General features: G+C 35.2%; 4 protein-coding genes, 1 long non-coding RNA gene and 1 pseudogene across 5 annotated transcripts; 2 read left to right on the top strand and 4 right to left on the bottom strand.

Annotated features, from left to right (window-relative positions):
- Positions 1 to 1996: 1996 nt before the first annotated feature.
- LOC114289620 (uncharacterized) lies at positions 1997 to 5918 on the bottom strand. Its single transcript, XM_082881509.1, has 3 exons — positions 4991 to 5918; positions 3289 to 4908; positions 1997 to 3189 (listed from the first exon to the last, which is right to left on the bottom strand). Exons 1-3 carry the CDS (start codon positions 5916 to 5918, stop codon positions 1997 to 1999), a joined length of 3741 nt encoding a protein of 1246 aa, XP_082737635.1.
- A 7378-nt stretch (positions 5919 to 13296) lies between these two features.
- LOC145795540 (zinc finger CCCH domain-containing protein 31 pseudogene) lies at positions 13297 to 14124 on the top strand (annotated as a pseudogene).
- A 2334-nt stretch (positions 14125 to 16458) lies between these two features.
- On the top strand, positions 16459 to 20276 carry LOC114305618 (F-box protein At3g07870). The gene is made up of 4 exons (XM_082880249.1): positions 16459 to 17643; positions 17723 to 17755; positions 19850 to 19912; positions 20028 to 20276. Exon 1 carries the CDS (start codon positions 16604 to 16606, stop codon positions 17630 to 17632), a length of 1029 nt encoding a protein of 342 aa, XP_082736375.1. The 5' UTR covers positions 16459 to 16603; the 3' UTR covers positions 17633 to 17643; positions 17723 to 17755; positions 19850 to 19912; positions 20028 to 20276.
- Positions 20277 to 21220: 944 nt separating this feature from the next.
- On the bottom strand, positions 21221 to 26861 carry LOC114310786 (pirin-like protein). Its single transcript, XM_082880248.1, has 6 exons — positions 26668 to 26861; positions 26230 to 26279; positions 26077 to 26115; positions 25943 to 25971; positions 23230 to 23396; positions 21221 to 21868 (listed from the first exon to the last, which is right to left on the bottom strand). Exons 1-6 carry the CDS (start codon positions 26766 to 26768, stop codon positions 21397 to 21399), a joined length of 858 nt encoding a protein of 285 aa, XP_082736374.1. The 5' UTR covers positions 26769 to 26861; the 3' UTR covers positions 21221 to 21396.
- Positions 26862 to 48777: 21916 nt separating this feature from the next.
- LOC145794883 (uncharacterized) lies at positions 48778 to 54732 on the bottom strand. Its single transcript, XR_014334850.1, has 4 exons — positions 54650 to 54732; positions 54470 to 54559; positions 49126 to 49197; positions 48778 to 49037 (listed from the first exon to the last, which is right to left on the bottom strand). It is a non-coding gene; the product is annotated as an uncharacterized LOC145794883 (long non-coding RNA).
- Positions 54733 to 54819: 87 nt separating this feature from the next.
- LOC145796409 (uncharacterized) lies at positions 54820 to 60742 on the bottom strand. The gene is made up of 6 exons (XM_082881508.1): positions 60662 to 60742; positions 57027 to 57070; positions 56853 to 56876; positions 56689 to 56766; positions 56512 to 56595; positions 54820 to 54996 (listed from the first exon to the last, which is right to left on the bottom strand). Exons 2-6 carry the CDS (start codon positions 57051 to 57053, stop codon positions 54820 to 54822), a joined length of 390 nt encoding a protein of 129 aa, XP_082737634.1. The 5' UTR covers positions 57054 to 57070; positions 60662 to 60742.
- Positions 60743 to 72089: the final 11347 nt, after the last annotated feature.

The following is a 72089-nucleotide window of genomic DNA, read 5'->3' as shown; positions in this document are numbered from 1 at the left end:
TATTTAGTTTATTTAACTTGTTTTATTTATGTGTTTCTTTCGCCCCTCTTTGGTATCAAAGCCAAGTTCGTAAATGATATATGCTTGTTGTCTAGTTATTTCAAATTAATTCCATTATTCTTATTTCTTGTTAACATATCTTTGTCCTCCACTCTGTTAGTAGCCACCCACCTTTTGTTTCAGATCTTCTGTAAGCCCTTAGGATAGGCTGTGAAAAGATATAGGAGTTCCCGGAGAGGGTATGAGCGAACACATAGTATGTGAAACCATGATAAGTTATCCAACTTAAGAAAATTGAATTAATTTTATAAAATCAAAATGAATCGATTATTCTGAAGTAACTTTTCAGTTAGCTCTAGATCTACTACTTTAGCTCCTATACCTAGTACAAATTTACTAGTCTTAGTGACTCTTTATTTGTAAGGAGTCACTGTAGCTCCCTTATATATATATACTAGTGGTAAACCCGTGCTATGCACGGGATTGGTTTAATAATGTGTAAATTTTTTAATAACGCATTAATTTCTAAATTTACTCATAAAATTATAATCATAATGCATAGAGATCATCTTTTCAAATTTCTTAAGTGAAGACAATATTTTAAAGCAAATATTCATAAAATATTTAAATCATCCAATTGAGTTGTTTTTCTTAAAACAATAAACTTGATTTCTAACTAATGAAATAATATATATTAACAATAAATAAGATGTTTCTCAATAAACTTAATGTCTAAAACATATATATGCTAAAAAAACTAATAATAAACTAAATGTCATAAATTAAATCTATCTATATTTGATAAATTAAAACTCAATAGATGTCGGTCATCATGTCCAAATGTTCCAAAAAGTACCTGTAAAATAAAAAAGTGTTAACATTTTTTTGTTATCATTTTTTACATACAAACAAACTTTAAAAAAAAAAATATAGATATATTACCTTATGAGGAGTGATGATTTAATTGTCCTCATTTTTGGGTTGTTGCTTCACTTCATTCTCTTCAACACAATTATTTTGTTGTTGCTGCTGCTGCTGTTCTTCCACTTTAATATTTTCATTACCAATGCGTTGCTCCACTTCATCCAATGCTTGTAAACAAATCATATCATTTTCAATTTCCTCCAACATAACTATCAATGCTCTCATGTCTGGAAAGTCCTTTTTAATTTTTTTTATGAATTTCTTGAATAGGCCATGAGGTTGGAAGTGTGTTAACTATAGCATGAACTAATATTGTAATGTGGGGCTGGAAACCTTTTTTCCTAAGCTTATAAAACACTTGCCCTTTATGTAACATATGCTCTCGTGCCGTTAAATTTGGAGTCATCCGCGCTTGCTCAAGTTCAATCCATAAAGGATGAACATCACGCTCCTCCTCCATTAAAGCATCCATTAAGTCTGAGGCATCTTTGATTTCATGCTTTTGAAAAATTGTTTCCTTTACTTCATTCCAGCTCGATGGTAAAAGGTCTAATATTGTTTCCACCAATTTTTTTTCACTTATTTTTTGTCCTAATTTTTGCATTGCTCGACATATTTTGATTTTCCAATCAACAAAATTTTCTACTGGTAAACCCTCTTTATGTGGTACAGTTTCAAATTCATTTATGGCATTTTGCATCGCCAAACGATCACTACGGTGCAAATTTAGAGGAGGCCGCATATTTATATGCACAATGAATTTAACACATTTAACATACAATTACATAATGTTAGTCAAGTTGTTTTTAATAATAAACCACATTAATTATTATTTGAGTAAAATTTATAATGATTAAAAAAAGAAGGGTACTTAATTATAAAATAAAATAATTGTATGAATTAAACATAGTATATGTACTGACAATTAAATTAAATATGAACATGTAAATTTCAAATGCAACATATGTTTTCATGTATGAAATTACTTATTTTAAATAATCAATATATGAAGAGAAATAATAAAACAATTGTTTCTAGGAAAATGAAACACATTTGAAACTCTTGAACAAAATTATTGATCAATGCCACTAAAAACTTCTATGTAAACTACATTTTTGGTGACATCATCCGGTATGCCTTGTTTATTAATAATCAACACCTTTAAGCCTGATGGGGAGGTGACACGTGATAGAGCTACATACAGCTGGCCATGAGAGAAGACTGGATTCGGAAGATAAAGGCCCACATTCTTCAAAGTTTGCCCTTGACTCTTATTTATTGTCATAGCGAATGCCAACTTTATTGGAAATTGCCTTCTTTTCATTGTAAAAGGAGCATGATTTTTGGAAGGTGTTAAAACAATACGTGAAAGTAGTACTTTCTCACCAACTCTAGACCCTGTAATAACTCTAGCTTCAATTACTCGATTTCCCATCTTATCAACAATTAATCGAGTGCCATTGCATAATCCCAAAGATTGGTTGACATTTCTTAGAAGCATTATTGGTGTTCCAACTTTCAACTGCAAACAATGATTTGGAAGTCCTGGTAAATTCAAAGAATGCAAAAGTTCAGGAGGGTTCATGTCTTGAACATTGCTCTCACTTTTTGTTGGACACAATTTATCGGCACTGTTAAAAGTTTTCATCTCTCCAGGAAGCATCGAAAGCATAATAGAATTGATTTCATCAACATCACTATTTTTAGGAGCTAAAATGCCTCGTTCTTTTAAGTACGACATATCCTGATATTTATTTATGAAATCAGGATAAGTGGCATCGATTAACTGGTGCAAATCTCTTTCTCCATTTTTTATAACAAATTTTTCTGGTATCTGTATCCAATTAGGTTCATAGCCTTCACTAAATGAGCTTCCCATTATTTTCCCTTCACTAACCAATTTAATCCACTCTGCAAAGTCACATAATTCATGACGCGTATGATTAGAAATATTTTGTGCTGTAACACGCATATTTCTGGTAAGATGCAAAACTTGACAATGCTCCCAAATTGTTGACTTAGGTAATGAAGCTTCCACTGTTTGTTCACGCCCACCTCTAGGTACGACAGGCAATATTTGTCTAAAGTCACCACCAAGCACAAATAGTTTTCCACCAAAAACCCTATCCTCTGAACAATGTTCTGTATTTTTCAATATGTCCCTAAATGTAGGATCAACAGCTTCAAAAGCATGACGACTAACCATTGGTGCTTCATCCCATATAATTAACGACGCCTCTTGAATTAACCTTGCCAAATCTGTCCCTTGATTTATTGAACAACATGATGAGTTATCAGGGTCAAGTGGAATCTTGAAACGGGAATGGGCAGTTCATCCCCCGGGTAAGAGCAAAGCTGCAATACCTGATGATGCAACAGAAAGAATGACCTTCTTATCGGATCGAAATTTTGCAATTAAAGTGCTCCATAAATATGTCTTTCCAGTTCCTCCACTGCCATACACAAAAAATAAGCCCCCATGACGAGTGGAATAAGCTTCCATTATGGTGTTAAACACTTTCAATTGGTCATCATTCAATCCCACATATAAAGATTCAAAAGATTGCATTTCTGAAATGCTATCGTAGTTCAATTCCTCCCTTATGAGCCTATTAGTAACCATTTGACCTGATCGATATGATGGTAGTGGCATCGGAGGAAACTCTTTAAGAGACCTTCCATTCTGATTTAGTATGTGCTCAATTTCAAGCAATCCTAAATTTTTCAATTCACATTCTTCGAAACTTATATTGCCATCCCCAATTTGCCTTTGTACCCTATTTTGTAAATCATCAGTAAGGTCAAACCAATGATTCTCCCACAATTCATATGCATTTGTAACCTCAGAAAACATTAGCATTGAGCAAAACATATTTCGCAGTTGAGCACCTGACGCCCATGTTGAGGCTTCTGTTAAAGCTGCGTCCCATTCATTATCATCGTCAAGTAAGCCAAGTGCAAGGCATGCAGATTTAAATGTTGGGTGCACAATGCCATTAACGGTTCTAATATCTTCATAAGATTTTGCACCTCGAACCTTGGTAAGCAGCATACGTAAATAATATCGTTCACCAGAATTAGGATGTGCATAATACAATCTACCTATGCATATTTGTTGTTGCCTCATTTTCCACTTCTTCTGTTTCTGGTTCCATACCCATGAGCTAGGAAACTCTTCATATGTTAATGTATTCGGCTCTACATGATCTCTGTTTGCTTGAAACCACCTTGTAAACATTGTCTCGTGAACCCCCGGCTGATTAACAATTGACGGAATGTTATCTGTGTCTCTAAATAGAATAGATTGTTCCCCAGGTAGATGGTACTGCAACCGTTCAACTGAAGGGTATTGCTTTTGCAATTCAAACTCAAATATACGCCAGCAACATTCAATTGCGGAGATATATCGACAATCTAAGTATTGTTTTACCTCATCAGCCTCTCTATACCGATTTTGTCCATCAATGTTAAGTCGATTAACATTATCTTCAATTACAACCGTTGCACGATCAGGACCTTTATGTATGTACTTATATAAGTACTTGATCAATTTACTGTGTGCACAACGCTCAATATTGATATGGGCATCATACAATACAATAAGATCACGGTTGTATGGAATAACCCATCTGTTGTCAATTTCAAATCCATTAACCATGTATTTTTTCTTTGTATCCCTTCGCCTATAGATAGCAAATCCATTTTCATCAATACTCGTTTCACTGCAAAAATTCTTCGGATAATGTTTTGAACATTTTCCATTCACCATACATGGGGCATTAGGATTAGCACTGCCACAGGGACCATGTATCATGCACCTCATCACTGTTTGAAATGCTAATGGATCTTCATCCTTATCAGGAATTTCAGCACAAATTATATCATCAATTTCCTCTAGCGATTTTATCTTGTCATCTGCTGATAATGTCAAGATAATGTGCGAATGCGGTAATCCTCGCTTTTGAAATTCAATGACGTGAATATCTATTCAAGAAAAAATAATATTATTTGTTAACTTCAAACTAAATTTAACAAATCTAATTGACCAGTTCAAATAAAAACAAACCTGCAATTATTTTGCCAAAGAATTTTCGGTTCTTGAAATATGCCATCAGTTGTTTCAATTTAATTCGAAAAACTCTCGCAAGTATATCCGGTATATCCTCTGTGCGTCGATTTGGAATGCGCGCTACCTCCTGTTGAATTTCTAACCAATTTGGGTTACATGTGAATGTGACATAAAGGTCAGGAAATCCCATCTTTCCACATATTGCGATCGCATCTTGGTAATGCTGAACCATATTTCGTGGGCCGCCTGTAAAAGATGATGGCAGTATAAATCTCCTACCAATGGCTGATGCATCACTGTCACCCACAGTCACAGCATCTTCTAAACCTCTGTACAAATCAGTCCGCAACACATTCTGTTTATGCCTAATGAAGTTTAGTCTATCTTGCTCAATAGCTGCATAACAATCAACAACAAATTGTTGGAACAAACGTCCCCCTTGCAATAGCGTTTTCCCTTCTCCAACTCGAAATTGAAGTCTAAATGCATAAAACTCTCTCATTGACACTCCTTCTCGTTTGTTGTTTGTACCCAGAGTAAAACTTATAGACCTTCTCCATCCATCAGTCCCATAGGGAAAAAGTAATGGATATTGAAGTGGCATGTATGAAGGATGTGTTTCATTAATCCTTTGTAAATGTCCATCTATTTTTCTAACAATTATGTCACGATTTGTAGTGCTTTCAGACCCATCACCAACAATTAATGCAGCAATTTCAGTTGTAGTGGGTCTAGTGTACTGTCTTCCATTCCTCGAACTCAAAATGCGAATATGCAATTCTTGAGCACCATTCTCACGAATCATGTCTCGAGCAGTGCGAAAAATTGAAACATATGGATTGATGACATTCAACATTGACTGTAAACCTTCTAATGTGGACATATCAATTCCCGATGTGCCACCACACCTATTCATAGCATCCATTCTATTGCGAATTTCATGCTCAGTGTCATAAATATAGAGTTATGCAAATTTAGGCCTTGTTTCAGGTTCCGGTAGTAGAGAACCAATTTTATGAAAATTTGCTCCACTAATACGAAAAACATAGGGACCCCTTCCATCTAACACTGATTGATCAATTTTCCCACCCATGGACGTGAAGGATAATGGGGAGTTATATGTCCTTATGTGTTCCCTGAATCTCACATGAGTAAACTGTTGTTGTAAAAATTCAGGAGTTTCTGGCAATAAAGGCAACATCACTTGTCCACTTTGACAACATAGACTAAATTTTGGTTGACTCAATGGACTATCTCTTACTTTTTCCTCCATCCACATCATTGCTTGACATCTAGAGCATGTTACTGTTCTCCCACCAAAATTTGAGCGGTCTAAAATTTTTCTCCTTCTAGAACGTGTGGTAAATGTACTAGCTGAAATTATTTAGATTTAGATTATAATTATGAATTTCTATTGTCTGTAAGAAATTTGAATAGAGTACATAGTTGGCTAAATGTTTATTACCAGGTGGATGTGCTCTGCTTGAAGTTGGTGGTACAATATTAGGAGCTCGCACTTCTGATTCATTTGTATCTAATTCATTAGATATAGGAATCTGAATTCCAATGTGACTAATATCAGGAGCATTGTCATTATTGCAACTCCATGTTTGTCTAAAAGCACCACGTTGCATTCTTTTGAGTCTCAAGATTGTGATCCTCAAATGTCGATTCTCCTTTTCTATTTTCCGAAGGCGATCCTTTAATGTAGGATCATTACGATCATATCGTGTTAAAAGTAATCTTCTTTTTGCCACCAGTCGTGCCAACTTGGAGGAAAGATATTTTCGATATCGATTTTCATATTCTTTATCAACACCTAATATATAATATAAGATCATATTATTATTTTTGTGATTCTTAAAATATTATTGAAAATGTGAAGGTCTCACTAATAAGATTGTAAGAAAATTTGAAATTTAACATTATTGTGTAGAAGTCAATAGATTACCACTATGACGGGCACTGTTTCGTAATATTTTTAATCGCAAAACGATGGTTCTCAAACGTCGAGCCTCCTTTTCTATATTGAGAAGACGAATCTTCAAGGTTGGATCATTACGATCATAATGCCGTGTCAAAAGCAGTCTTCTTTTGGCTACCAATCGAGCCATCTTGGACTTAAGTCGTGTTTGATTAATTTCTCGATTAAAAATCATATCCATCCTGAAGAGAGTATTAAGTTGAAGCTTATATAACTCATGCTATTAGTTTATAGTATAGATAATGACTTAAGGATGTGTAACATATGACTTTCTTATAAAAAACATGATAATCTATAATTGTTTGTAGTTAATTTTGCACATTGAAATGGTTAACTCCTACATGATGACATTTACTGTAGAATCCATATAAATAGAATGTATCAAAGATCTAAAATCATGCAAGTTATATATTTATATATGATAGCCAGTAATTGTTTCTAGTCATATTAAAATCTACTAAAAAAACCCACAAACATGGTAGTCTATAATTGTTTATAGTTAATTTTGCACATCGAAATCATCAACTCCTACATGATAACATTTGATATGAAATTCATAAAAATAATATGTAATCAAAGATCTAAAAATTTGTAATTCAACTTCAAACTTGGAAATATCAAATGGTTAACCAATTGTTGCTGATTTATCTGGAATTTACCTTAAGTTTGCTTGCCTTATTCTTCAATAGAATTCAAACTGGAATACAAAAGATAAAGAATACAAAATCTCAGTAAGTACCGTTATTTGTTGTAAGTACATAAAAAAATTTAAAAATCTATTATACAACATGGATCTACTCAGGAGCTAATGTAACTATTTGTAAAGAACTTATAACACAATAGTTTTGTAGTAAGCAAAGATAATGTAATCAAATTATTGTTATACATGGGGAAAAAAACACAAAGGAAAAAAAAGATTTATTTTGATTTATTGTTAGATTTTTTTTGAAGATTTTGAAAATTACAAAATAAACACAAAGCGATGTCTTTTTGTGGATGTGTATTTTTTTTATTAATTTATTTAATTGAGATTGGGATTTATTTAATTGATTTAAGTTATAGATATTACTAAATTTTATGTGATAGACATCTGATTCAGTGAATTGTGAGTGTTGGATATGCATGAGTATATTGTAGGAATAAAAATTATGGGTTTCTTTTTCTTTTTTTTTTTTAAAAAAATAACGTGATAGACATTGAATATTTTTAGTTTGTATATATGTTCTTAATTTATTTAAGTTACAGATATTTGAGCTTTTTTTCTTAAATAACGTGATAAACATTGAAATTTTTTTTATGTGATAGACATCTGATTCAGTGAATTGTGAGTGTTGGATATGCATGAGTATATTGTAGGAATAAAAATTATGGGTTTCTTTTTTTTTTTTTTTTTTTTTAAAATAACGTGATAGACATTGAATATTTTTAGTTTGTATATATGTTTTTAATTTATTTAAGTTACAGATATTTGAGCTCTTTTTTTTAAATAACGTGATAAACATTGAAAAAAATAGTTCACAAAGACAAAATAGATTGTGAGTGTTGGATATGCATGAGTATATTGTAGGAATAAAAATTATGGGTTTCTTTTTCTTTCTTTTTTTTAAAAAAATAACGTGATAGACATTGAATATTTTTAGTTTGTATATATGTTTTTAATTTATTTAAGTTACAGATATTTGAGCTCTTTTTTTTAAATAACGTGATAAACATTGAAAAAAATTTTATGTGATAGACATCTGATTCAGTGAATTGTGAGTGTTGGATATGCATGAGTATATTGTAGGAATAAAAATTATGGGTTTCTTTTTCTTTTCTTTTTTTAAAAAAATAACGTGATAGACATTGAATATTTTTAGTTTGTATATATGTTTTTAATTTATTTAAGTTACAGATATTTGAGCTCTTTTTTTTAAATAACGTGATAAACATTGAAAAAAATTTTATGTGATAGACATCTGATTCAGTGAATTGTGAGTGTTGGATATGCATAAGTATATTGTAGGAATAAAAATTATGGGTTTCTTTTTCTTTTTTTTTTAAAAAAAATAACGTGATAGACATTGAATATTTTTAGTTTGTATATATGTTTTTAATTTATTTAAGTTACAGATATTTGAGCTCTTTTTTTTAAATAACGTGATAAACATTGAAAAAAATAGTTCATAAAGACAAAATAGATTGTGAGTGTTGGATATGCATGAGTATATTGTAGGAATAAAAATTATGGGTTTCTTTTTCTTTTTTTTTTTTAAAAAAAATAACGTGATAGACATTGAATATTTTTAGTTTGTATATATGTTTTTAATTTATTTAAGTTACAGATATTTGAGCTCTTTTTTTTTAAATAACGTGATAAACATTGAAAAAAATAGTTCATAAAGACAAAATAGATTAAAATAATTAATAAAGATTTTTTTTACATCTAATTCATAATCTTTTTTTTTCTCCCTCATAACTCAAATCAACTATAAAAATTAAAAAAATTAAAAATTCAACTATCATTTCAAACATAAATTTTTTAATCAAATTAAAATAATTAAAAAATTAACTAAAATAATTTATTTCCAAAAAAAATACTAGGTGTTTTTTGACTTTTTAATATTAGGCAGAAAATTTAGGGGGTGTGGTTTTGGTAAAAGCATCCAGTTTTCCTTGCAATTTTCTCAATATATATATATATATATATATATCTATACTATATATCCTTGTGAACTGTATATAAGAAAAAGAAGTAACAAATTTGTTTGGATAGTTTTTTTTTAATTTTTTTCGTTGACAACTTGATTTGTTTGAGGTGGGAGGGTAAACAGATTTGTTTACAAAATCTCAAATGCTTGAAGAAAAAAATAAATTATTAAAACAAAAGAAAAAGAGAAATCAAGACTTGCCTTCAATGGCGGATTGTTGGGTTCACTGCTCATGAATGAAGTTGATGAAATAATGGTTTAAAAAATAGTGAATGAATAGCAGCTACAACTATACAATATTCACCAATAACGAAAAGTACATGATTATATTGACATGCAAAAGAATCAAAAATTTAAAATAAACCATTGTTACCTTTTACAATGGACGAAGAAACTCTCTGTGACTAAAAGAATCTGTCACTATCCTACGTAATCCACACCTATCCTGAAACATGAAGGCTTTATAAAAATCAAAACAACAAAAACAAAGAAAAATAAGACAGAAAGAAAGTTCTGCAAAGAATGAAAAAGCAACGGTAACAAATTTTACCTTTTAAAAACAATGCAAATTATTAAAACAAAAGAAAAAGAGAAAACAAGACTTGCCTTCAATGGTGGACTGTTGGGTTCACTGCTCATGAATGAAGTTGATGAAATAATGGTTTAAGGGGATATGGATGGATGGGTGGTTTTTTTTTTTAATATATCAATCTGTTGTAGGATAGTGAGAGAGTGGGTGTTTGAGGATATGAGAGATTTGTTTGAGGTGGGAGAGTAATAGATTTGTTTGGATATTTTTATTTATTTAATTTTTTTCCGTTGACTGCAATTCTCAACATTATCAATAGTCTCCTTCATAGCTTCTTCTTTTTTCTCATATCTATTTTCAAATAATAATAATAATAATAATAATAATAATAATAATACGGCAATTTAACTCCCGAAGTATGTGCAATCGGGATTTTGATTTTGTTTATTACATAGTTAGAGTGTACGTATATTCATTTTAATGTATAAAATTGTGCAATCGGGATTTTGATTTTGTTTATTACATAGTTAGAGTGTACGTATATTCATTTTAATGTATAAAATTGTAATATATTATTAGAATTTAAAATTTATAGTTAATTTAAAATTTTTCATAACTACTTTTAAATTTAAAAACAAAAATAAAGTAATTGATTTGTTTGAGGTGGGAGAGTAATAGATTTGTTTGGATAGGTTTTGTATTTTTTTTTTTTTGACAGTTTTTTTATGGATAGGAGTTGTGGGTAGTGGGAGAGTGGGAGTGAAACTCTTTGAGATTTGTTTGGATAGGTTTTGTATTTTTTTTGTTGACAGTTTTTTATGGATAGGAGTTGTGGGTAGTGAGAGAGTGGGAGTGAAACTCTTTGAGGGAGCTTTTGTTGTTAAGAAAGTCTTTGAGAGGGAGTGAAAAGAGCTATCAACTTAAAAGAGAGGTGCCACGTATTTTATAGATTTATGAGAATTTTAGGATGATATTTTGAAGCTTTCTAAAACAGCACTACATTCTAATATATATATATATAGATAGTATAGATATATATATATATATATATATATATTGCTTTGCTTTGCTTTGCTTTGTTTAGAGAATGCAGTATACATTTATGATTTTTATTTTTTTAAATTTATAATTAAAAATTATATTTTAATAGAATAGAGAAACAATAGAGAGTTTGTTAATAAAATAGAGTAATAGGGAATTTGTTGGGAGAAAGTAGATGAAAAAGTAACTTTTAAAATAGGGAATGAATTTTTTAATAATATTTTAGGGTAAAATATAAATAAGCTGGTAAGGATGATCTAACAACCACATTTTTACTTAATTCTCTCACTAATAATCCTTATATTAACAATTTCTTATCTAATCATTCTCTCACTAATAATTTCATCCAACCTAATCTGTCAAACAAACGTAGCCAAGTAGACAAATCTAAAGCAAACGATTAGAGAAGGAAATATTCCGTTGTGTCCATACTCTTTTCGTCCAAGCTCCTTGTTTATCCGATCGACCTGCGAGCACAACGACGGTGAGTTACCCGGCGGTGTGTGGCCGGAAAATCTCTCTGACGGTCAAATTAGCATGCACACTCAGGGAGAGAGAGAGGAAGAGAGAGGGCCGGAAAATCCCTTTGACGGTCAAATTAGCACGCACACTCAGGGAGAGAGAGAGGAAGAGAGAGATATATCACAGTGAGTGTTTTTCACCAAAAAATGTTCCATCCCCAACATGAGGGGTGCAGTCATGCTTATATACTTTCTGTGCTCACCTCTACATCTATTCGCTTATTGACACGTGGAGTTGCTCTCCTATTTGTCAGCACAAATTCAGCTAAACAACACCTAATCAAACCGCCAGTTGGCATTGATGGGAATGGGCAGCCCGGCGGAATTATCACAACCTCTTTTGACCGAGCTACTTAACGAGCCCAACAGTGCCACTCGCCGAGCTCCATCACAACTGTGCTCCGTAGCATTCCAGTACGGCCGAGCTCCAGACAGGTTAGACCGGTCCAAGGGAGACCTTTTCGCCGAGCTACATGCGCGACCAATAAGCCCGGGTTGACAGACGATCATCTCGGCCGAATGGGCCCTCGACCTCAACTGAGCAAACCAACTCTGGATTAGCCCAAGTTAGCTCGGCCCAAACGCGCTCGGACCTCTTTTTAGCCCGGTCATTACCATGGCCCAAAGTCAGATTATAAAATCTCCCTCACACATATGATATTACTAAATAAGACAAATGTGACAGCGTTAAAAAATATGAGAGAATGTAGTAAATTGTGATTGATAAAGATATGGCTCCGTTTGGCAATGAGGTTTGGGGCTATTTTAGCCACAAAAGACAAAATAGGCTATTTTAGTCACAACAAACAAAATATCACATCCAACCCATAATCATTACATTATTCTCTCACAAAAAAAAGTCAAAAAATCAAAAAGTCCTTCTCAAATCAAATTTTTTAGCCCAGACTAAAATAGTTAAAAAAGTCAAAAAGTTAACTCACTTCTCAAATGAAGACATAGTCCTGTGATGTTTCTAGAGCACTTATTAATTTTTCTGTAAAAAAAAAAAAAAAATCATAATGCACATGTTTTGAGAAGTGTATTCATAATTTTTCCCTTAATTTAAACATTTATTGATCCAAACTTGGTGAATTCAAAAATATTTTGTTCCCACCCTAGGTTGAGCCTACACCGCATGTATATCGTGAAAAGAAACAAAATGGAAGATTCACCCTGCGTCAATACCTAGCTTCCCCCCACTCTCTCTGTCTCTCTGCCACCATGGGCGAGAACTCTAGCTGGAAAACAAAGCCCCACCACCAAACAAGCCTGTTAAAATATATCATCACCTACCACCTCCACTCAACTCACCTACCACACACACTCACCTACTCCCCAATCCTCTCCTATATAATGAGTACCTCACCATCTGTAATTAACACATCAATCAATAAATCAATCAATAATACATCATTTTTAACATGGTATCAGAGCAAGGTTAACTACCTAATCATTCTGCTTCACCGGCGGGCGGCAGTCTCGCCTTGGCCGCCCGCCGGACCTCTACACATACCTTCCATCCGCTGCCCCAAATCCCATAACTGAATCATCGGAATAGTCGCCGTCGTCCACGGCTTCACCGGCGAGTCGAGCTGGCTCATTCAGCTCACCTCCGTCCTCTTGGGGAGAGCTGCCACTTCCTTCACTATGTGCCTGGTGGGTATAATGCTGTTGCACAGATGATGAACCTGGCTCCAGCTCCTGTTTCAAGAAACATGGCTGCACCTCCTCCCATCCCAGATGGTTCTTCCCCATCTGGTGTTAAAACCCGAATGTGCAACAAATATAGTACTGCCGAAGGCTGCAAGTTTGGTGACAAATGCCATTTTGCCCATGGTGAGTGGGAACTTGGCAAGCCTGTTGCTCCATTACAGGATGATTCTCGTGCCATCGGAGCTATTCTAAGCCGTTTTCCAGGCCGGATAGAGCCACCTGCACCAGCTCCTGTCACTGGCTTTGGTGACTCAGCCACTGCCAAAATTAGTGTAGATGCTTCTCTTGCTGGAGCAATCATAGGAAAGGTTGGTGTGAACTCCAAGCAGATCTGTCGCCAAACAGGGGTGAAGCTATCTATTCGAGACCATGAATCAGATGCAAATCTTAGCAACATTGAACTTGAGGGTACATTTGATCAGACCAAGCAAGCAAGTGCCATGGCAGCTGCAGCATACCATCAGTACCTCTTGAGCGCTGCTGCCATTAAAGCTTTGGGATCTTTCCGCAGCAACCCCACCAACTAAAAAGAGAAGAACCCAAAAGAGAGAACCAGAGAGAGAGAGAGAGAGATCAGGCAACTCTTTTTTTTTTCTTCTTTTTTTTCTTTTGGGTTTCCCACCCACGAGAGCACATGTTGTTTTTTTGCGAAGAGTCCGCCAAACTTGCATCGCCATTCCTCTCTCTCCCTTTCTTTTTTTTCACACCCACAGCTCCTTTTTCTTTCATCACATGCTTCCCTTTCTTTTCTTTTTTTTATTTTTCACTTTCAAACCCACTATTCTTTTTTTAATCCACCCACTCAACTTTCTTTTATTTTTAATTTATATCTATATATCTATATCTGTTTATTATACAATATTCCACAGACTCTCTGTCTACTTTTGCCAATCCCATTTTCTTTTCTTCTTTTCTTTCTTTCTTTATTTCTTTCTTTTCATTCTTTTATTACATCTATACCCATATCCATCATCACACTATTTATTTATTTATTTCTTTTCATCACCTTTTGCACCTCCCTCCCCGACTCCCTCACCACACAATCGAATTTTTATTTATTTATCTTATCTTTTTTTTTTTGTGTTCCCTTTTTCACAAAAAAAAAAAAAAAAAAAACAAAACAAAAAAACAAAACAACAACAACAAAACCATTACAGGTTTTTTCAAACCGTGGGCCACAAACCTTTTTTCCTTATTCTTTCTTTGCAACCACAAAAAAAAAAAAAAAACAAAACAAAAACAAAACAAAAAAAAAAAAAAAAAAAACAAAAACAAAAACAAAATAGAAGAAGACGAACTGCACACCACACTCATTTTATTCATATCGGGCCTCACCCCGATCACCATTTTACAAAAAAAAAAAAAAAAAAAAAAACCCACAAACAAAACAACCACACCCACAGTGGGATTTTTCTTTTCCCTTCTCTATTCTACTGCAGGTCTCTTCTTCTTACTTTTGTCTTGGGTGTCCCGTGCCAGTCCGGTCTCCGTGCTTCCTAGTCCACCGAGCACGTTCACTCCCCCATACTCCTCCACTGCAGCATATGGCGGACCTCCAAATCGGAACATCACGGTGGCCTTCCGCTTCAACTCCTTGTTTTCTGCCCTTAGCACGCTTATCTCTGCTCGCGCATCCTTATACATGCGTTGGAGCAGAGCCAGCTGGGAGTTTAACTGCTGCACCTCATTTGCCCTACTCTGCAGCCGGTTCGACAAGTTTGTAACCGCAGTCATGGTTTCCACACATGACTTTAATGTATACTGATTGGCTTCCACATCCGACTGCACTGCCATTCTTTGCTCCACAGACCGCATCGGAAAGTTCAGCGGAGTAAACTCCGGGGCACTCGGTTGAGGTTCCAGTGCCACCGCTCCAGTTCTCTCTCTTGTTGACTCGTTGAGGTCGGGAAAGAGGGTGAGCAGTCCACGGGAAGACGAGGCCATTTTCTGGGCAACAAAGTGTTACAGACTATCTCTCTCAGCACAAGGAACTCTCTTTCTCAGCAACACGAAGGATTTTTCAGAGGTTTCTCTCAGTTTTTCTCTGCCTCAGCCTCTGCCTTCGTCTTGGTTATATAGCCAAGGCAGCCACGCGTATCATGCGCCGCTCAGCGCCAGACGACAAACGGGCACGCCAACCAAGGCACTCACGTGCCTCGCCATCATGTCCGGCACACCTTTTGATGAATTGGGCACGCCTTTTGATGGCACGCATTTTTGACAAAATTGGGCACACCTTTTGAGGGTGCAACTTTTTAAGGGTCCGACAAGACTCTATAAACTGTCCCGACATAGATTCCGGTTAGTTTCTACATGGGTCCGACAAGACTCTGTAAACTGTCCCGACATTGATTCCGGTTAGCTCCTTTATGGGTCCGACAAGACTCTGTAAACTGTCCCGACATTGATTCCGGTTAGTTTCTACAAGGGTCCAGCAAGACTCCGTAAACTGTCACAACAGTGTCTGTTACAACGGTCCGACATGACCCTGTAAACTGTTTTCTACATCGGTCCGAAATGACCCCATAAACTGTCTTCTACATCGGTCTGACACGACCACACAATGTCTGCTACAACGGTCCGACATGACCCCATAAACTGTCTTCTACACTGTTATGACACCACCATACAGTGTCCTCTACATGGTTATGACACCCCCATACAGTGTCCTCTACAACGTTATGACACCACCATCCAGTGTCTTCACCAATGGTCTGACACGACCATACAGTGTCTCTTATCCTTTTTTTATTTTTATGTATTTTCTTGTTTTGCTCCTCTCTCCAAACTCAAGTTGGTTAGTTTCTATCCTCCTTGAGTTTGCGGGGCTGTTAAAATATATCATCACCTACCACCTCCACTCAACTCACCTACCACACACACTCACCTACTCCCCAATCCTCTCCTATATAATGAGTACCTCACCATCTGTAATTAACACATCAATCAATAAATCAATCAATAATACATCATTTTTAACACCACCACCACAAACCACCGCAACAACCATGTCCGACCTACCCAGACTCGTCATCACCGACGTCCTCTCCACTCACCATCAGAATCCTCTCTCGTTGCCGCTGCGTCTGCAAGCTCTGGCGCACCATAACCACCGAACCCATTTTCACTAAAATGCACCTCTCCCGAGCTTCCTCTCCGAGCCTCATCCTTCAAACCAAGACCCCCAAACACGGCCTCCCATTCGACCTCTACTTGGCCGAACCCACTACTTGCCACTCAAATGACGCCGTCACTACTATCTCCACCAAGTTCAACCGTTCCAACCTCGAGTTCGATCTCGTTGGGTCCATCAATGGCTTGCTCTGTTTATCCGAACCCTTGTACTACGACCCTGTTTACATCTGCAACCCCATTATCGGCGAGTATATGACTCTTCCCAAGTCCGAAATCGAAACTGGGTTCGATATTGTTTCTGGGTTCGGATTCGATCAGAGTACTGATCGATACAAGGTGATAAGAATGCTTTATGTTACTGTCAAAGACGACCCAACAACAACAAATGGTATGGTTTCGTTTAGGATGGAAGGAGAGATTTACACCGTTGGACGAAGTGGGGAATGGAGAAGGATCGGAGAGGTACCGTACCCACTTCGAGCGAGAGAATCGGAGGCGTATTTGAATGGGGTTCTTCACTGGTTGATGACTGATCAAGATATCGGAATTGAAACTTGTGAGTTCATTGGTGCTTTTGATGTTGCTAGTGAGGAATTTCGATCCCTTCCACCACCACAGACTCAATTCAGTTCAGAAAGCCGGACCTCTTTGCGGCGATTGAATTTGAATTTGGGGGTTTTGGGTGATGAATTATGCGTTTTCGACAATTATTTCAGTGATCGAATGGAGATATGGATGATGAAGGATTATGGGGTCCAGAGTTCTTGGACCAAACAGTACGTTATCAAGCGACCCAGGAGCTTGGAGGTGCAGCAGGATACGAGAGTCTATTTTAAACCATTGAAGCATACCCACAATGGTGAAATTCTGATGCTGTATGACTCTGTTGCCATTGTTTGTTACAACCCAGTTGGAAAAATTTTCTATCACCTCGGACTTTTTGGGCTTCCGGTTGCTACTAATGTCTGTAAAGCAATTGTTCATGTTGGAAGCCTAGTTTCACTTTGGAATGTTGCAGCTAATTAAGGTGAAAATAGGTAATCTGTTGATTTTTCCTTGGTCCATTCTGATTTACTGTTTTTCGCTTTTAACTATATCGTTGTATTCTTTGTGCAGCAGCAACACTGCTGTGGATAAAAGTGTAAAGAGGTAATAATGTAACATTTGTTAATTGCACTGTCTATAGTGTGGGAATGCCTAGTTTTATTTAAGTTTGAACACCATTTTTTTATGTTTTGCTTAGAGTTGATGTGGTCGATGAAAGTGCAGAGCGGTGAAATTCTTGTTCTATTATTTTACTAGAATTTTTTTGCTCACATGCCTAATTATGCTTTTGGGTATTTACCATGGTTGTCAGAATCTTATGATTTATGATTCGATATGAGTTGCAAGCAAAACGATTCGCTTTGTGTAGTTGAATCTTAATTTGAGTGAATCTCACGATTTACTACGATTCACTATAATTCAAGCGATTCAGCCTGTTTGCATAATGTATGAAATAGCATATTTTTTGTTAAAAACAAAAAAAAAAAGAAAGAAATGGTAGCGCTCAATTTATTGTATTGATATTTATTTCATTTTAAACATTGAAAGTGTATTTTATATGTATATACATATATAAAATTATAGATTATGCTAAGTAAAGTGAATCTTACGATTCATGATTTACTATTTTAGCAAAACGATTCACAATTTGACAACAATGGTATTTACTAAATATTCCTGTGTTATCGTTATAGTTCTTAATGTGTAGAAGTATTGCTCTTGAATAAGCCTCCTTGTTGTGTGTCCTCTGTGCAGATGGACATATGAGCCATGCGTACACTCTACGCTGTCTCTGAAATGTACAAAGTAATCGAACCATAATTGTATCTATATGATTTAGGACTCCCACAGTAGATGGATGTTTAAATCTTATGTTTGATTGCACGCACTGTACATTTTTTCTTTGAGTTGGCTTAATTAATCTCATGTTGAGCTATCACTGTCTGCTTTGATATTGTCTCTGAATGCTTTATGCTGGAATGCTTTGATGCAAGTGTAAAGAGGCTTTTAGGTCTCGTGTTCCATAAATTTGCTTTAAATCAATTCCATTTGTGTTTTTTTTTCTCCAACTAAATATGTCCTTTTACGCCTTTTGTTCTTTTTATTTTCTCTAGTGCTGTTTCCACTCGACATAAATATGCCCCTGTAGCATTTTCCTCTCATGCTCTATAAATGTTCCTTATCATTGTCACGTTTGTTTTGTTTAGTAATACCATATGTTCTGTTCCCTCTCTAATCATCTGCTTTAGATGAGAAACTGCCTTATTCAAAGTGTTAATTGTTTATTTACAAAATTGACCGACTTCCAAACTATAATTTTACTCTCTTCCTCTCTCAAAAGGTTCATTAATGTAATGAAACACGTCTAAAACTGTTGCATGTTAAAATCTATGGTTTGTTCCTAAACCATCCACTCTTAACTCTTAAGTAATATTACTTTCTACATTATCTCATAGTTCATAAAACTACTCAAATTGTCTAATTTAGCTTAAACATCATGTGATGCTTGCAACATAGAAAAAGAACCACTCTAATGTCAATGAATGTGATTTTTTTTGAAACATTTTTCCTATTTGATATTTGATTGTCTCTTCATCTGCACTATTATATAAAACATACGCCTGAGCTAGTGTAAAAGCTGTCACGTTTTTTACTTTTCCAAGAATACCCTTCCCACCTAATAATTATCACCCCTTCTCATCCTGTAACTGTCACATTCAATAACTGTTAGGATGATTTTTCTCCTTCATCAAACCCGTCTAAACTGTTAATCAGTTTTCCTCAATCATCAAACTATCCAAAAATTTAAATATAGAATTGCAAACGCTTGCATCCACCACTAGTAAAGTTATGATGTGCAAATGTACCTTGAACCAAAAACAAAAAAGGATAAGAAAAAGGTTATGTTGTAGATTAGTCATTTGCCTTCAACTCGTGGTGGTGCATAGCTTCCGAACACTTTCTGGCCCAATTCTCATGCTTTTGTTGTATTTAGCAGACTGATGTTTATCATATGAATGATAATTGTATTTAAATTTTAAATCATTTCTAGGTGTATCGGGCTTGTTTTTCTCACAATATGGTGGGAACTAGTTCAAAAATTAGTTTCACTTGCTTCAAATACCGAACTATGTTTTTGATGAGTTTAGTTTGAAAACTTCCGATTCCAACCTTACATTTTGGCTAAACATATTACAGCAGGAAGAACAGTGACATTCCATATGGGACATGGGACACTATCTTGTATCCAATTCCTACCCAGTTAAGTGTTTCAGTTTGTAATTTTATTCATATAAAACCAAGAAAAAGTCATTCATGTCAATTATAACAACCTTAATTGACCTTTTTGCTATTGTTTTCCCCCTACTATGAGCAGTGAGCCAAAACTGGACATCTGCAAGTGGTTAGCAGAGAAAGGAGTAGCTCTTCACATAGGTGGACTTGATCGCCCTTCAGTTCTGCGTTAGAGGTTGCTGCAGAAAATAGTGGATGTTTGGGTTTAATTCAGAGCTATGCTTTTAAGATCTTGCTATTTTGCTTTCACATCTAGGTACTTTAATTTCTGTTTTGGAGTTTTAATGCTGACTAAATACTCTTTCAATTCCATTATACTTTTACTTGTTCATTCATGTTGCTTCACATGTTTGTGATTTTTGAAGTAAGATGAGTATATTGGTAAAAATTAAATGCCAAAAAATATTTTTTGTGCAATTCGGACTTAATTCGGGTCAAGCTTGAACCTTGGGTTACAATTTGAGCTTGGGCGGGTCTATGCATTCAGTACAACTTGAGTTGGGCTTGGAATGCTTGAGTTGCACCCCTACAATACATGTCCCAATCCTTCACTTTTTGTCTTCTTTGTTTTAATTATATTTTGATCACTAAAATACCAATCATGTATCAATTTGATCTCTAATATTTTAATTGTGTCTTGAGGATCAAATTGACACAATCAAAACATCGGAAATCAGAAGGAAAGTTAATGTGCGAATGCCAAAATTATAGAACTATTTATATTATCAAAAATGATTGGTGGCCCTAAAAAATTTGCCCCTAATGCCCCTAATTTCTAATTTTGGAAACTGTTTTTTTTTTTCTTTCTTTTTTCCTTTTTTTTTTTTTTTTTTTTTTTACCTTAAACGGAATTTCGGGGCATTCGAGCCCCGAAACGTCGGGCCCTCAATCACTGCGCTTATATTATTCCAAATTTTAAAGGTCTGTATTTATTTGTCTATTATTTAGGGTATGCAAATCCAGTTTGGCTACTGCTTTTCTAATTATTTTTGGGTTGGTGGAGTTTTACAATTATTTTTTAATTTAAAATACAATTTATGTGTATTCAATCCAAAAATATTAATGACTGAATTATTATTTTTTAATTATAATTAAATTTAAAGAGATTGCGAATACACACAATCATATTATGCACAGTTAGAGCACAATTTTAACATTTTAACACTATTGTGTATTAAAATATAATATTAGCACAATTGAAGAAGCATGATACGCCAAAAATACCTAATTTAACTTGGAAAACTACCCTAGGTGGGAGAACTTTCTCATGAATAATGGCACACAAATAAAATGCATCATAATTCATCTTTAATCATTCATTAACTTACATTTCAATACATTGTCAACTCATTTTCCGTTCATCACTTGAAATCAAACAATTACCAAAATAAAAATTAAAAGTTAAAAAATGTCAACTAATATTCAGCAGGATCAATCATGGCTTCAGGTCTCTAATGCCTCACTTTCTCAAACTCATTACTATAATTCTCATAATCTTCAATTGTCCGATCAATCTCCTCTTGATTGTTCATCACAAACAGTCCAAACTGCACCACTGGTTCACCCAATGGCTCACCTCCAACCAACACAAACCTTAGTGGCTTCAATGACTTGTTCCAAGCTTCAAGCCCATCCCCAGAGCCCAGAAGAAGAAGATGGTGAGGCGTTACAAGCGACGATTTTGAGTTGCCAAAAATGCCCTCACCATCCAAAACATACACAAATGCATTCCATGAAATGGGTATTGGTTGATGAAGATGGGACCCTAGGTTGAGAGTGAAGTCCAAGTACATAGTGGGTGTTCTTGTGTATACTGGTGATTTGGTTCCTAAGGACTCACTGGCTATTACTCTAACCTTGACTCCATCTTTTGTAGCTTCTAGGATGTCCTTGCTTGAAATTTCTTGATACCTTGGCTCAATCCTGTGATTAAGCAAAATAGACAATGAATTTGAATGACTATGCAAACTTAATGGATTACGTTTCATTTTCTTCGTTTTCATTTTGTGTTTTTCGGAAACAAAAATAATAAAAAATTTGATAATACTCATTGATTTTATTTTTGTGCAAAAAATAGTTTTCAGGACTTTGAAATCAAGTTTTTTGTACCTAAAAGGTGAGGTTTTTTTTTGGATTTTTGTTCTTTACTTTTTTTGAGAACTCTTACGATTCATGGATGCACACAAAGAGGTTTCATCTCATCGGGTATAAAGAGAGACATTATTATGCACACCCTCTAAAATTAGGTACACAAAAAAGATGGGAATCATGAATCTGTCAAGAATTTTATTCCGAAAAATGATGTATGGTCTAGATTCAACACAGTAAGACTCACACTTGAAACAAATCTCAACCACATACTACTTTTCTGAATAAATTTTCCAAATTCATATCATTACTATCCCAAAACCACTAGACACATCCCTCCTCCTGTATAAAAATTCAACAATTCTTTAGGAAAATCCAATGTAACACCAGAATTAAAAGGTCCAGAGACCAATCATTATCAAGGAAGGCCTCTTTTTATTTTTTCGTGGGATTCAAATACAAAAGGCACATAGATATTGGGGGGGTTGGAAGCACACAGAATAATGTAAAAGCTTTTGGAAAACAATACTTACTATTAGAGATTAGGAAAATTTAGTCAAAACCCTTATATTAGATCCTCATTTGGTTAAAAAGATAATTTAATTTTTTTTTCCATAAATTCTCTACGGAGAAAACACATAATTGAGTAAAGATAAAGTAAAAATATATATATATATATATATATATTTCTTTTCTTAGATAACATTGTCAGAATAACATGTTACTGTGAATCAGAATAAAATATTACTATCAAACAAAGTAATATGTTACTGTCAAATAGAGTAATTATCAAACATAGTAACATGTTACTGTGAGATAGAGTAATATGTTACTGTCAAACAGAGTAATATATTACTGTTACAATTTACATCAATTTCAACAGTAATATATTTTTTTTAAAGAGTTTCATAGTCAATATGAATCTTATTTGATAGATCTTGATGAGAGAATTCTAAAAATATTAACTTTATTAAAAACCGACGTCTACAGCAAAATAAATTTAATATTTTGATAATAGTGATATTTGTTAGACTTTTCAAGAAAATTTTTTGTAGTTATTCTTAATACATTAAAATTTAATTACGAGAGAGTTTTGACCAAATCTTCCAAGATTATTAATTTTGGTTAATAATTAATTTTTGTGATTAGTCCTATTAATTACGAGAAAGCACTAGGATACATATAAACAGACTTACATTTTATGTTTGGAGGAGAGATTGATCCACAACTGCAGGCCCTTTTGAGTACCTTGGGATGCAGGCATCTCAGAGTGAACTATTCCTCTTCCAGCAGTCATCCATTGCAAATCTCCAGCTCCTATTGTCCCCTTGTGCCCCTCAAAATCTTCATGTGTCATAGCTCCCTATATACATATATATTCCAAACAATATAAAACTTCTTTTCAGTTTCAATTTAATTGGGTGAGTGAAGATTATGTCAATAACTACAACACAATGCATCTAACAAAGTCAACAATACTTTCAGATCAAAAAAATCAAATTTGGATTGTCTCCTGTAGGTGAGCACTCAAGGTCTACCTCGGTGATATAAACAGGTCACTTTTTAAAATTTACTAAATATATTCATGCAAAATATAAAGGTAGACAGCTTATTTTTTAAGATCTACAAAATATATTATAAAGATGATTAGACATCAATAATAACATGATCATATCACATTTGTGTTAAGAAATTAAACATCTATTATCAAAATTATACTTCTTATTCATTTGTTTAAAAGATAGATAGATATGATCTGATAATATAATTATTAATATCTAATTAATTTAATTTTTTTAATAAATAATCTTCTCAAAAAAACCCTATAAAATTAACAATTAGATCACTTAGATGACTCCACTAAACGTAACAACGCCTCCTATTGGGTGCCCAAAAAATATGAGTGCCCCATGTGACTGTGCTTAAGAGGGCATCAAACAATGGAGAACTTGTTTGGTACTTCTTGTTTTTTATGTTTTCATTTTCATATTCTAAAAGACAATAACAATGAAAAATTCAAAAATACTCATTATTTTTAGATCATATTTATTTTTGTACAAAAATAATTTTTAAAATTGAAAAAACAACACAAAAGGGCTTCATTAAAAATGATTTCTTAAAAATAAAATTCAAAAATAGTTTATCATACAAGTTATCCATGTCGTTGTCTATTTTTCCAAGAGAGAAAAAAAAAAAAAACAAAAAACAAAAACAAATTTGATGGCATCTTATAATATATTGTATATTTGAGCCTTAAAGTTCACTAAAAGACAAAATATATTGAAATAGTCCATAAAATAAAATATTGAATCTAACTCATAATTATTTTATTTTTTCTGTCATAATTATCAAATCAACTACTTAAAAAAAAAACAAACAAAAGCCAACTAACTTTCTTAATACAATTATTTTAATCAAGCTAAAATAATCAAAATATCAAATAACTGGCACCGTTTGGGAAAAACTAAAGTAAGTTTTTTTTGGCTATTTTAGCCACAAAAGACAAAATAAATTATTTTAGCTATAAAAAATAAAATATCACATCCAACTCATAATCATTACACTCTTCTCTCATAAAAAAAATTAAAAAAGTTAAAAAGCCAAAAAATCCTTCCAAAACCAAACTTTTTAACCCAAGTAAAAATAGTCAAAAAAAAATCAAAAAATTAAAAAGAGAACCCACTTTCCAAACCAAGCCTAAAATAGTTAACTTTTCAAATAAGGCGATAATGCCCCACTACTTCTCATATATTATTCCTTTTTCCTAACTAATAAACAATAATAATAAGATAAAGGTTATGCACCCTTTTGAGAGAGTTACACACACACACACACACACACACACACACACACACACATCAAACTGATTAATTTTATAGTTTGTTGACAGTGTATAAGTTAAACTTATTTTTATTAGATTTTATTAATATGTATTTTTTAAAATTTTATTTTTATGAAATTTTGTTAGTATGTGCGTTTCTTTCAACTTATTTTTTATTAGATTTTGTCATCGCATATATGTTAAGAAGATGAATAATATTATATGTACTAATTAATATATACATTAGTGTAATAACAGATGATGTGACATCATTTATATGGTTTTGGATACTTATAACTTGTATAATAAATATGGTCAATAATAATATTATAACATTAGTTTGTACATGAATGTATATATTAATTGATACATATAGTACTACCGTAAGAACAAAGCACATGTAATAAAAAATATATAATCATTTTAAGTCTTTTTAATATATTTTCTAAAAACACATGTTAACAAAAGTCATGAACTTTTCCAAACTTTGAGTTTTTTTTTTTTTTTTTTTTGGCCCGTTTAGACTTGACAATCCTAAATATTAAAACAAATTTTTTATTTATTTAAAATAAGCCTTCTAAATGAGTCCAAAGCAAATTCAAATCACTTTTAATTTTTATAAGTCTAAAAAGTTTTTTAAAAAATAATAACTCAAAATTGGAGGAAAAAAAAAGCATCACTAAAAATAAAAATAAACAAAAAATAATAATTATCCATAAATAATAATAAAAAATTATCTTTTGTGGTTATTGAAAAAAATATAATTTAATTTGTAAAAAGAAAAAAAAATGATGTCACAAGCTCTTCATATAAAAATAGTAGAAATGACAAGAAAAGAAATTTAAAAAATGGGTCTATCTTAAAAAGTGATGACCCAATGCACCATGCTCTCATTAATATGAAGTTGAGGTTCTTCCTAACTTCTATCCTGATTTATGTTAGGTTCCGTAAAAGCAGAGCACTATGAGAGAAGTTTCATTAGCTTGAAAAAAAGGAAGAAAAGTATAAAACACATAAATTGATCATAGAATTCGATCCAGTAAAAAATTATTAGAAAAAAATAATAATAATTGGTATTATATATGTACCTGCAACATGTATGTGACTGTTTCAAATCCTGTAAAATATGAAAAACAGAGCATCAGCAATCTTTTCTCAACTAAAAACAGAAACAAAAGAGAAAAAACAGAAACAAATAAGAGTTCAATAATCAAATTCAAACCTCTGTGTGGATGATCAGGAAACCCAGCAGGTGCAGAAACTGAAGCATTGTTAAAAAAATAAAAAAATATCAGAATTCAGACATTGAACAAATGTATGCGTTTATCATAAAGAAACAGAGTAAAACAGGGCAAAACAGAGAGACCCAACTCACCTGAGAATTCATCTAGAACAAGAAAAGGATCAAAGTACTTCAATTCAAACCTGAACAAAGAAAAAAAACCCATTTAGCCAAACAGGTTCAAACATTCAATGAAACATAATTCAAACACTCAATTCCAAATATATTAGCGGTTCATAATCGATTCACAACCCAATACTCCAACACTGTTACACCACGACCGAAATAGATAGTCTCTCAATACCGCGATTTAAAATCATGTTTAGTTTAATATTTAAATCTATTTTGTTTAAAAAAATTATCATTTCTAAATTAGTTTTTTGTAACTTTTGTCTGTTCTAAAAATTAGAACCTTATCAATAATTGTACTATAAAAAAAAAGTTAAATTCTCAAAAAAAAAAAAAATATTTTGGAACATAAGGGTAAATAAAAACAGATTGTAAAAATTAAACCAAACAGAATTATATTACCTTCCAATGCTTCGTCTAACAATGGCACCAACACCTTCATGTTGAGGCCTGGCTAGAAACTTTCTGACCACCAGACGAGGTTCTTCCACAACATTTGACATACTAGTATCTTTTTGTTTCTTTGGGTTTTGAAAATGCTTTATGTTGTATGTTTGTCAGTCTTTCTATAATCTGTATTTTGCAAATGTGAGAACCAAACCAAAATTTCAATTGATATTTATAGAGAGAGAGAGAGAGAGAGAGAGAGAGAGAGAGAGAGGTGTTTGCTGGTTGATTGGAGGGTCAAAGGGGAAATTGCCGGCGCCCATTGTAGGGACCCACATGAGGCAGTTTCCCTTGATACTTGTGGCTCTTTAAATTTTGGGTAGCAATGTGTGACGTCATCACAACGTTATGATGATGCCTCAAGTACACCCTTCAATCCCACCCTATGACACCCTTGCTTTTCATTTTAGGAAAAATAACAAATAAGAAAAAAAATTCTCAAAATAATTACATTTATAAAATTTATCACTGAAATGTAATTTTTTTAAAACTTGCACTGATTTTTTACTTTTTCTTAGTTTTAAGATTAATTACACTTATTTCTCTTAAAATTAAAAAAAAAAAATTTACAATCAGTTGCATACTTTGAACATTATTATATTAATTTTTCTTTTAATAAGATTCAAGTAACTAAAACTAATGTAGATGATAGATTTTATAATGAAATAAATAAAAATAAATATGCATTTTAGTAAATAAATAAATAAATGATGTACAACTAGCAAATTATTGATAAAAAAAATGACATAGCTATTATGTGAATTAAAACATTATAATGAATCAATGTTATTATATATCAAAAGTATGAAACTAACTGTATGTTTTTTCAAAGTTTAGAGGTAGTAAGTGTAATTTACCCTAATGTTAAACATCAAATCAATTTTTTTTTTATCACAATAAGTCATATCGATAAAATATATAATCTAAAGATTTAACTTAAAATAAAAATAAAATGATATTAAAATTATACACCTAAAATAATATAACTTTGTTTTAATTTTAAATACAAACCATTAGATTACTATAGCAAGACTATTACAAATAATCCTGATTTTTTAAACATTGAAACATTGAACTCGTATAGAATTATGGATAAGCTATTTTTACTCAATTTTGTTCAAAATATGCTTATTTCTTTGTCTTTATTATGTTGGAACAATCTTCCGTGTAAATAAATAAAATAAAAATTAAATCAAACAAAATAAATAAATAACGTACCAAATTTATTTATCGAACCAAATTTAAAAATAAAAGACCAAGTCGAGTGTGTGACACTTTGTCTTTAAGACAGATTCGCCCCGCTACGGTGCTTACGGTTGAGTGGCGTCTATCTCCCAGGATACAATGATCTTCACAAATTTGTAGTAGCACTTCAAAGAGATTTATCCGGCGAACTAGAACCTTATGTTCTATAACTCTCTGAAATTTTTCCTAAAATAATATGAAAAATAAAGGACGTAAGAGAGCAAAATGAAGGCAAGGAAAATGAATTTTCGGAATCAATCAAAATTGGAATGGGGCTGCCTTTATATAGGCTTTGTTGGCACCTATTCAATTTGAATAGAAAAGGTATGAAGAAGGGATATAACCCTTCCTTTAAAACAAAGAGACACAATGAAAGGTTTGCACCCTTTCATGCAAATGGAGGTTTGACCGTTTCTATATAGAAAACAAAAAGACACCATGAAAGATTATACCATTTCATTCAAAATGGAGTTTATTTCAATTTACAACTACCTCTTTATAAATTTTCTAACAATCCCCCACATGAATAAAATTGACAGAGAGAAAATGCAACAACATGATCTAAAAACAGAGAGTACATAAATTGGTAATATTCTGTAAAGTATAGGTAGCTTTTGGTTTTGAACCTTCCTTTGTGAGACACTATCAGATTTGCTAGCTAACCAGTGAACATGATGTCTTGAACTGTTCAGCCATTTGTGTAAACCAAGACAATAGAACTCACACAGTATATTCCCAGACACAGTTTAGTTCTCACTATTGTATTCATTTTGGCCCTGAACAACCTAGTCTTTCATGAGTGCTCTAGAGAATTGTAGCCCTTCACAAATCTTATAGAACCGGCCCAGTTCACATTCACATAGGTGATTCTTATGAAAAGTATCCTGCCATACTTCACTAGGTTTACCTAGATATAAAAATCATTAAAATTTTACTTAACCTAAAACACTGCAGATATCACTTATTTCATCATAGAAATGGGTAGGAGTTGAACTCCCCAGTGATCCTTCTGAGTCATTCACAACTCGGTTGTCCCTTTGAACCTAAATCTTGGGATCTCCAGTCAACTAGGTTGGGTTGCCATAGTGATAACTCTTATTTAATAGGCTTTAGTCTCATTTCTCTCGATGAATTCTTAACTAACTCTCTTGTTAATCCTTTGGTTAGTGGATCTGCTATGTTGTCTTAGACTTAACATATTCTATGGAAATAATTTCATTAGAGAGTAGTTGTCTTACGGTGTTATGTCGACGACGAATATATCGAGACTTACCGTTATACATATGACTCTATGCTCTATCTATTACAGATTTGACTATCGCATTGTATGCATATAGCAGGCACCGGTTTTGGCCATATTGGAATATCTTCAAGGAAGTGGCGAAGCCATTATGTTTCTTCTCCAGCTTTGTCTAAAGCTATGAATTTTGATTTCATAGTAGACCTAGCAATGCAAGTCTGTTTGGAAGATTTCCAAGATACAACCGCCCCACCAAGAGTAAAGACATACCCACTGGTGGACTTTGAGTCTCTAGCATCCGATATCCAATTTGCATCACAGTAACCTTCAAGTACTACTGGATATCTAGTATAATTCAGTCCAATGTTACGAGTAAATCGAAGATATCTTAGAACCCTTATAATTGCTTTCCAGTGTTCTACTCCTAGATTACTCGTATATCTACTTAATTTACTTACTGCATAAGCTATATCTGGGCGAGTGCAGTTCATCAAGTACATTAAGCTTCCAATAATTTGGGCATACTCTAATTGAGAAATACTTTCTTGTACATTCTTAGATAGAAACAAATTAACATCTACAAGTGTTCTAGCAAGATGATCATCATCTTTGCTGAATTTGTCAAGTATTTTCTCTATGTAATGAGATTGTGACAAAGCATAACCTTCGATGTTTTGGTAATTTTCATACCAAGAATTACATCAGCAATGCCCATGTCCTTCATGTCAAAATGTTTATTCAACATTTTCTTATAAGTTTTAATCATATCATTATTACTACCTATGATGAACATATCATCTACATAAAGGCATACAATGGCATAACCTTTGTTTGTGTTTTTAATATAAACACATTTGTTACACTCATTAATTTTGAATCCATTTGACATCATTGCTTTGTCAAATTTCTCATGTCATTGCTTTGACGCTTGTTTTAAACCATATAATGATTTAACCAATTTACACACTTTCTTTTCTTTTCCTGGAACTGAAAAACCTTCTGGTTGTTCCATGTAAATTTCTTCATCTAACTCACCATTTAAGAAAGCGGTTTTCACATCCATTTGATGAGTTTCTAGATTGTATAGAGATGCAATGGCAATTAACATTCTAATTGATGTTAATTTAGTAACCGGTGAGTATGTGTCAAAGTAATCAAGACCTTCTTTTTGTCTAAAACCTTTGATCACAAGTCTTGCCTTGTATTTGTCAATTGATCCATCTGTTTTCATTTTCCTTTTGAAAATCAACTTGTACCCAAGAGGTTTACAACCTGGTGGCAAATCTACCAATTCCCAAATGTGATTTTGCAAGATGGATTCAACTTCACTATTGACAGTTTATTTCCATAAAGGAGCTTCAGGACTGGACATAGCGTCTTTAAAAGTTAAAGGCTCATTTTCTAACAAATATGTTAGAAAATCTGGACTAAAAGATTTTGAGGTTCTAGCACGTTTACTACGCCTAGGTTCCTCTTCCTCATTTTGATCTAACTCTTGTTCTTGATCCTGACTAGTAACAGCATCATGAGATCTCTTTTGGTTACTAGTCTCTTGTTTAGTCTTATTTGGAAATACATGTTCAAAGAATGATGCATTTCGATACTCAATAATAGTATTTACATGCATTTCGGTATGTTCTGATTTGCGAATCAAAACCCGATATGAACTACTATTCTTAGCATAACCAATGAAAATGCAATCAATGATCTTAGGACCTATCTTAGTCTTTTTAGGACTAGGAATAGCCACTTTAGCCAAACACCCCCACACTTTTAAGTATTTGTAGGATGGTACTCTTCAATGTCATAATTCATAAGGTGTTTGATTCACTTTCTTTCGGGGTACTTTATTAAGTATATAATTACCAGAAAGTATTGCTTCCCCCCACAAGTTCTGAGGTAATCCAAAACTTATTAACATGACATTCATCATTTCTTTTAAAGTCCTATTTTTCCTTTCAGCAATTCCATTTTGCTGAGGTGAGTAAGGAGCAGTGGTTTGATGAATTATTCCATGTTCTTTACAAAATTCACCAAAAGGTGATTCATATTCACCACCTCTATCACTTCTAAGTTTCTTGATTTTCTTACCAAGTTGATTTTCAACTTCATTCTTATATTGAATGAAAGTTTTCAAAGTTTCATCCTTGGTTCGAATTAAATAAACATAACTATATCTAGTATAGTCATCTATAAAAGTGATAAAATACTTTTTCCCACCTATAGTTTGAATTGATTTAAAATCACAAATGTCACTATGAATTAGTTCAAGTGGTTCCGTACTTCTTTCAATTGAATGAAAAGGAGTTTTAGATAATTTTGCCTCAACGCAATTTCACATTTATGATTTGAATCAATGTCAAATTTAGGTAAACATTCCATATTAATTAATCTACACAAAGATCCATAATTAACATGTCCTAGTCTACCATGCTATAAATTTGAAGACTCAAGCAAGTAAGAAGAAGATGTATTATTATTAATAACTGAGGGTACAACGGTTATTACATTTAACTTGAAAAGGCCATCAGACATGTAACCTTTTCCAACATACATCCCATTTTTTGTAAGTACAAATTTATCACTCTCAAATACTAGCCTAAACCCATTCTTACTTAACAGAGATCCGGAAACAAGATTATTGCGAATATCCAGTACATGCAGCACATTGTTGAGAGTGAGTTCCTTTCTTGATGTCATCTTGAGAACAATATTTCCTTGTCCTTCAACTTTGGAAGTTGAGGAGTTGCCCATAAAAAGTTGTTCACCATTGTCCACTGTAGAATAAGATGTGAACATCTTTTTGTCGGCACAAATATGGTGAGTAGCATCAGTGTCCACCCACCATTCTTTAGGATTTCCGACAAGATTTGCCTCGGAAACAACTGCAGAAAGATTGATGTCATCGACACCATTGGAAATATTATCCACTTCGGTCATATGGGCTTGAGCAGGCTTCTTGCTTGTTCTCCTTTTGCTATTACCTTTGCTACGGCAATCTTTGGCCCGATGTCCCTCTTTGTCACAAATGTAACATTTGCCATTAAACTTGTACTTTTTATTTTCCCCCTTTAGAGCCTTGTGATGAACTTTCTCCAGAAGACTTTCGTTTCTTGGTTTTTGAAGCATGTTCCACCACATTTGCCTTAGACTCCATAGGATGCTTACCAGCCAGCTTTTTAGAATTGCGATTGTCCTCCTCAATCCTTAAACGCACAATTAATTCGTCCATAGAAATTTCTTTGTGCTTGTGTTTGAGGTAGTTCTTAAATTCCTTCTAGCCTTTTGGTAATTTTTCAATTAAGGCTGCGACTTGGAAAGATTCACTGAGAGACATGCCTTCTGCGTGAATGTCATGTAGAATGAGTTAGAAATCTTGAGCTTGGCTAATCACAGTTTTTGAATCAACCATTACAAAATCCAGGAATCTGCCAACTATAAATTTCTTTGAGCCGGCATCTTCCGTTTTGTACTTTTTCTCCAACGATTCCCAAAGTTCCTTTGCTGTCTTGATTGGACTGTAGACGTTGTATAATGTGTTGTCAAGTTCGTTTAAGATGTAATTCCGGCAAAGGAAATCGGCATGTTTCCAGGCATCAACCGCAGCAACCACTCGCCGGTCGGTTTCATCCTCTTTCAAGATAGGAGCATCTTCACGGAGGAAACGAGTCAAGTTCAGAGTTGTAAGATAGAACAACATTTTATGTTGCCATCTTTTAAAGTCAGTTCCTGAGAACTTCTCTAGCTTCTCTCCATGATTTATTGGCACTGTCACCACTGGAGAAGGGGTTGGTGCAAATGCAGCCACCACAGTAGTATTTGTTTCGGCATTAGTTTCAGTAGCCATCAATTCTAATTTATAAAACAAAATTATAATTAGAATTTACACTACACAGAAAATTAAACCAAATTCACAGAATTACATTCTGTAAAAATAAAAGAAAGAAGAATGTAACTTTTATTTTCCAATTAATTTGAAAATAAAATAAAATAAAATTTTATTTAACCAAATTAATTCCACATAGAAAATTAATTTCTGTAACACTTCAATAATTAAAATATTGAAACAGAATTTTAATTAATGAACACTCAGAAAATAATTTCTAAAAATCAAAATTAATTTCTGAAAAAATTCAACAAAAATATATTCTGAATTGTTAATGACATCAGTATATTACTACTAGTTGTCAAAGAAAATAGACAGTATATTACTACTATCTGTCAAATAGCATATAATCACTATTTATTTTTCCAACCAGAATATTATTTTGTAAATCCACAGAAAATAATTTTCTTAAAAGAAGAAAGAGAAAAGGAAACAAACGAAAAAATTCTGTAAATAGAATAAATTCGAATCCTTCTTAAGATTGTTGGAACAATCTTCTGTGTAAATAAATAAAATGAAAATTAAATCAAACAAAATAATAAATAACGTACCGAATTTATTTATCGAATCGAATTTAAAAATAAAAGACCAAGTTGAGTGTGTGACACTCTGTCCTTAAGACAGATTTTCCCCGCTACGGTGCTTACAGTTGAGTGGCGTCTATCTCCCAGGATACAATGATCTTCACAAATTTGTAGTAGCACTTCAAACAAATTTGTTCAGTGAACTAGAACCTTGTGTTCCATAACTCTCTGAAATTTTTCCTAAAATAATATGAAGAATAAAGGACGCAAGAGAGCAAAATGAAGGCAAATAAAATGAATTTTCGGAATCAATCAAAATTGGAATGGGGCTGCCTTTATATAGGCTTTGTTGACACCTATTCAATTTGAATAGAAAATGTATGAAGAAGGGACATAACCCTTCCTTTAAAACAAAGAGACACCATGAAAGGTTTGCACCCTTTCATTCAAATAAAGGTTTGACCCTTTCTATATAGAAAACAAAAAGACACCATGAAAGGTTACACCCTTTCATTCAAAATGGAGTCTATTTCAATTCACAACTACCTCTTTATAAATTTTTCAACATATTATACATAGATAAGAGTATATTTAAAATAAAATAAAGTGAGAATAGTAATTATGTATAATAAAAATAAAAATTAAATGTATTTAAAATAAAGTGAAATCACTACAAGAAAAATCACCTTTGTCCATTTTTAGTCGCCAAAAGTCGCCTTTTTACCTTCCCTGACTAAATTTTTTAGTCGTCGGTTTTGTCGCGAATAAACGGTCGCAGAAGGTTTTGGCGACTAAAAAGGTTTTAGTCGGCAAAAAGACAGGTCTTTAGCGACCAAAGTTTTGATCGCCAATACTCAATTCCACTGTTTAAAATTATACATTTGGCGACTAAAAGATTAGTCGCCAATAGTTGATGGAACGCCGACTAAACTGTTTAGTCGCCAAAATAAATACTTTTGGTGACCGGTAGTTTAGTCGCCAAAGGTTGTTCGGTGGAAAAAAAAAAAAAAAAAGCCAACTTTTCTACTTTTTCTGAGAGATTCAAACCACCAACCTTCTAAACCTTTAGCAACACACTCCTTCCACTATACCACTACAACATCACATGAATATATATGCAATATATATTATTTATATACTATATTGACCCGTATTAATATAAAACTATTTATATAAATATAATTATTTTTATGCAATATAATTTATGTAAAAAATAAATTATTTACTAAAAAAAAATTGAAGCCACTTTTGGCGACTAAATAATAATGTAATTTTGGGCTACTAAAATATTTTTTAGTCGCTAAAAAAGTAAGTTCCGGCTGAAAGTAGCATTTTTGACGACTGAACTTGTTTTTAGTAGCCAAAAAGGTCCCATTTTGGCTACTAAACTGAACTTTAGTCGCCAATTGTCTGTTTTTAGCTACTAAATTTTTTTTAGTAGCAAAAAAGCTTCACTTTCAGCGACCAAACTGTTTTTAGTTGCCAAAACACGTAGAATCGGCGACCAAGCTGTTTTTCAGTCGCGAAAACCTATATTTTTGGCTACTAAATTATTTTAGTCGCCAAAATCCGTCACTTTTGGCTACTATAAAACCTTTCTAAATCTGTTTTTAGTTGCCAATAACTATACATTTGGCTACTAAACTCTTTTAGTCGCCAAAAGTCTTCACTTTTGACTACTAATTCCATTTTAGTCGCCAATTGTGCTACTTTCAGCGACGAAAATTTGGTTTTTAGTCGCCAAAACTGCTTTTCCTTGTCGTGAATATGAATAACAACTCCTTACAATTAAACTTCATTTTTAAGAATTCGAAAATTTTTCCACCATGCCAATGTCCTTCTGAACTGTCCATGCCAATGTCCTTGCAACTACATATATAGGGTCTATAAGGTTAAGGAGTGTTTTAGAAAGATGATTAAAAATTAATTTTTTAACTTTTTTTAACTATTTTATGTGAAATATGATGTGACCAAAAATGAGTTAAAAAGTTAACTTTTGTCTTTTAACTAATATTCCCAAAAAAAAGCCTAAGTGTGCGATTTGTTGGACCCTACTTCAGATATTATATAATGATTAATAATTGAGTAATATTACACATATTTGCATCTTTTATTCACTAAAATTAAAGGAAGTAAGCCTCACATCAATAAATATACATAATTTATATATTTGTGTCTGACAAATAAAAATATTTCATAAAATGTAAGAGTGTTAAATATAATTAATCTATCTATATATATATATATATATATTGTGCTGAATATAATTAATCCATATATATTGTTCAAATGTTAAAACTTTTTGAGTTGAGCTTGGATTATTTAAAGGTAGACTCATGAATACACTCTTAGTTTTCAAGAGAAGAAGAGAGAAGATACTCTAGTGGGGTTGTTTCTGTCTCTCTCGTTCAAATTTGGTCCCTTGACCTTTGGTACCAAAACTATTCAATATCACCACAAAGTCATCACACTAGTGTTCAAAAGAATTTTCCCTTTGTTTTCCATCAAATTTCAACTATTAATCCTCCCAAGACCTAAATATCTTTGAAGGGGTACATTAGCAAAAAAATCAAAATCATTACCAAATTAGGGTTATTATATTCATAAACCTTGCATCATGGGACTCATGAAAAAGAAAAAAGAAAAAAAAAAGAAAAGTGATGTTATACATAATCTCAATTTTTTTTTAAACCTCATTTCTCACTTCAAAACAAAAAATAATGCGGCACACATCAATAATGCATATAAAACCCATTCACTTGTATCTAAAAGTGAAAAAATAAAGTTATAATGGTATTTTTCAAAATATTAAAATAAAAATTGAAACAAATGCCATTGGCTTAGATAGTTTTTTTTTTTTTTTTTTTTTTTTTTTTTTTTTTTTGTATCACACCATTTGTTGTAATTTTCGCTTAAAATTTATAAAATAAAATAATAAATTTTAAATTTTAAAAAATTATTAAGCATATTTGTTACAATTTATTTTTAATAATTTTTAAACATAACATATCCTCTCGTTCCTCAACTTTAAGACTTTAAGACAATCATATTTTCAATTCATTCAAAATATTTTTACCATACAAGTCCCTGACCCAACAACACCCTTAACCTTTCATTCTCGTTTTCTTTCGTTGTCCCCCATGCTCCTCGCCTCACAACCACCGACCACCACCCTCAGAACCTCCCACCTCTTGCAACCCCACTCCATCCCTTTGTTAGAAATGGTTTTGGAAAAATTTGAAAAAACAAATTTTTTCCTAAACTTTGGTCTAATTTTTAGGTGGGACCCATGCGTCGAATTTCACGGGTCTAAGTGGTAACGCGTTCTATGTTGCGTTGTGATTCATGTGGTATATTTGGTTGCTCAAAACCATTATCGGGTGAATGAAAAATTGAAGCCAAAGTGAGCTCCATAGAAATGGAGTTTTTGGTGAAAATTCCTTAAGTTTTGGAAAATGGCTTGTCCTACATTGATTTGGTGAGAAATTTTGAGTGGGTTTATAAAGTTTGGAATTGAAACTTGGGGTAGGCCCCAAGGGGCACCCAAGTTTTGTAGAGAGGGAGGTTATGGGCTAGACCTATTGGACCCAAAAAATCACCACGCGTGCTGCCGTCCGGTCGGAGGACATGGGCTTGGGCGCGGGTGCATGGTGTGAGATTGGGTTGGGCTTGTCCGGCCCAATACTTATCTTTTTTGGCCAAAAACATTTGAATTTAATTTTATTTTTTAGTAAAATAAAATCTGTCTGAAATTTTAATTTCAAATTCAAAATTGTTTTTGCACCTCTTCTGAATTTCTGTACAAATTTGAATATGTTTTATACAATTTTTAATCTGTTCGAAATTTAAATTCAAACCAAACAATGCTTACATGTGTAAACAGATTTGTATCTGTTTAAATCAAACCCAACAGGTGCCATACCTGTTCATTCAAATTTGCATCTGTTTAATTCAAATTAAACAGCCACCACTCCATCTATAAATAGGCAGCCCTCATTTGATGTTTTCATTCACAATTTTCGTATTTCTCCTCTACAAATAATCTTTGCATTTTATTGCATTAAATTTCTTTGAGAAAGAGTGTATACACTTAGTGTGTTCGTTGTGCGAATAAATTGTATATAGCGATCCCGGGTTTACCCTTGTTGTACAGTGATCCGGACATGTGTCCGTGGATGTTGGTAGTTGTTTATTTCCTAGTTTGCATCCTCTTTACTTTGTATTTTGAGTTATGGGATGTGTTGGGCAGGTTTGTTACAGGTTGGTTGTGCTTGGGAGCCTAGTGTTGCTGCCCAGATTTTTGGTCCTTCGCTCGAGCGAGGAGTTTGTCGCTCGAGCGAGAGTAGTGTTGCCCCGGTTCTGGACCTGAGAGTTGTAGTTTCTGGCTCGAGCGAGATTTTCGTGGCTCGAGCGGTCTGGGTTTTTCTTCGCTCGATCGAGAACTTCTTGGCTCGAGCGAGAGTTTTCTGTGTCTGGTCGCTCGAGCGACCAATCCTTCGCTCGAGCGAGAGTGTTTTATATCAGCGGACAGCAGCGTCTAAAACATCACTTTTTCACTTCTTTTCTTTGAGCAAACCCTTAATCCGACACCCTCTCTCTCTAAACTTGCACTATCTCTAAGATTTGATCTCCCTAGGGTGTGAATCTAGCCTAGGGCCTTTGTTAAAAAGATAGAGGGCGTTGAGAGCTTCGATTTAATCTGAAAAAGTTTGGATTTGGAGCAAGTTGATCTTGGAGTCTTCATCTCCTTTTGGGCTAAAACTTCGAGGTAGGGATATCCTACTCCTCTCTATGGGTTTTGTCTTTAAATTTTGGTATTTTGAGATGTTGGGCTTGGTTTGGTAATTTTGTGAAAGTTTGGGGCTTTTGTGTAATTTTACAAAAGTTGGGGTTTTATTCATAATAAACCTAGATGCATGTTTGGCATAGAAAAATAGAATGATTGTTGAATCATTGATGAAAATGGGACCTAAGGGTTGAAATGGTAATTATGGAAAATAGCCTAATTACATTGTTTAATTAATTGGGATAATTAATTGGTGAGAAATGAGAAAATGAAATGTTGATTGAATATCCATTTGTGCATTTATTTTCTGTTTAGAAATAACTGCTTTGGGCTATCGGTGGAGGATAGTCGTAATTGTTGTAGACAATGCATGTTGATTAGGCAAACTGAAACTAATCAATGGAATGTGTCATGGAATTTGACAGTTGCTAGAAGACATTAATTGTTTGTATTGTGTGATTGTATATAGAACCAATGTGTTTATATACGTTATGTGTAGAGGAGGAGATAGGGGATGTACTCCGCGGTTTAGGGGAAGATAGGGGATGGACCTCTAAACCGGATAGGTATTTGGAGGAGATAGGGGATGTACTCCGTAGACAGAGCTCATATGCTTGTCTAGAGAAGTGAAGATAGAGCTCATATGCTTATCTTTGTGAAGTGAAGTGTGGATACAGCTTGTATGCTTATCTGTGGATATTGTTGATATACATATCTGTTGTGGAATGTGGATACAGCTTGTATGCTTATCTGTGGATATTGTTGATATACATATCTGTTGAGAATGTGGATATAGCTTTTATGCTTATCTGAATGTGAGATATAGTTTTTATACATATCTGTGGAAATGATGATAGAGCTAGCATGCTTATCTGTTGAAAAAGGGAAAATGAAAAGTAAATGGGACCTGTAAGTCGTTGACATAAATATGTAATTTATGTGATTGTATCAGTGTTGACCAACTATCAATTGCTAATGTTTTAGTCATTGTCCATGGTTGGTTTAGTGTATTTCTACTGGGCTGTGGCTCACCCTATATGGGAACATCATTTTCAGGTGCAGGAAGCATGCCACCTCCAAGGACATAGCTGGGAGGCTAGTGGCGGACATAGTTTTGTCGTTTTACTGTTGATGTATTACATGTAATTTCAAGCCAAGGGCTTAATGTGTAACGAGTTAGTACTCTTTGTTGTAACCAAGTGTTAACTTGGAAAGCTGTAAGCCCGTAGGGCATTTTGTTTTGATGTTAACATGTAATGCATATGTAATAGACTCTGATGGATATAAGAATGTGGTTAGTTTATATATCAACGCTTGTCTTATTTAATGGGTTTAATGCTATTATTTTGAGGGCGTTACAACTTGGTATCAGAGCGTACCAGGTTCGAATACTTTGGGTACGTGGGAAGTGATTAGGATCACAATGGGTTTGTCTCGCTTGATAGAGACTTAGATGTAGTATCATATGCTATGTGCTTAAATGCTAACATGCTTATGTGACTATGTGGGTATGGGATTTAATTTCTAGGATGTTGATTGGATCCTTGAGTTTCTGGGAGTCTTGTTGGAAAAGCACTTGATCAATGCTATTTCTAACCGGAACTCTAGTAACGCCTCGGGACTATCATTATCCGGAAATGAAATTCGTGAGTGCTTATGTGTTTATGTGCTTATGTGGAGTGAATTACAGTTGTCCACGCATTAGGACGTGAGTGTTTAGTTTCGGCACACCTATGAATGTGCTAACGTTCTGTGTTACCTTTATTAGGATGTCAGGACGAGGAAGAGGTGCTAGGCGTGGTAGACCTGCAAGGCAGGAAGTACCGTCACAGGGTGAGATTCCGGCAGTGCAGGAGGGAGTTGGGCAGGCCAATGTGGCCGAGCCAGTGGGTCAGCAGGCTATGGGTGCCTTGGCCAGAGAGATAGCAGGAGCTTTGGGTATTCTTAGAGCTGGGAATCAGGCAGCTGAGACAGGGCCTTCCTTCTTGAAGAGGGAGTTCTTTCGGTGTAATCCGGATGAGTTTATCGGGGATACTAAAGAGCCGCTTAAGGCAGATGAATGGCTCGAACAGACAACGAAGACGTTTGAGATGCTTGGCATCGAGGACGGAGCACTGAAAGTGACCTTGGCATCCTTTCAACTGAAGGGAGATGCGGGTCAATGGTGGAAGTACGAGAAAGCTCGTGTTGGTGGTACTTGGGAGGCGTTTGTGAATGCTTTTCAGGAGAGGTTCTTATCAGCAGCAGCTAGGGAGAAGCTGAGGGATCAGTTTAGCCGGCTTAATCAGCAGGGCTTGTCAGTGGCCGAGTTTGAGGCTACCTTTACTAGTCTGTCTAGGTTTGCACCTGAACTGGTGGCGTCTGAGGAACGCCGTTGCTATGAGTTTGAGCGGAAATTGAGGCGGGGCCTTAAGTTGAGAATTGGTGGGTCTTATATTCGAGAATATAGACACCTAGTGGACGCTGCAGCTCATATGGAGCTTATGATGCAGGAGGAGGATGAGGGTCAGAGAGGCTCCAAGAGGAGCTAGGATAGTCAGAGTGATGGCAGGAGACAGAAGGGTTATAACCCTCAGCAGTCTCAGGGTGCAGTCTCTAGATCGACCTTTCCAGTGCCTAGTGTAGGCTCGGGGAGAGGCAGTCAGGGAGAATTCACTTGTTACAAGTGTGGCCAGCTGGGTCACAAGGTTTCTGTTTGCCCGCAGAAGGGTGGGGGTCAGAAAGCTGCTTCTTCTTCAGCTAGACCGCCGAGTCAGAGTTTGGGCAGGGGGCAGCTCCTGACTTGTTATCAGTGTGGACAACCTGGGCACATGAAGAGGTTTTGCCCACAGTTGTGTGCCACTTCGGGAGCGTCTGGTTCTAGGCAGACGCAGGGTTTTCAGCCAGCTCAGTCTGTGCAGGCCTCGAGGGCCAATCCGGGAGCTTCGTCATCCCAGTCTGTGCAGCAGTCTTTTGCTCCGAGAGGTGAGCAGGTAGACCAGGGGCCTACGGGGCGCGTGTATGCTGTTACCGCGCAGGATTTAGTACCAGCTCCATCAGTAGTGAGAGGTACTTTTCTGTTTTGCAACTCAGTTGCTAGTGTGTTGATAGACACGGGTGCATCTCATTCTTTTGTATCTGCTGCATTTGCATCTGTTTTGGAATTGGAGTTAGCACAGTTAGCATCTCCAATTTGTGTGGTATCGCCTTTGGGTGGTGAGTTGATTCTGAAACAGGGTGTTAGAGGCTGTGATATAGAGGTCGCCGACTATAGGCTTCCTTTTCCGTTTGTTGTCATGCCCATGAAGGGTTTTGATGTTATTTTGGGTATGGACTGGCTATCGTCATACCGGGCTGTTATTGATTGCTACCGCCAGAGGGTTACATTGTGTACCTTGAGCGGGGAGTGGTTCCATTTCTTGGGAGACCGGGTTGGTAGTGTTTTGCCACCGGGGTATGATTCGCGAGGGCGAAGTGAGCTTAGTAGTCTACTTGCTAGCTTAGAGAGTAGCGAGTGTGTTGAGACACAGATTGTGTTGCCGAGGGTGGTTTGTGAGTATTCGGATGTCTTTCCCGAAGATCTTGTTAGTTTGCCACCTCACCGAGAGATAGAGTTCTCTATTGATTTAGTGCCCGGCACGGCGCCGATTTCTATGGCACCTTACCGTTTTGCTCCAGCAGAGTTGGTTGAGTTGAAAGTTCAACTCCAGGAATTGCTAGATAAGGGTTTTGTTCGCCCTAGTGTTTCACCGTGGGGAGCACCGGCACTCTTTGTTAAAAAGAAAGATGGTGCCTTGAGATTGTGTATAGACTACCGGAAGTTGAATCGGGCTACGGTTAAGAATAAGTATCCTATGCCCCGTATAGATGATTTGTTTGACCAGTTGAAGGGTTCCCGTTGTTTCTCTAAGATAGACTTGAGATCGGGTTACCACCAGCTGAGGGTCAGGGATGAGGATATTCCGAAAACGGCATTCCATACGCGGTATGGCCATTATGAGTTTCTGGTGATGCCATTTGGGCTTACCAATGCACCGGCAGTTTTTATGGACTTGATGAACCGGATTTTCCGGGAGTTCTTAGACCGATCTGTGGTCGTCTTCGTGGACGACATTCTTATCTATTCGTCTTCTGAGGAGGAGCACGAGGCACACTTGAGAGTGGTGCTTGAGTTACTTAGAGCCCATAGGCTGTATGCCAAGTTTGGGAAGTGTGAGTTCTGGCTGGGGGAAGTCAAATTCTTAGGCCACGTGGTATCCGGGGAAGGGGTGTCTGTTGATACATCCAAAGTAGAGGCAGTGCAAGATTGGGCACAGCCTAAGAGTGTGTTTGAGATCCGCAGTTTTCTGGGATTAGCAGGGTATTATCGTCGGTTTGTGAAAGATTTCTCCAGGTTAGCGTCACCGTTGACTAGACTGACTCGGAAGGGAGTCAAGTTTGTGTGGAGTGAGACTTGTGAAAAGTCGTTCCAAGAGCTGAAAGTTCGATTGACCACCGCTCCGGTGTTGATTATTCCGGAGAGAGGGTTGGGTTATGCGGTTTATTGTGATGCCTCACGAGAGGGTTTGGGTTGTGTGTTGATGCAAGAGGGGAAAGTGGTAGCTTATGGCTCACGTCAGTTGAAAATACACGAGAAGAATTACCCCACACACGACCTAGAGTTAGCAGCAGTGATCTTTGCCTTGAAAATCTGGAGGCACTACCTTTATGGTGAGAAGTTCGAGGTGTTCTCGGACCATAAGAGTTTGAAGTATCTGTTTACACAGAGGGACTTGAATTTGAGGCAGAGGAGATGGATGGAGTTCATCGAGGATTATGATTTTGAGTTACATTATCATCCGGGAAAGGCCAATGTTGTGGCCGATGCCCTTAGTAGGAAGACCATTAGTGATGTTGCTAGTATAGCCATCCGGGAATGGGTGATGTTGGGAGCACTTGGCGAGTTTGATTTGCTACTGGGCGAATCTGTTGAGGCTGCGGCCTTGTTTTCTGTTGTTGCGCAGCCTACACTTGTGACTAGAGTGTTAGAGGCACAGAGAGGTGACCTTGAGGTAGAATCCCTCCGAGAGAAGATCTCCAGTGGGAAAGTTGAGAAGGGTTTGACGGTGTATCCCGACCTGAGTGTGAGATACCGAGACCGTCTGTTTGTACCGGAGTCTTGCCGAGAGGAAGTACTCCGAGAGTTCCATTATTCGCGCCTTGCGGTGCATCCGGGAGGTACTAAGATGTATCAGGATTTGGGTCGCCAGTTTTGGTGGCGGGGTATGAAAAGAGATGTGGCTGTTTTCGTATCGAAGTGCCTTACTTGCCAGCAAGTGAAGGCCGAGCATCAGAGGCCAGCGGGTTTGTTGCAACCCTTGCCTATAGCCGAGTGGAAGTGGGAGCATGTCACTATGGACTTCGTTGTAGGTCTTCCGAGGACTCAACGGGGTAGTGATGCTATTTGGGTGGTTGTAGACCGGTTGACTAAGTCGGCGCACTTTATTCCTATGCGCGTGAGAGATTCGGTAGATCATCTTGCCGATTTGTATATTCGGGATGTAGTAAGATTGCACGGGGTCCCAGTGACGATTGTCTCAGATAGAGATCCTCGTTTTACTGCTAGGTTGTGGCAGAGTTTGCAGAGTGCACTGGGCACTAAGTTGACCTTTAGTACGGCTTATCATCCTCAGACTGACGGGCAGTCCGAGCGTACTATTCAGATCCTCGAGGATATGCTTCGGGGTTGTGTCCTGGATTTCAGTGGGACGTGGGAGAGGCACTTGCCATTGGTAGAGTTTGCCTACAACAACAGTTTTCAGTCTAGCATCGGTATGGCACCGTTTGAGGCCTTGTATGGCCGACCGTGTAGGTCTCCAGTTTGTTGGGCCGAGGTGGGTGATGCACCTTTGTTGGGTCCGGAGTTGGTTAGGGAGACGACGGAGAAAGTTGAGCTTATCCGTAGGAGGCTTGTTACAGCCCAGAGTCGACAAAAGAGTTATGCCGACCGTAGGAGGAGGCCTTTGGCGTTTGAGGTAGGTGATCATGTCTTTCTGAAATTATCACCTAGGCGAGGCCTGATGAGGTTTGGGAAGAGTGGGAAGTTATCCCCTCGGTTTATTGGTCCTTTTGAGATCCTTGAGAGGATTGGTGAGGTTGCTTATCGATTAGCCTTACCGCCGCAGTTGTCCGGAGTACATGACGTGTTTCATGTGAGTATGCTTCGGAAGTATGAGCCAGATCCATCACATGTGTTGGATTGGACAGATTTAGAGGTAGATGAGGATGCCTCGTATGAGGAGAGACCGGTTCGAGTCTTGGATAGGCGGGATCAGGTCCTGCGTGGCAAGACTATTCCTTTGGTGAAAGTCTTGTGGAAACATCACGGAGTGGAGGAAGCCACTTGGGAACGTGAGTTGGAAGTCCGAGAGAAATATCCGGACTTGTTTGTTGACGTGTAATCTTGTAGTTAAATTTTGAAATTTTGTTGAACTTAAGAGCTTTTATATATGTCTTAAGTTGTGAAACATTGAAAATGTTTTGGTTATTGGGAGTATGTTTTGGAACTTGCCTCATATGGAAGTTGAATATAACATTATATGTGTTAAATATATTGTTGAAAATGGAAAGATAGTGCATTATGATTGATACATGTTGAAAGTACATATGTTGTTTACATATTGTGAAATGTCTCTTGTTAAAGGGATGAGATGACCGGTAATGGGTCGAACTGTTGAATGTTAAATTGTAACATTGTTTAAAATGGAGGAAAATCTGTTTTTGAAAACTTGTGCTTAATTTCGGGGGCGAAATTCTTTAAGGGGGGGAGGTTATAGCGATCCCGGGTTTACCCTTGTTGTACAGTGATCCGGACATGTGTCCGTGGATGTTGGTAGTTGTTTATTTCCTAGTTTGCATCCTCTTTACTTTGTATTTTGAGTTATGGGATGTGTTGGGCAGGTTTGTTACAGGTTGGTTGTGCTTGGGAGCCTAGTGTTGCTGCCCAGATTTTTGGTCCTTCGCTCGAGCGAGGAGTTTGTCGCTCGAGCGAGAGTAGTGTTGCCCCGGTTCTGGACCTGAGAGTTGTAGTTTCTGGCTCGAGCGAGATTTTCGTGGCTCGAGCGGTCTGGGTTTTTCTTCGCTCGATCGAGAACTTCTTGGCTCGAGCGAGAGTTTTCTGTGTCTGGTCGCTCGAGCGACCAATCCTTCGCTCGAGCGAGAGTGTTTTATATCAGCGGACAGCAGCGTCTAAAACATCACTTTTTCACTTCTTTTCTTTGAGCAAACCCTTAATCCGACACCCTCTCTCTCTAAACTTGCACTCTCTCTAAGATTTGATCTCCCTAGGGTGTGAATCTAGCCTAGGGCCTTTGTTAAAAAGATAGAGGGCGTTGAGAGCTTCGATTTAATCTGAAAAAGTTTGGATTTGGAGCAAGTTGATCTTGGAGTCTTCATCTCCTTTTGGGCTAAAACTTCGAGGTAGGGATATCCTACTCCTCTCTATGGGTTTTGTCTTTAAATTTTGGTATTTTGAGATGTTGGGCTTGGTTTGGTAATTTTGTGAAAGTTTGGGGCTTTTGTGTAATTTTACAAAAGTTGGGGTTTTATTCATAATAAACCTAGATACATGTTTGGCATAGAAAAATAGAATGATTGTTGAATCATTGATGAAAATGGGACCTAAGGGTTGAAATGGTAATTATGGAAAATAGCCTAATTACATTGTTTAATTAATTGGGATAATTAATTGGTGAGAAATGAGAAAATGAAATGTTGATTGAATATCCATTTGTGCATTTATTTTCTGTTTAGAAATAACTGCTTTGGGCTATCGGTGGAGGATAGTCGTAATTGTTGTAGACAATGCATGTTGATTAGGCAAACTGAAACTAATCAATGGAATGTGTCATGGAATTTGACAGTTGCTAGAAGACATTAATTGTTTGTATTGTGTGATTGTATATAGAACCAATGTGTTTATATACGTTATGTGTAGAGGAGGAGATAGGGGATGTACTCCGCGGTTTAGGGGAAGATAGGGGATGGACCTCTAAACCGGATAGGTATTTGGAGGAGATAGGGGATGTACTCCGTAGACAGAGCTCATATGCTTGTCTAGAGAAGTGAAGATAGAGCTCATATGCTTATCTTTGTGAAGTGAAGTGTGGATACAGCTTGTATGCTTATCTGTGGATATTGTTGATATACATATCTGTTGTGGAATGTGGATACAGCTTGTATGCTTATCTGTGGATATTGTTGATATACATATCTGTTGAGAATGTGGATATAGCTTTTATGCTTATCTGAATGTGAGATATAGTTTTTATACATATCTGTGGAAATGATGATAGAGCTAGCATGCTTATCTGTTGAAAAAGGGAAAATGAAAAGTAAATGGGACCTGTAAGTCGTTGACATAAATATGTAATTTATGTGATTGTATCAGTGTTGACCAACTATCAATTGCTAATGTTTTAGTCATTGTCCATGGTTGGTTTAGTGTATTTCTACTGGGCTGTGGCTCACCCTATATGGGAACATCATTTTCAGGTGCAGGAAGCATGCCACCTCCAAGGACATAGCTGGGAGGCTAGTGGCGGACATAGTTTTGTCGTTTTACTGTTGATGTATTACATGTAATTTCAAGCCAAGGGCTTAATGTGTAACGAGTTAGTACTCTTTGTTGTAACCAAGTGTTAACTTGGAAAGCTGTAAGCCCGTAGGGCATTTTGTTTTGATGTTAACATGTAATGCATATGTAATAGACTCTGATGGATATAAGAATGTGGTTAGTTTATATATCAACGCTTGTCTTATTTAATGGGTTTAATGCTATTATTTTGAGGGCGTTACATTGTAGTACTGCATTTATTCGTTGTTGATCATTTTATCCTGGGAGATAGACGTTCACATTCTGTTAGCATCGTGAAGAGGACAAATCTGTCTTAAGGATACAGTGTTAAACACTAGACTTGATCAGAATATTATTCAAAAAATTAATTAAGTAAGTTGTTAATTTCCTGTTTTATTTATTTAAATCAGGTTTTGTTTTTGTTTTTGTAACAAAATAAAAACTATTTTTATTTATTGGTTTGATTTTTGTAATTAAACAATATCTTTTCTTTCCTTTATTTGTTTTGTATTCTGTTTGTTATTTAGTATACAAACATAATTTATTTAAATATAGTGAAGATTGTCCATCACCCTTGTGGCTGAAGCGGTAACAAGGAGGGAAAGGAGATTTGAGAGTGCTCACGAAATGGGCAACGAGAATGGGGTGAGTAGAAAGAGAAATTATGATTATATTTCTTAATTGAGTGAAAAGAGAAATTAGGATTTGAATAATTTTTGATAACGTTAATTAAGGATAAAATTATAATAAAAATTTAAGAATATAAGGAGTTATTCTTAAAGTGTAAATAGAAGTTCTAGATTAGAAACATTATTTCGTGATTTAAAAATATCACGTGGCTATGTACCTTACTAATTACAAATCATCATGAGAATTTACATTTTTTACTAATTACGACACGCTTAAGCTACCATGCGGCCTGCCACCCCACCATATAACTTCAGAGGCTGGGGTGAATAAAGATTACGTCGCCACTACATAAGCATGACGCAAAAACAACAGCTGGATGATAATCAAAGAGAGTCAAATCAGGGATTGAGAGGAGACCGTCAATGTTAAACAACTTGCTCAAAATTTCCAATCTCCAAGCTCAAGTTTATCCCATTAATGTTAAACAACTTGCTCAAAAAAAAAAAAAAAAAAAAAACCAAAAAATGCAATGGGGATCCTGTTGTGGCAGATGCTATGAGGTGCTTTGGAGACTTTTTCCTAATTTTTTTTCAATAATATAAACTATTTATATTGTAAGATTCATCAAGTAGATCATTCATATCAAAAATCAAGTTAATAAAATATCTTTAACCTCATAATAAGAACACATTTATTTTTTTAAAAATAAACTGCTAACATAATTTTAATAATTTTTTTAAAATAATTAAATCCTAATCATGAGACTACAGATATTTGATTAATTTAATTTGTTTTTATGAATAATATACCCAACCAATCATATAATATAAATAATTCGAATTATTAAAATAAATCCAAAAAAAAGTTTTCAAAACAAGACGCAGCAGCAACCCTTGATCCGTTAAAAAATAACTATGCATTGATTAGTAGGACAATATATATATACTAGCGTATGCCCGTGCCTGAAGGCACGGTATAAATAATTATTATCGCAACACTATTGAAATTTAAGATTAAAATGCAATTATAAAAATCTATTTAATAGACTACACTTTACAATTTCAAACACATCAAATATAAAAAAAAATTAAATATCAAATAATGCACACCAGCCAATACTCTGCAATTTAAAAGAAATTAAAATTAAAATTAAAATGCACATCAGTTAGTGTTACTGCTTCCAATCAAATTCTAACTACATAAGAAAAACAAACATTATATTATCATACGCTAAAAGAGTGAGTTAAAACTCTATAAAAAAAAAAAGTGGGTCGAAGCTTTCCAGAATATGTATTCTTAACATAAGATGTGTCAATAATGTGTCTTCAAACATGTATTTGCCCAAACTTCCTCCTCATTACTTTCGAAAAAGTCTTTGTATCAACTTGTATGCATCCCCAATGAGGAACATGGACAACAATCTGATAATTTGTGGAAACAAAAAAAAAAATATAAATTGGTATATTTGTTAGAAATATACATATCAAAATACTTTGAGATTGAAATTACCTTATTACATCCCCATCAAAGCAAGCTAGTTGTATTTCTCCTTTTAAGCTCCATAAATTTTTTGATCCAATCCTTAAAAAATCCATATTTCCAATTATTATTAGATTGAAATTTTATAAAAAATATATATATTATAATCAATAGAAATAAATTTACATGGTTACCTTTTGATAAAACATGATTTAATGAACATGGAACACTACAACAACACTTCAGGATAAACAATATTTGTAGTAGAATCCAAACTATCTTTTGGGAGAAGAATACTTATACGATCAAAGGATGTACATCTGGACAATGCCACATATAATTGGCCATGGCTAAACACTGGTATGCGCAAATCAACCCCAACAAATTTCACAGATTGTCCTTGAGATTTATTAATGGTCAAGGCATATGCTAATCGGACTGGAAATTGACGTCTTGTCATTTGGAAAGGCATTTCTGAAGAAGATGGTGTCAAAGATATCCTTGGTATGAATGCCAAATTGCCAAACTTTTCTCCAGTTAAAATTTGAGCTTCAATTATGCGAGTGTCGCACCTAGTAACCATCAATCTTGTACCATTACATAGTCCATCTTTCGGTGCAATATTTCTTAACAATATTATAGGACAACCCACTTTCAACTCTAACTTAAAAGTTGGTAGCCCGGGAGGATCCAATGAATTTAAATATTCATTAGGATATCTATTTGTAATGGTAGGATCTATTTCATTATCTTCAGACATTTTATCTGCTGCAAAATAAGTATATAATCTCCCTGGAAAGATATTCAACGCAGTAGTATTAATGTCACTGACATCATCGTTATGCGCAGATAGAATGGTGCGTTCAGTTAAAAATGTTGGAGTCGACGTCTCTATCATATTCAACTGTGGGTAAACTGTAGAGAGCAATTCATTCAAATCTTGACATTTGTGTATTGTTGATGGAAGGTTGATGATTTCTTGAGGATTAGTCCCAATCTAAAAAAAGTGAAATCAATTATAAAAAATATGAGTGTAAAAACAATTTATTAATTTAAAATAATCTATATAATAAAGAAAAAGGTTAAAGTAATGTTACCTCCATCAAGAAATTTGCAAAAATAGCATTTTCATGGTCTCCATGATTCAAGCGCATATTCAAATCCAAAGTTAAGATATGTATATGCTTCCATAGAACAGAGTGTCGTAATGATGCATTCACAATTTGCTCACGAATTCCTTTGGGTATAACTGGTAAGATTTGTCGAAAGTCTCCACCAAGAATAACAGTAATACCCCCAAATGGCTTTTCACTATCACGAATATCCCTCAATGTACGATCAACCGCCTCAACACAATGTCTATGTTGCATAGGAACTTCATCCCAAATTATGAGTTTTGTTTCTCTAAACAACTCAGCTTGTAATGATTGTTTGGTAAACCCACAAAGTGAATTTTCCAAGACATCTAACGGAATGGAAAATGTTGAATGTGCAGTGCGACCTCCTACCAATAACAATGATGCAATTCCAGATGAAGCCATAGTAACAACGATATGCCCAAGGCTACGACATTTTAATGCAATTGTATTATACAGAAATGTTTTCCCTGTTCCAGCACCCCAATTAAGAAAGAAAACAGTTCCTTTATTTTGAAAAATTGAAGAAGTGATTGTGTTATAAGCATTCCGTTGTCCATTGTTGAGACAATCAATAGTAATTTCTGAATCTGCCTGTTGTGCCTCATTCTGCAGTTGTTGATGTTCGAATATCAATCGATTACCAACTATTGCACTCCAATTTGCAGTATAGGTTGTGGCATGGGTGGGAAGTCAATTAAACATTTGCCTGATTCATGAAGCATTTGATTCAAAAGATGGAGACCATAATCTTCAATTTGAGCCTCAGTTGGGTTAGAAATGGAAAACAATGTACGAATCTTATGTGCAAGATCATCACATATATGCGTTGAGAATTGATTCCATAATGCACATGGATTTAGTGGAGAGCACTGGGTGAGAATAACACTAAACAATCTCCTCAATTGGTATCCAGTTTTCATAACTGCAGCCTCTTTCAAGCATTGTATCCATTCTTCATCATCTTCTAAAAGCCCCCTTGCAACACATGCTAATTTAAATGTATCATGCACAACATTATCGACCGTGCGTAAAGACCAAAATGACTTTGGTCCTTTGACAACAGTTAGTAACAAACGCAGATAAAATCTTTCACCACAATTAGGACTGGCAAAGTACATTCTACCAATTGCATATCCTCTTTCTCTTGATTTCCATCTCTTTTCTGACTTGAGCCATACAAAATGCTGTGGAAATTCTTGATAAGTGAATGGACATTCATCTTCACTGGCAGCACAATATGCAAAGAAGCCAGTAAGAGTTGACATTTGTTGACCAGCTCTAGATTGAATCGTTTCTAATGACTCTTCTGGGTTAAAAACAACGCGATGCATTCCAGGTAAATGAAGTGCCAATCGTACAACTGTTGGTATCTCTGCATGCAAAGGATGACCAAATATTCGCCAAGCAGCTTCTGGAGGTCCAATATACCTTGCATCGAGATATTGTTGAATCTCATTTATCGATCCCAACACCATCGTTGTACGATCATAACCTTTGTAAATGTACTTATGTATATACTTGACACATCTCATTCCAGCGCATACTTCCACATTTATATGACAGTTGAAAAGTTTAGAAAGATATGCATTGTATGGTACGACATCCCTGTTATCAACTTCTTGCCCCCTCACAGTATGTATTTGACCATTATTGCGACGACGATAGATGGGGTATCCATCTTGATCCATAGTTGTTGTTTCTGTGAAAGCTCGAGGGTATCTCTTACTACATCTACCATTTTCCATACATGGTGCATGAGGATTTCGAGCACCACATGGTCCATGTACCATACAACATTTGACAGTTTCAAAAAGCATAGGATCATCTTTTGGGTCTGGAAATTCTGCACAGACCAATTTATCTACTTGAGCACATGTCCGAATTTTGTCTGGACCCTTAAGAAATAAAAGTGCATGCATATGGGGAAGGCCTCGTTTTTGAAATTCAATTGTGAAAACATGTGCAACTTTATTTCCAAACACTTTATTTGCTTCTATCTCCTTCATCAAACATTTTCTCTTCAACTCAAAAACACGGGCAATTAAATCAGGACGATCAATAGGTTTTTGATGTAATAATAATGCTGAAGTAATTTCTGGCCAATTAGGGTTTGCAGTCATGGTAAGAAAAATATCTGGGTGTTGGTTGTATCGCGTGATAGCCATTGAATCTTGAAAGATTTCAAACATATGTCTAGGACTACCAGTAAATGAAGATGGCAAAACAAACCTTTGACCAATTTGACCAGGTCGCACATAATCTGGATCAATATCTGACAACTCTTGGTAAAGCTCAACCCGAAGTTTCCCTTGATTAAGCTTGTAGTATGTCAATCGATTTTGCTCAGTTGTGGCCCAAGCATCTACCAAAAACTCTTGAAATAGTTTCCCACCTCTCAAAATAGTTGAATACTCTGTGGGTCGTTCAAACAAACGATAACTATAAAAATCCATTTGAGTAAGTCGATCAGTTGAAGGTCGATCATGTTGAACATTCCACAATTTCAACTCAGGTTCCCATCCAAGCTCGCCATAAGGAAATAATAGAACATAATGTAATGGCAAGTATGCTGGGTGACATTCATTAATTTGCATCAACTCATTATTTCCTTGGAAATGTAAGATAATATCTCTCATTCCACTTACCTCTATTCCATCACCTGGTATTACAATCGCAATCTCATCTGCAGTTGGTAAGTTATACCGACGTCGATCAGTTGTCGAATTGTAATGAAGATGAGCAGGTAGATTGTGTCCCGCCACATCTAATTGATGTAAAATGGCATGAGCCTGGCGAAATGTAGCTACAAATGCATTGACTTGCAACAAACTATCTTGAATAGTTTTGAGCACATCCCTTCTCAAGTTAGGATTTCTACGATTACGAATTTCTAACGCTGAATCAGGGTCATAGATATACAGTTGAGCATAACTCGCATCCTGCCCTGGTTGTGGTTGTAGTGATCCTGTTCGATGTCGTAATTCCCCATGAATTGTAAATGATGTAGGACCCCTTCCACTGAGTACTCTAGGATCCAATGTAACACCAAGACTCGTAAAAGCATTGGCTGCATTGTACAATCGAGTATAACTTCGAAAGGATTTTGATTGATCATTATTCCCATCATACAACGCTTGAAGTGATGAAGGAGGTGTAATAAGTAAAGGTAGCCTAATCTTCCCTTCCAAACAGCAAGTTCCGAATAAGGGACGTTTTATAGATGATTTGGTCAATTTTTCATCCATCCAATGTAAGGCTGAACAATAAGGACATAATACGTCCATCTTGCCAAGATAATGGCGGCACGAATTGTTGTGTGCTCGGGCATCAATTGATGTACTCATAGGCATATCTTCTAATTCATCATCAGTATATAAATCTTCTTGAAGAAATTGATTTATGGAAGTAGACCTACGAATATTTGTGTATAAATAAAATTCTACAAAACAAAATGGTAAGAATATGTATTTCAAGATTAGACATAGTAGTTTACCGATTCCTTTGTGGTGGTAAAGATGTGCTTAGCATAGAAAACGAACATGTAGAATGATGGGCAACCATTGTTCGTTTTTGTGCCAAATGAGAATCTTCGGTTATTGTTTCCCATTCCAGGCAAGCACGATTGCGACGATTTGGTGCTAAAGAAGGGTGTATTGGTTGAATACATTCTTCTGATCCGTCTTGTTCTCGTTGCGAGCATTGAAAGTATGACTTTTCATTTTTTTCACGCTCTCGTCGTGCACGTTGGGCCAAAGCAGCTTTTGATATTACATTATCATTTTGTGCCTAAAATGAAAATATTTTGTCATTGGTGCAAACTATGTGAATATTTTGTACTTAACATGAAATATCGTCTTGTTTATTTTGTTTCTCTTAATTTTGTTTTATATTTTATTTGTTTTATACCTTTAATAGTGTTATATGTATTTATTTCTTTCTCTATGAATTTTGTTTTTTATAAAAAAAAATAAAGAAGAAATAAAAATCTATCTTATTTAGTTTATTCTTTCATTACATAGTTTGTCTTTATTTGTTCGTTTTTTTTTTCTTATTCTTTTCACATGTTACATTATAAATGCACATGTATCTATGCTAAATAAAAATAAATAAATTTGGAAAACACATATAAATAATAGCAAATTATAGGCAAATATATTACAATCATTCTACAGGCAGAAACATAAAGCAACAAATTCACATAGTTTTGCTTCATATTTTTTAAAAGGAATATATACCACTTGACATGCATTTGTCATTCTCTTGCCAGAAGGAGTCACCTTTTCTTTTCCCTTAGACATTGGATTGACCTTTTCTTTTTCTTTTGCCTAAAAAATATAAATAAAATATTGAAAAGATTTAAAAAAATCTTATATAAATAAAAATACATACAATGTTTTGCTTGATTTTTTACTTACCGCACGAACACGAATAACATTAAGGTCATGCTCATCACGGATGACCACACCAACATTTCTAGATGGGGTTGTAGGAGCAGGCCTACAAAAATGGATTGTGAATAAATTAAAATCTGTATAATAAAGTGGTAATAGTAAGAGTATATATTTCAAGAATTAAACTGAGTTGTTTACCAATTGGGTATTATAGAAGGTTGTCTTGGGTTAATACATTCATTTGATCTCTCTCGTTCCCGTCGCATGTGTTGTCCTAATTGGTATACAGAACATGAGTTTTGATTTTTTTCACGTTCTCGCCGTGCACGTTGAGCCAATGTAGCTTTTGATAACACATTATCATTGTGTGCCTAAAATGAGAATATTATATAATTAGATGCATAAAATATGAAGATTGTCCCATCTCTTGCTTCCCTTTTATCATGTATTTGTTCTCAAAAGCTTAACTAACTTTTCTTCTTCGCTCGGTTGAGTTGTTAGTCACATAAGAACCAATGCGTGTATTGATAAAATTTAAAAAGGGAGGAAAAAAACTCATGGAATTTCACCAAATGCCAAAAAGACACTATCCATCTAGTGTATACCAGTGCCTAAAGGCACGGTGTAAATAATATTGGTACACATATTCTACAAAAATCAATTAACATAAATTATTAATATTGGTATCACATCCTTTACAAAAAAATTAATTCAAAATGATAATAATTTCATTGCTACAGAAATCAATTATAACAAATCAATTCAAGATGATAATAATTTCACTACAATATAAAACTCCACACATAAGACTTCCTCCACCATCTACAGCAACACCACCGTCGGCCATGACTTCAGCAGGTATCGTACGATTGCGGTTCATTTAAGTTAAAATGTAATTTATCAAATTCATTGCTAAAAGTTTAAGTTAAAATATTAATTCATATTTGAATTTTTTATAGAATTTTACCATCTAAAAAAAGTATAGAATTTAAAATCGCCATATGTTAACACATTTTTAAAATTTTAAAATGTGATTTGAGTTGAATCATATACAAACTTTAGTGTATTTATGAGAAAAATCTATATATATCTATAATGTATTTAAACAATGTCACCTCAAACATTTTTTGAGTCATATGTATTTAAATATTTTTTTGATTAAAATAATATTAAAAGAAAAAATAAGTTAAAAATGTGTTTAATCATTTAACATTTTTTTTTCTCATATATATCATATCTAATTATTTAAAAATTGAACAATCTTGCTAAACATAATTATTTTAACCTACTAAAGTAACCAAAAAATTAAAATAACTTACTAAATTAACCAACCTTCCATACACCTCCTATAATTCTGCGTGGCTTTATTAATTTTTTTTAGAGATCACACTCATGTTGCTAATTGCACTCATATTTTTTGTCCTACGTTGAAAAGATAAATATTAGATCATTGAGTACGTATAATGTGAATATTAGTGTGTAATGTTTTCTAGTTTCCGCTTCCCTCTTCGTTCTTCGTGTTCTTTCCGTTATATTATAAGTAAAATTAAAATTTTAAAAATCTATATTCTATAATTAAAAACTTCATTTCCTTTTTCGTTTTCTTCTCTTATATGTTTATTATGATATGTTGTAACTGCAACATGTGTTCAAATTAATGTTCAGACAAATGCATTAACATATTGTACAAATGCTTACTTTAACATGGTTTAGAAAAATATTTTACAATCAGTCACAACAATTGAATAAATATTTTAAAAACAATAACTCATAAAAATATACATAAAAAAGAGTATATGACATTATGCAATTCTAACAAAAATCTATATTAAAAAAATAATAAATATTCAAAAAACAAACTTTTTAAAAATGTTTAGAAACCATACTACGGGATTTGCATGTTCCTTTCCTTTGCCAGAAGGGATAGCCTTTTCTGTCTCATTTGATATTGCTTTGCGTTTTTCCTTTTCCTTTCCCCATAAAAAAAAGTAGAATATATAATTCAAATATATTTTTAAAATGATAAGAAAATGCATGCCAATATAAGTTACTTGTAGGCTTACCTCACGAATGCGAATAGTATTAAGGCCACGCTCATCGCGGACAACAACATTAACATTTCTTTCTTGAAGAAATTGAATCTATATATACAAAAACTTTAGAGTGATAAATAAAATTTTGTACACATAAATAAGAAAAAAAAAAATCATTTCTTTCTTGATATTACCGTTCGGCGTAAGTCTTCATCCACCTATAAAGTATGAGGGAAAAAACATTTATTAGAAGAAAATTAGATGTGATAAGTTTAAAATAAATATATAAATAGGCCTTACATTATAAGAGATGTATTTAAATTTCTATGGAGGGAGAAAAAAAAAAAAAAAAATTAAAGAACACTTACTTGACCAAAAATAGTGATATTGTCCATAATTATTGTACTTCAACCTGAAATGTTTGGTTATATAGTTATGGATGTTCGATGATGTATTTTAACAATCACATTAAAATGATAAAATTAAAATCAACCCTAGCAACATGTAGAGTACTAAAATGAGAACACAACAATTGTCCAAATTTGAACTCTTCTTTTCCCCAACTAACTTCAATTTTATGATTATAATTTAGAAAGTCCAAACATAAATGTATGCCACTAAAAAAAAAAATGTTTAAAGGAATCTCACATCAGCAATATGTCTTACCAATAGAAACAATATATAAAGGAAAAAAAAGTTACAAATCCATGGAAACCAAATCTTCTCGGAAGGCGATCAGCCTCTGTTTCTTGACTCGGTAATATTCCTCTTTTAGCTACTTGTTTTTAGTAGTTGTGTGCTGAATGTGATTGTGCTCATTAACAACAATGTTACTAAGGAGGTTGTTTTGACATGGAAAATTTGGACGTTGTTAAGTTATTTATTTTTATTGTTTTTCAATTATTATTGTTCTAATAATTCATATGAATTTGAATTTATCTTATTTTTTTGTAATATATAAAGAATAAAATTACCCCTCTCTAAAACAATTATTTTTTGATCCCGAAAATGGATGTGCAGAAAGGCTAAATAAAATTACCCCTCTCTAAAACAATTATACCGTGTAAAGGATGTGATACCGATATTAATAATTTATGTTAATTGATTTTTGTAAAATATATGTACCAATATTATTTATACCGTGTCTTCAGGCACGGGCATACGCTAGTATATCTATATAGGACACGAGTCTACCCTGATAGGTGTAATTAAAATATAAATTTTAATTTTGAATTCATACTATATTTTTTATGTTGTTTTAGTGATGAAAGTATTTTTTAGTAAGTCAAGTAAATAGTCTTAGTAGAAATTAACACTTGACATAAGAAGAGAAAGCTACTTGGTAAAAGAGAGAAGGAAATTCATGAATAATAGTATAAATTGATAGGATAGAACCATAGATCATGCCACTATGCCACATACATTAGAGCCAATGGAGACCAAAGTTATCATGTTCATACTCATTCAGAAACTGATTAAAGATACAATCTGTTCTTGAATGGGATTAAAGTAAAATTGAATCAGTTTCTGCAGATTGATTTTTTTTTATTATAAAATATTAAATTAATTAAGTATAATATAAATAATTTTTAAAATAATAACCTGTAAAAAAATATCTTACATAATGCCATTGAAATTTTAAACACAAAGATCTATACATAATAAAGATAGCTATTGCTTAAAACGGAGTTCGTGATCATTAATTCATCACTCCTTGGGGTTATAGCTAAAATTCAAATCAACCATGAATGAAGTCTTCCTTGCTTGGCAGTTTCATCCAAACATTAGAGCCAATGGAGACCAAAGTTATCATGTTCATACTCATTCAGAAATTGATTAAAGATACAATCTGTTCTTGAATGGGATTAAAGTAAAATTGAATCAGTTTCTGCAGATTGAATTTTTTTTTTGTTAAATTTTATAAAATATTAAATTAATTAATTATAATATAAATAATTTTTAAAATAATAACCTGTAAAAAAATATCTTATCATTCAGAAACTGATTAAAGATACAATCTGTTCTTGAATGGGATTAAAGTAAAATTGAATCAGTTTCTGCAGATTGAATTTTTTTTTTTGTTAAATTTTATAAAATATTAAATTAATTAATTATAATATAAATAATTTTTAAAATAATAACCTGTAAAAAAATATCTTATCATTCAGAAACTGATTAAAGATACAATCTGTTCTTGAATGGGATTAAAGTAAAATTGAATCAGTTTCTGCAGATTGATTTTTTTTTTAAAAAATTTATAAAATATTAAATTAATTAATTATAATATAAATAATTTTTAAAATAATATCCTGTAAAAAAATATTTTACAAAATGCCATTGAAATTTTAAACACAAAGATCTATACATAATAAAGATAGCTATTGCTTAAAACAGAGTTCGTGATCATTAATTCATCACTCCTTGGGGTTATAGCTAAAATTCAAATCAACCATGAATGAAGTCTTCCTTGCTTGGCAGTTTCATCCATACATTAGAGCCAATGGAGACCAAAGTTATCATGTTCATACTCATTCATTAGAGCCAATGGAGAGCAAAGTTATCATGTTCATACTCATTCAGAAGCTGATTAAAGATACAATCTGTTCTTGAATGGGATTAAAGTAAAATTGAATCAGTTTCTGCAGATTGATTCACTTAAATGGGATTATTCAATCAATCTGCAGAAACTGATGATCATCACATTAAACAGCAGAAACTCATTTAATTAGATTGCAGATTGATCATCAGTTTCTGATTTAATGAGTTTCTACAATCTGATCCCATTTAAACTGATTAAAGTGAACATTTGTAAACTGGTACAAAAAGGGAATTTTGAATCAGAAACGTTATGAAGAGGAGAAAACAGAATTCAAAACTCGAATTCCTCCGAATGTGAAATACAACAGAGAGGGACCAAAATTACCTTGCGAAGGGAACAACCAAGGGTGGGAGAGAGGGAACCTTGCGAGTGGTGATGATGAGCAGCGGCGTAATCTGATCGCAAGAACAAACTGATTAAAGTGAGAGAGGGAGGAGGACAGGAATACCTTGGCCAAATTGAAACGTAAAATAAAATTAAAAAAAAAAAAAGTGTAGATATAAGACAAAGTAAAAGAAGATGAAGATAAAGATAGATGGACCAATTCCAAAAATAGTGCTGAAAACTGATTTTAGATACAATCTGTTCTTAAATGGGATTAAAGTAAAATTTACTTTTATAAAAATTATGCAATTAGCTAATATATTTTTTGAATGGATCTGTTAAATTTTTTAGCTAAATGGGTTAGTGATGTCAATCTGGAATGGGGATACTTCACTGCAATTACTGTAGCCCACCATGTGCATGTACATGTATTGACTGATTGTAGAGTAAAACAAACCCATTTCCGTTTCCCCAGTAGAAATCCAAACAGTAGAAATCCAAACAGTTTCTGCAGATTGTAATAGAAATCCAAACAGTAGTTACCCACATAACAACATAAAAAAATAATAAAACAAACCCATTTCCCTATCCCCATTCCCTGTCACAAAAATCTCTATAACCCTCTTTGTTTTGTGCTTCTTAATTCTTTCTTTTCTCCACTTTCTGATGAACACAACAGGCTAACAAAATCTCTTCTGTCTCCTATTATTCATTTGCTTCCTTTATTCTTTCTGTTAATTTGTTGCACAGATCAAAACCATTCATAAACAAACAAAATAAACAGACAAATAATGATAGATTATGAATTATATAACCAAATTCAACAGAAAATATGATTTAATCTGGGTCTTTTCTAAATTTGGCTGGGTACGGCAGTGGAATCTGGTGTTTGTGCTTTTGAGAAATTACAGCAATGGAACAGCAAGTGGAGTTTGCAGCAGGTAAAGTGGAATTAATCTGTTCCCATTTAATCTGTTCCCATTTACAGCAATGAATTTTGATCATTCAGAATTTTGGAGCAGATAATTGTCAAAACTCGAAGAAGAGAAAAACCCTAAAGCAGAGAGAGACCAAAATTACCTTGCGAAGGGAACAACCAAGGGTGGGAGAGAGGGAACCTTGCGAGAGGTGATGATGAGCAGCGGCGCAATCTGATCGCAAGAACAAACTGATTAAAGTGGAATTGAATTAGTTTCTGCAAATCAGTTTCTACAATCTGATCCCATTTAATCTGTTCTTGATCATTCAAAAAATACAACAGAGAGAGGGAGGAGGACAGGAATACCTTGCGAGTGGTGATGAAGAGGAGCGTCGCAAGAACAAACTGATGAGAACAGAGAAGGGAGAGGGATATAAAGATAGAAGGCATGAGAGACGTGTGAGAAGAGAGAGATAAAGATGGAATAGAGGGGAGACGTGGGGAAGGAGGAGGCTGACTCTTTGGGCGGGAAGATATATATTTAGGATTGATATAAAATTAAGGGGGTTATCTGAGCCATCCATGTGAATAGTATATATGATGGCTGTTGATCAATGGTTATAATCATTGAAATCAAACTCAATAGTCACCATGCAGCCAAACATTGTGTCTTTTCATTTAAACTTCAAATTTCAAACTTCCAATTGCTTCTTCCCGCGGGAAGATTGTATCACCATATAAAGATTTGATTCAATGTGAGAGGGTCCACCATATTATGGTGTGATCACCTTTCATAATTTCATCTCCCACTTGATCACATTATAATATTGGTGATAAAACCTGAGTTGAACATGTTTATCTTGGTACTAAAATTTTTGCCTCATGCCAACTTTCATCTATGAAATTACCTCATAGATCGACGTCTGATTTTGACTTGGCCATACGTGCGCACGTTTTTGCCACCAATCTGACCGCATCCATACGAATGTGTTCTCCCACTGACAATACACTCCAGATGACTTTAATTCACTATATTTCAAATGAACAGCATCAATTTTTAGTGCTGGGTTCATAGTCCATATCCAATCACTATTGACGACTTCAGCTACACACATTCCTCATGTGTTGACCTGCACCGAAATTTTTGTTAAGTACTTCCTCTAAGGCCTATTCCTGAAGGCTTTCCTTAACACACCTTATCAACGACTTTTTGCTGATCAAGCAGACTACATCATCTAGTCAGCATGTTGCATATCATGAACTTTACATCTCATGCTAACTATAATGCTCATACCTTGTCAGTTTCTCTATCTTATTACTTGGCCAAACACATGTTTCCATACAAGATAGAGTCACAAAACATCGATTATCTAGGTGTCCCCAGAGTCATCTGACTATGCTCTTATATAAGTAACTAAACCACCTAGCTTGGCATTTTCAATTCCATATTTGCTACATGTTCTCTGAATTTTTCCAGAGACAACCCTTTGGTCATAGGGTCGGCTACCATCTCTTCTCAGGGTATATAGTTGACTTTAATTTCACCTCTATCCACTATGTCTTGAATATAATGGTAACTTAAATATGTTTTCCCCTAGAGCTATTCGCTCCACTTTTTATTAATGAGATGGCGGACTGATTGTCACAAAACATATTGACCGGTCTGATAGGTATACCTAATTGTAAACTGTCAACAAATCATTTTATCCAAACCGCATTACTCACATCTGTGCTGCAAGCTATGTATTCAGTTTTCATAGTGTACTTTGCAACACAACTATGTTTCTTACTTAACCAAGAAACTGCTTGTTAGGTTTTTATTCTTGGCAACCCCGTTTGACAAAACTCCTTTCAGATGTATTTATTTTCGCACTTTTATTTCAGTGAGGCTATGAGTTTATTAGATACGAATCCAAACCCGAATCGAACCATGTAGAGAAGTTTGTGATGTTAATGCTTTCAAGATTGCCACTTCGCTGATTATTACGGGGGTCGAGCTGCCCGGTCAGCTCGCGGCCGAAGCAAAATGCAAAATTGCATTCAAAATTGCATGTCCGTCGTTGCTCGCTCGAGCCAAGGAGTTCTCGCTCGAGCTAGGGCTTGCTCGCTCGAGCCAAGGAATGCGCGCTCGAGCCAAGGATTGCGTCCATACAAAAACCTGAAAGAGTGTATTCCTCGCTCGAACCAAGGATCCGTCGCTCGAGCCAAGGCACTAGTAGAAATCATGAAAAATACACTCCTCGCTCGAGCCAGCAAATCTTCGCTCGAGCGAGCCTCAGAATCCGGATTTTTCAAGGAGTTTGTTTTCTTCCCAATCTAGGATTACTTTTGGTTCTCTATAAATACTTGGTTTTCTCCCAAAACTAAGTGATTGATTGAACTCCTCCAGATCTTCTTTTTGGTTCTTAAGGATTATATCTGGGGATATTTTGTTAGTTTTCTTTGATGTTTTATTGAGTATTCAACTCATGGTTTAAAGAGAGTACATCAAAGGTTGTGTTTTGTTCTACAAAAGAGAGAGTTGTTCTTCGGTGGATTCTGAAGAATTCGAGCCTGAAGCTTTGGTGGAATCCAGAGTGGCTCATCAGAAAGACAATTCCGTGGTGAAGATGGGGTTGGAAGAGGCACATAGAGGTTGGTTCAATTAGGCGTTGTGGATTCGCTAGGTAATTGAGAGTATACCTGTGTAATTCCTTTAAATCTTCTTAGTGGATTGTTCTTGTGGCTGTTGCCCGTGGTTTTTTGATTACAGTTGGAGGTGTCCAATTGTGGTTTTTTCCACGTAAAATCGTTGTGTCTCTTTGTCTTGATTGTTTGATTGGGATTGTTATATTCTGCTTAAAATTGATACATACTCATAAATCTACATCTAGGGGATTTCTAGATTTTTCACTGCTGTTCCACCAAACAAGAACACATGACCACTAGTAGATTTTCTTTCATCTACATCTCCTACAAAATCCGCGTCAGTGTATCCTTTTATGTTTAGATCACACAAACCAAAACATAATTTCAAATTCTTAGTGCCTTTTAAATATCTAAATATTCTTTTGACTACTTGCTAATATTCCTTACTTGGATTGGATTAAAACCTACTTACCAATCCAACTGCATAACAGATGTTAGGTCTTGTGCTTGTCATAGCATACATTAGGCTTCCTACTACCTAAGCATACGAGACATTTCTTATTTCCTCAACGTCAGACTTAGTTTGAGGACTCATACTTTTATTAAGACTTTGTCCCTTGCAAACAGGCGTGTTTAAAGATTTACAATTATCCATATTAAATCTTGTAAGCACATTGTCTAGATATTTCTCTTGATCTAGATATAATAATTTTGAATTTCTATCTCTTGAAATTCTAATTCCTAGAACATAGGTTGTAAGACTTATGTCTTTCATTTCAAATCTAGATGCTAAGAAAGTTTTTGTTTTAATAATCATATCTAGACAATTTCCTGCTAACAATATGTCATCCACGTATAAAGACAATATTGCTAACTTGTCATCATTTTTTCATATATAAATACAGTGATTTAATGGACTCACAACATAGTTCATTTCTAAAATGGCTTGGTGGAATTTCAAGTACCATTGTCTTGAAGATTGTTTAAGTCTGTATAGAGATTTCTTCAACTTGTAGACTTTATCCTCGTTGCCTTGGTTCTGGATGTTGGCCAATCTTCACTGTAATTAAATTAATTAATTTTGTTTGGGTACTAAACGACAAACAGAATATAAAAGAAAAATAGGAAATGAGAGAGAAAGTTTGATTACAAAAATCAAACTGGAAATAGAATTAAATAAATAAAAACAGATTTTATTTTGTTACAAAAACAAAATTAAATTTGATTTAAGTAAATAATAAAATAGAAAATAAATAAATAATTTACTTGATTAATATCTTGAATATTATTCTGATCAAGTCTAGTGTTCGACACTGTCTCCTTAAGATAGATTCGTCCTCTCCACGGTGCTATCAGAATATGGACGTCTATCTCCCAATATGAAATGATCAATAACAAATAAATGCAGCACTACAATTTATTTGTTCAACGAACACACTTAGTGTATACCTATTTCTCACAGAAAAATAATGAAATAAATGTAACAATATGAAGAGAGTAAATTTGCAGAGGAGAAGTACGAATTTTCTGAATCAAAAACATCAAATGAGGGTTGCCTATTTATAGATGTAGTGGTGGCTATTGATTTTAAATTAAACAGGTGCAAACCTGTTTTGAACAGGTATGAAACTTGTTTGGTTTTGAATTAAACAGATTTAAATCTATTGGGTTCAAAATTCAAATAGATAAAAACGGCAGGGACTTGTTTGGGTGTAGAGGAAAATCGAAACAGATTAATTCCGGAATTAATTTGAATTCTGGAAAGTTGGACAGATTTTATTTTTCAAAAAATAAAATTAAATCCAAACATTTTTGGCCAAAAAAAAATTAGTGTTGGGCCGAACAAACCCAACCCAACCATACACTCGCACCCAACCCAATCGGAGGGACGGCGGCGCTTGCGCGTGTGGTGATTTTTAGGTCCAATGGGTCTAGCTCATTTTGCCTATAACCTCCCTCTCTACAAAACTTGGGTACCCCTTGGGGCACACCCCAAGTTTCAATCCCATTCCTTATAAACCCATTCAAAACTTCCCATCAAATTAATGTGGGACAAGCCATTTTCCAATTTTAAGGAATTTTCACCAAAACTCCATTTCCAAGGAGCTCACTTTGGCTTCAATTTTCTATTCACGCGATAATGGTTTTGAGCAACCAAATATACCACGTGAATCACAACGCGGCATAGAACGCGTTATCACTTAGACTCGCCAATTTTGGCGTACGGGTCCGACCTAAATAATTGACCAAAGTTAGGAAAAAATTCTGGTTTACCCAGAATTTTTCCAACCATTTCCAACACTAGAAACCATCAGGTTGCATCATATAAATATCCTCTTTTAATTCCCCATTGAGAAAAGCTGTTTTAACATCTAATTGATGCAATTCCAAATCCATCCTGGCTATTACCGCAATTAGAATTCTTATTGAAGCAAATTTTGCAACAGAAGAATATGTATCTACGAAGTCTATTCCAGGTTGTTGAGTGAATCCCTTGGCTACTAACCTAGCCTTGTATTTCTCTAAACTTCCATCTACTTTGAATTTCTTTCTAAGAATCCATTTGCAACCAATGGCTTTTCTTCCATTTGGGAGATCAGTTAATTTCCAAACATCATTTTTCTTGATCGAGTCAAGTTCTTCATTCATGGCCTCAAGCCATTGTGTAGCATCACTGCTACTCATTGCTTCATTATAATTAGTAGGATCATCTACTAAATTATTAAGTTCTTCAACTTGAAAAGCATAACGATCTTTCAAAAATGTAGATGGATGTCTTGCTCTTTTTCTCCCACTTATCTCAGGATTCAAAGCAGGTAAAACATCGTCATGTAATTTGCGTTTCCTCCCACTATTAGATGGTTTTGAGAGAAGATGGGAATCGTGTGACAAAATAGGAATAAAAAAATCCTGAGATACTTCGGAGAACAATTCAATTTTTTCAATAAGAATAATAAGATCAGTGGATTCAAGAAAAATAGCATCTCTACTTTCTATTAATCCACGTTCGGGATAATAAAAACGATAACTACTCCCATTTTCAACATAGCCAATAAATTTGCATTCCCAAGTTTTATTTTCCAATTCATCCCTTAAAGGTTTGGGAATAAGTACATGTGCTTTACATCCCCAAACTTTGAGATTTTAAATATTAGGTTTAGTACCATGCCAGCATTCGTAAGGAGTGAGAGGTTTGACTTTTTTTTTTTGACTTTATTTAATATGTACGCAACGGTGGACAAACCTTCCCCTCAAAAAATCAAGCTATGTCCTTGGCGGTGGCGTGCTACCTGTACCTGAAAAATAATGTCCCATATAGGGTGAGCCAACGCCCAGTAGAGATATGCTAAACACAATATGAGTAGTAACTAAGACATTAGCAATTGATAAATGTTTAACTCCCATAAATCAATTCATAAAACCATTTCCATTACATGACCACTATGTCTATATTTCATTTCATTTTCCATTTCTTATCCAGTTCCCAAATTCATACCCATGGCTCAGAACCTGGCCACACACTCTAAACGAAATAATAATTTATATTAAACGTTTCCCAGTTCGCAATAAATAAGCATACAAGCTGTATCAACACCTCCACAGATAAGCATATGAGCTATATTAACACTTTCATAGATAAGCATATGAGCTATATCAACACACTAATTGACAAGCATATGAGCTGTATCAGTGGAGTCCATCCCCTATCTCCTCCCAAACAACATCCGGTTTAGAGGTCCATCTCCTATCTTTTCCTAAACCGTGGAGTACATCCCCTATCTCCTCCCATACACACAACGTATATACACAATCAATTAATACATAACGTTAATGTATTCTATCAACCGTCATACTCTATGACACATCCACTTGATTAGTTTTTGTTTGCCTAATCATCATGCATTGTCTACAACAATCAAAATTACCCTCCACCGGTAGCTGTAACAAGTCCACGAGGGACCCCTGCTACAGTTCGGACTCGATTTGTGTCACGGTTCTTAATCTTGAACCAAAGAGTCCAAATCTGGCAAATCGTTTTGAGAAACAGATTTTGAAAAGAAGTGCCAAACATGGACTGCTTTGCCAGATACAGAGTCGCCACCTAAATATTTTTTATGGGAGAATTTAGGAAACCCTGACTCGGTGCCGAAGGCAACATGTCCGTCATCACCGGAGTTGTCTCGGCTCGGGAGCTTGGGTACGATCGGGGAAGGTTAGCTATGAGCACCACCTCTCGCCCGATCCGAAGATCGGCCTCTACTAACTGTGATATCCATTTTTAAAAACTTTATGTGTTCTTATTCCATTTATTAGCCTAGAATTACTATGTTATGCGCACAGCAAACAAGCATAGACTAGGTTGCCTAATTTGGGAATAAGCATTGCATATCCATTTGTTTTGGAAAAATATTTTGGAATTTGCTACTCGCAAGTAGGCTAAAAAACATGGATTTCAATGAGCTATTCCAACTCAGGCAACCCAACCTTCACCCACAGGCATTCAAACAGTTTATTACATAAGCAACTAGCCACATGGTAAGCATGCTGTCATAATAGCATTCACACGCATGCGGTATGCTAAAGCATAAAATACTTACATCGTACTCCGTGCCAAAACGAAGAACTCGTTAGCCAACATGCATGGTCCTAGTTCATGTCAAATTGACTAATGCAACACATACAGGATGCAATTAGAATAGGCTCGGCTAACCTAAACATGGCATGTGAAATGTAATCATTGATGCACGTATTCAATTTGGAATTGAAGTACAAATGCAGTTAGCATGATGTACCGAGCCCGGTGCGTGCGAGACAAATGCATGGATGCACGCATGCGCAGCATAAGGTATGCTAATTTAAACATGACCTATTACTAACCATCAAAGCAGGTAAGTAAAAGGGAGAAAGAAGTGGGGGTTGGAAGACATGCACACACTCACCCACACTTATTACAAGTTTACCCTCGCTCGGAGGGACCGAAAGAATAATACAGTTCGAATAATGAATTAACTATCCTAGCTAATTAATTATTACAAATTACCTAATTAGTTAACAAATTAACTAAGCTAGGAAAGAAAAACAGATAAGCCGCCTCGGGAAAAGAGCCCAATGCGATGCATGCTCGGTTCTGCTCGGAAGTACACTGCCATACATGAGCTGCCTCTGTTTTCCCTGCTATACTCCTCTGAAGACTGTCAAAGTCTCAGAATTGCTTCCCTGGACACTGGGAGACACCACCGGCTGAGTAGAATATCCACCGGCAGTGGTATATGGTCACCGGCTGTTGGTGAAGATATCGGCCTAGGAGGGATTGCCGGTCGGCACTGAACACTGCCGGTCGGCAGAGAATGCCTGCAGAACCTGCAATCGACAGCAGCAGAGGACAAGGCAGAGTATGGCAATGCAATTCAAACAATGTATGCACCAATCATGTCCCTTATCATGTTGGTGGCTCAAAGGGATACGCTCCTTGGTTCTCGGACCATCAATCGCGCATTTCCATGCGTGATGGCCCGAAGGACCAAGTGTGCACATTTTAATGTTAAATGCAATGCAAACCAACAATCCAAAGCCCAATTCCTATCACTAGATCAAGGAACAAGGCATGCATGCTAGATGCAATGTAACCTAGGCATGCAAGCTAAGGGTTCAACATGGGAATGCAAGATGTGCATGCAAGCATACAAACAACATGCAAGGTAAGCATGCAAGTAAGCAAAGGATGGACTCGAGCACGGTTTAGGCAGCCCTCACTAAGCCCGAAACAGTGGCCAAAGTGCCCAAAATGAAGGATCAATGGTATGCAAACATGCATGCAAATGATCTCCAACACTCCAAACATTAAAGAGCAATTCTCAAGCACACTTAGGAGGATGCAAGCATGGACATATAGTATGCAAATTAAGCCTTGAAAATCATGCAAGAACATGGTGTCAAACCAAGCAACAAGATAGGCTAAACATTAGCATGCAAATGGCCCAAGTACTTGAAGCAAGTCAAGGAGGGTTAAACCATGGTTAAGCCAACCAAGCCTCACAAGGCCAAGAGGGCTTAAAACAGGTTCAAGGCAGACCTAGACCATGCAAAGGGGATCTCTAGATGGCATCTAAGTGGCTCATATTCAAAAGCACGCACAATGGCCAAAACATGGAGCATATAACACTAGCTCATAAAGCATCAAAAGGACATCCAAGGCACGCATACAAGCCTGCTAAAGGGACTGAAATGATGCTACAAATGGTGCCAAACCACTGAAATAAAGCAAGTAATGCATGCTATACATTCACACACTTAAGACTAACAAACCAAAAATGCAAAGGGGCTATACTAAGCATGCCTTGGTCGACCTAAACAACTAAGGATAGACCTTAAACATGGCAAAATAAGCACAAAAGATTCACAAAACTAGACCTAAAACATGCTTGAACAATGGTTTAAAACCTAAGGCATGTTAAGGCCTAAACATGACATTACAAGGTAGGTATGCTAAGCATACATGGTGTACCAAAACCAATTAAAAACAGAAGCATATTATGACATAATAAGCACAAAAAACAGCCAAGGCATGGTCAACAAGAAGCTTAGCTAGGTGCTCCCTCAAGAGGCCAAAAATGGTCCATTTCAAGGACAACAAGGAGAGGGGGTGGCCCTCTCCTCCTTAGGACCTCAAGGCACCATCCTCACCTCTGAAGTCCCTCAAGATTTCAGTGGTGAGGAGGCCCAAACACCAAGGTCCCGGAGCTCACTCAAAATAGCACAAAATGGGGCCTCTCAAGGCCTAAGAGGGGTCAAACACCTCCAAACCACAAAACACTCTAAACAAACTATTTAGAGGGCCTAAAAACAGAGCTTTTTTATATTATACACTAAGCTCAAAAACAGTTCTAAGATAGGCAAAAATAGTATGCAAAAATGGGGAATAAAGGAGTAATATTGTTACCCTTGAAGACCCTCTTCACAAATGAAGCTCCAGCAGTTCCTTAGGCTCCAAACCAGCTCCAAAACTTTGAAAAGAATCCCTTAGAACCTCAATAGTCAAGAGAAGATGTAATAGTAGGTGTTTGTGTGCAATACTAAGAACAAATGCACCTAGAACACTCAAGAGAGAAAAAGAAAGATAGAATAGCTACAACTATACTAACCCTAGAACCATAGCTCTCCTCTGTATTTTTTGTCTCTAAAATGTCTAACCTAGAGCCAAGAGGGGAGGGCTCCTCTTATAGAGGAGCCAATCTTGTAAAGCTTACAAGGTAAGCTAACAAGAAGTCCATCCCTCCATACACGTGTATGGAGGGGAACAAAATGCCATACAGCTGTATTAAAATATCTGCAAAAGCAGATAAACAGTAGTCGGCTGCTCAAAATTGCCATTTTGTCAAAATGGAGTGCCGACCGGCAACAAAGAATGTCGACCGGCAATATACATTGCCGATGGCAACAAAACACCAGCCGGTGGCTTCTGGCCATGGCCGGTGATGTGTGGGGATGCCTCACAAGGCATTCCCTGCCCCTCCAAGGCAAAACACAAGTGTTTGGTACAAAACCAGACACTAAACAGTCGAGTTCGGAGATCCTGAGGCAAGGCGCGTAGCCGAGACCTTCGGGAACTCCAAACGAACACAAACATGGATGATCACCGGATGTTCAAACAGTAACGTCCAAGTCCTGAGGACGGTCAAAAATGGGGTGTCTACAGTAGCCCAAAGCAATTATTTCTAAACAGATAACAAAAGCTCCAACAGATAAAATATCAATGTTTTCAAGAGTGAGTGATTAATAAATCCAACTCTACCATTCTACAATATAATGAGCCAATTTCATTATTTCCAACTCAATTCCAAATAACAACAAATTTTCCAAATTAATTATACCAATTAATTTATACAACAGGTTAGGGTTTTCTACCCCATTTCCCAATATAGACCCAAGAGTCCAAATATCAACAACTAACAACAATATCATTATTTTGAAACCCAAAATACATATTTTAGAATCAAAATAACAAACCCCCTTTTTATACATTTTGAAGCCCTAGATCTCAAAACCAAACCATTTAACATAGTGCCAAAAAATCTAGGTCAAAACCCATAAGAGTGAGTAGGAATCTCTACCTCAAAAGATGAAACCCAACGAAGGAGATGACGAAAATGAAGATGCTCCAAATCACAAATTTCTCGGATCAAAAGATAGCCCTCGACGATCAACAACCTTTTTGTAAAGGCCAAAGGTGAGGAAACAACTCCTACTAGATCAATACTTAGAGAGAAGTTGAGGTTTTAGAGAGAGAAGCTCTCAAATGGCGTTTTTAAAAAGTAAGAGAGAGAGTGAGGATGTAAAAAGTGACTTGAAAATACCCAACTGCCTTTTGATATACGACAGGTCCGCTCAAGCGGAAAACATAACGCTCGAGCGTCAAGAACAAAGTATGAGTTCGCTCGAGCGCAAGAAGTCCCGCTCGAGCTCCAAGACACAAGAATAAAGTACATCCGCTCGAGCGTGAAAACCAGTTCGCTCGAGCGTAGATTTTCCCCTCCCAGAACTTACACCAAAAAAGTACTACCCGTTCGAGCGCCAACAAGCTCGCTTGAGCGCAGGAAATCCGCTCGAGCGTAGAAATCACACCTGCAGAAGTTTTGCAGAGCACGGAAATACTGAGAGTGTGCAATCTCCGCTCGAGCGCTAGACGACCCGCTCGAGCGGAACGACTAAAAACCTAGCAACAAGAAATTAGACCAAGGCTCAACCCACCTGCTCGAAACATGCCCAACACATCCTAAAACTAAATCAAATAGAATTAAAGGACGACAACAAGGTAGACACAACTACTAACTCCACGGAACCGAGTCTGGAATGCAACTGAACAGTAAAGGGAATACTGGAATCGCTATAACCTTCCCTCCTTAAAGAATTTCATCCCCGAAATTAAATCAAGTTTTTCAAAAACAAGTTTTCTCTATTCCT

Source organism: Camellia sinensis, chromosome 7, assembly GCF_055761805.1.
Source record: "Camellia sinensis isolate YWXY chromosome 7, ASM5576180v1, whole genome shotgun sequence".
Taxonomy (NCBI): domain Eukaryota; kingdom Viridiplantae; phylum Streptophyta; class Magnoliopsida; order Ericales; family Theaceae; genus Camellia; species Camellia sinensis.
This window is presented reverse-complemented; position numbering and strand designations above follow the sequence as displayed.

Excerpts from the sequence above, each read along its gene's own strand:
- LOC114305618 (XM_082880249.1), top strand. The coding sequence starts at position 16,604 with ATGCACCTCTCCCGAGCTTCCTCTCCGAGCCTCATCCTTCAAACCAAG.
- LOC114310786 (XM_082880248.1), bottom strand. The coding sequence starts at position 26,768 with ATGTCAAATGTTGTGGAAGAACCTCGTCTGGTGGTCAGAAAGTTTCTA. Across the intron at positions 26,116-26,229 it reads TGTTCTAGATGAATTCTCAG|TTTCTGCACCTGCTGGGTTT; the intron begins GTGAGTTGGGTC and ends ACAATGCTTCAG. Across the intron at positions 23,397-25,942 it reads CAGTCACATACATGTTGCAG|GGAGCTATGACACATGAAGA; the intron begins GTACATATATAA and ends ATATGTATATAG.
- LOC145796409 (XM_082881508.1), bottom strand. The coding sequence starts at position 57,053 with ATGGACAATATCACTATTTTTGGTCAA. Across the intron at positions 56,596-56,688 it reads ATACTATTCGCATTCGTGAG|GAAAAGGAAAAACGCAAAGC; the intron begins GTAAGCCTACAA and ends TTATGGGGAAAG. Across the intron at positions 54,997-56,511 it reads AGGAACATGCAAATCCCGTA|GCACACAATGATAATGTGTT; the intron begins GTATGGTTTCTA and ends TTCTCATTTTAG.
- LOC114289620 (XM_082881509.1), bottom strand. The coding sequence starts at position 5,918 with ATGGATGCTATGAATAGGTGTGGTGGCACATCGGGAATTGATATGTCC. Across the intron at positions 4,909-4,990 it reads CTTTGGCAAAATAATTGCAG|ATATTCACGTCATTGAATTT; the intron begins GTTTGTTTTTAT and ends TTTCTTGAATAG. Across the intron at positions 3,190-3,288 it reads TCTTTCTGTTGCATCATCAG|GGACAGATTTGGCAAGGTTA; the intron begins GTATTGCAGCTT and ends CAATAAATCAAG.